The sequence below is a fragment of the Epinephelus lanceolatus genome, chromosome 23, assembly GCF_041903045.1.
Source record: "Epinephelus lanceolatus isolate andai-2023 chromosome 23, ASM4190304v1, whole genome shotgun sequence".
In the NCBI taxonomy this organism is placed as follows: Eukaryota; Metazoa; Chordata; class Actinopteri; order Perciformes; family Serranidae; genus Epinephelus; species Epinephelus lanceolatus.
Genome location: NC_135756.1, coordinates 29932271 through 29994452, shown reverse-complemented (window position 1 = coordinate 29994452; position 62182 = coordinate 29932271). Strand labels below are relative to the sequence as shown.

Here is a 62182-nt window from a genome sequence, read left to right as displayed (position 1 = left end):
CAGGGGCTTCTTGATAGCCTTGTAGGACCTTAAGCCATGATCTAAAAGTCGGCCACGTACAGTGCGGGTGGAACACTGGACACCAGTTTGGTTTGACCACTGCTTTTGCCTGCACATGCGGATCAGGATGCGGTCATTTCTTGCTGAAGAAACCCTTGGACGCCCAGATCTTGGTTTGTCTTCCAAGCTGTTGGTTCGTCTGTATTTCTGCAGAGTGTATCCAACTGCTGAAGGACTGCATCTGCACTTCCTGGCTATCTGGCGGCAGCTGTACCCTTCCTGGCTGAGAATCTTTATCTTCAGGCGTGTTTCCTGCGTTAGGTTCCTTGTTTTAGCCATTTTTGTGTCTGAAGAACTTTCAAATGTGCTGGCTTTATGTAGACACGAAGCTTGGCAACAAAAATTGTGTCTTTTAATAAAAAGAACGACCTTCATCACTGGTACCAAAATGACCCAATACTCAAAATTTCTTACGTATTTTTATGGAACCAATCAATTTTAAGTTTTTAATGGCTTTTTTAGGATTTATTTAGTATTTTGACTGTGACTGTACTAAAAGAAATTGCACTTGAAGACCTAAGAGTGATTCTTAATGCAATATTTCACAAATGCATGAGGTGTCCGAAAACTTTTTTCCACCACTGTATACTATGCACATATCCATTCCATAGTCTGTCTTGTTTTGCTTTATGTGTGTTTCTGTGGCTATGCATTTCCCCTTTAATTTTTTCTTTACTTATTTTGTTGCCTCCTGGTAAGGTAAAGATCATCTCATGTCAAATGGTCAGTTGTCCCTCTCCCTTCTTTCTCTTCTTTTTGGAGGGTTCCCTATTCAACTATGGATTCATCACCCTCCTTAAATCATACCATCCCTATGGGGTCTAATTGCCAAAGATTTTCCACATATACATATGATCACATGGAGGGAGGTTCTCAGGTAGACCTGCAACAGTTCCACAGAGAAAAGGAATCACGTCAAGCATATCAATACATAACAGTTCCTTTCATCAGAGGTATGACAAGGCATTATGAAATAGAGGAGGGTAATGCTTCATGGCGGGTAATTTAAGCCCAGAAAGCTTGAGTTTATTGTAGATCAACAACATACAAATCCAGTGGTGGGCGAAACTGCACAGCCTGATGAAGGCTTTTCTTTGGAGCACAGATCTGGTCCATTCAGGCATTCACATACAGTGGTTACCACTTTGTATTAAAATCCCACTCTTTTATTAATAATAGTTTGAGGAAATAGAAAAATTAAATAGCCTTGACATTTTTAAATAAAAACCTTGGGCACAGGGATGGGCATCAAAGACTGATAAATTATGAGATAGGGATTCATATTTGTAGTCTTATCACACAACACACAATAAATAAATGCTGAGGTCAGCACAACAAATGGATCATTACAAGTCACTACATCAAGCACAAAATAATACACTGGAGCCTGAAGAACCACCTGCTGGTTTTCCAGTATGCCGGTCAGCTACAACAGCACCAGAGAAAGAGTTGTGTATAAGAAGGCGACATAGTATTGGCATTACACTGCTGTTGTAGGGGATGCGAAATTAAAAAACCTCCAACATACTTACGCACATTTGGCGGCATTGCTTAGATGTGATGACCACCACAAAAACAAACCAGAGCCCAACTTCTTATTCCCACTGCTTTCAAACTGCCTTTAGTTCAGTGTCAGCCTGTGGCATAGACAGTGTTGTTGGTTGAACAGACACACTGTGCGCCCCTCAGTATACTTTATCTGCTGTAATAAATCATCATTTTTTTATTTATTGATTTTATCTGAATTTGTTAAGTAATTAGTAACTAACTGAAATAGACAAGTAAAGTACAAAGTACAGTATTTGCCCCTGAATGTAGTGAAGTAGACCTACAAAGTAGCTTGAAATGGAAACCAGTAAAGTATCACTACCTCAGGCACCATTCAGCTTTTTTAAATGGGGGCCAGATTAGATAATGTGAAAACACCTGGGGGCCAGCTTCTTGCATTGTGTTGGTTTTTTTTTTCTTACAAATGAGACAAACACAACTGTTTTATCTTTCAGTGAAAAAGTAATCAACTCCCCACAGCTTCTGAAAGCAGCAGCACTTGCTGTTGGCTTTATGCTTCTTTTTTGTGGCCATGTCTGCTACTTAGTGGAAAATGTTTGCTGTTATAGCTTGTATACTGTGTCTACAAACTGCATGATAGTCCTGCCATAATGAGGTAAAAGGAAAAGAAGTGATCTTGCTTGATTAACCAATATTGTGTGGCGGGTCACATATTATATTTTGAACAAGAAGCTGTATGTTATTAAAAATCAGTCTGTGAGCCATGATTGGCCCCCGGGCCAAACTTTGAACTGTACTTGCATACAGTCTTCAAGTAAATGTTCTTATTTTCCAGCACTGCCTGGAAGATGAGGAGAAAGGCCTTTTATCAGGATAAACTTTATAGTACAGCAGATAAGCCAACAATTGTGCATCTTATAAATGTGGCGAGGCGCATTAAGTAGAAAAATAGGGAGAGGACTGACGGTGCCACCTGGGGGAATTACACCCCAGGAAACCCTTTTTCAAGAACCTTAAAGAGGCAACAGATAGCATCTTTTCCGAAATATATCATTATGAAAATAATGTGGGTTGCACAGGGTAGTGGCCACAGTAAAATCAGACTATCAGCGTTTACATAGGTTACTTAGTGGCTTTGCAATCTTTGCAATAAGTTTCTGCCATCAGGGGCGAAATTTTGCAGAAAAAAATCTGCTTTACGGCAGGAAACGCATCATGTATTGCGAAACTGGTCGGTCAGCCAATCAGGGACTGGAGCTGGTCCTTATGAGGAGCCGGGCATGAGATAGTTGAGTCACAAGCACAATGGCAGACGGACAAAGTTTAGAGACAAGTGAAAAACGGACTAGCAAAAGAAGATGAGCTCCTCTGTCTGAGGAGGCAAAGAAGAGCAAAAAGGAGAATGATAAAAGAAGAGGAAAAACAAGAGTAAACCTCAGTCAGGTGTTCAAGAGATGGAGGGAGCTCCGTGACCAAAGAGGCTTCAAAACCAATGTCCAGCTAGCTTTCTTTCTAATGGATCAGTAAGAAACACGGCTAAATGTTAGTTAGACGAGAGAGGACTGTACTGTACTGGCTGCTAGTTAATTCCTAGCTGGCCAGCATCGCAAATCGCCGCAACCAGGGACCGGGTAGCGAGTATTGGTTGGCTGACATCCTCGTTGCCATTCTACGGCAGCCCTCGGACAGTGATACCCCCTCCCTTCCTTCTGTTTTCTTCTCACGGAGGCAGCTATGGACGGACATCGCCCAGCTAAGTTACGCCCAGCTAAGTGAACACTGGACTTTGTTTCCCATTCAATTTGAGCGCCAGCCGACCCCATGCGAGGGCAGCCTTCGCAGCTACTGGGCACCCAGCATCTCCGACCGGGAGAAATGGAGTAAAATCCTCTCCTCCGCTCCTGTTTGTCTGGTAAACACCTCTCCTCTGTCAATACACTCTGCCAGTAATTTAATAATATTGATGCCAATTGTAACATTTGAATGTTTTAGTAGTAAGCCATGTTCTAAGCGGGATAATGTATAGTGAGCCGGTGACAGTTGAAAAATAACTCTGCTGCGCGTCGGGGATCCATTCCCCTGTCGGAGTTATTTTCCAACAGTCACCGGCTCACTATACATTATCCCTTATGTGTCTACTGTTGTTTGTACTGGTACTGTACATATTGGTATAATTTACTGTGAGTTGTACTGGTACTGTGCATTCTGGTATAATTATTTGCATTACTATTTGTTTTTCTTCAGATAAATCTGATAATTGTTGCTCGGTCTCTTTACTGATTTATTTAGTAGAGTGTCCACACACCTTCTCATTCTACATATACATAGAGGTATACTGGTGGCTTTACAGCCTGCATTTTGATTATCTCTGATCCCCACGGTCAATTTGGTCATTGCGACAGTGCAAGCAACACCACTGATGCTAGGTGGCGCCAAGCTAAAAAAAACAAAACAAATCCTATCTGTTGCATCTATAATTTGAGTTGAAAAATTAGGAATAGGGCAGACTGAAACAAGGACAGAGACATGATGTCAAAATAAAACAAATGTTTTATTGAAATTGTGAAAAATAAGCAAATAGGCAGGGACTGGAGCTGCTGGGAGAAAAAAAAAACATTAATAGTCTTATCAACACAAATACCAATAAGGAGAAATTAAAATACTGTTTATTAAAATTAACTTAAAGGTGATAGATATAGGATTCATACTTCCCGGTCAGTAGGTGTCGCACTCACACTAGCCTGCTCTCACTCCACTCTTCAATTCTACAGGTTGCCAGGTTCGTAAACGACAGACACTGGAGACAGTGATGTCAAGTGAAGAGTCTTTTGTGGTATAGTAATTAAAAAAAAAAAATCATGAATCCTCTCTTGTGCGCCCTGTAACACACTGTAACAATCTCCGTAAAGCATTTTTAGCTCTACTTGTCACTAATGCTAACGTAATTAGTCAATTAGGATCAAGGGCTTAGGAATGAGTTTAACATTGGGGGCACATGTCGTAAACCCAACAGATCCGTAAATGCATGAGCGTAGCGGACGCAGGGTACGCGTGGGACATGTCCCCTGCACTTCCTGTATCTGTGCCCTCTGTCCCCCGCAGTTTTTACAACCGTTCAATTCATTTTTAACGTGTGGTAACGTGTTTTTCCGAGCCGTCTTTAAATGCACTATGAGTAGATGGGAGGCAGCATACATATACTGACCTGTTGTGATCTGAATCAATCGCACAGATGCAAACCAGCCAGCAAGACACAAAGTACAGTTGCATGTAGATAATGTTAGCTAAATGATGACTAATTAGTAGATGCCAATATATCAAGTTAAACTAGTTAACAAGAATACTAATGTTATTGTTACCTATGTTAAATCGCTTGCTAGCAAGTTTAATGCTAGGAATAAACCCACTCCTCCTTGATAAGAACTTGTGCTCACTATTGCTTTGCACATATTTTTTTAATCTTTATTGCCATAATAGAAAGAGCAGGGTCAGGGAGGAGACAGTGGACCAGAGGCCAGCAAGGATGATCATGCAGGGTCTTCACAGGTGGGGAGAGAACATAACTGGCTGAGAGAAAATATCTATAGCATAGAAGTGACTTTGAGGTTAATTTCCACAGCTATGTCACCACTACTATTCTTAATCCTGTTCATAAATTTTGCTTTGCACATTTGTTATCTATATTATTGCAATAAATAAAGAGGGACAGGGAGAAACCAGGCAGGTATTTGTATGGAGATAGATTTGTTTCATAATTATGTGTGTGCAGATTGTCAATCTGTGTGTAAATGTGTAATCTGTAAATATAAAACACCTTCCACAAATACAAAAACAGATTTGTAAATTCTCCGAAATATTTTGCAAGTATAAAACGGATCTGCAAATACACAAACACATTCCACAAATAAAAAAAATATCTGTGAATACATTAAATTAATATGCAAATAAATGAAAAGCATTTATGAGTATCTTCCTAACATTTACAACTTTCGAACAGGCATTTGTGAACTCAGTTTTTATTTGTGAATCGAAAAAACATTTGTAGATCTCAGTTCTACGTGTGTGGATTTGCTTTTTACACACGGAGTTTTGAAACCAGCTTTCCACCGGTACAAACGAAAATGCACTAATATTCCTCGGCCATTTGTGGATAGCATGTGATCACCCAGCTGATGACATCATTTCTGCATGTCAAAGTAAGAGCATGCAGTTTTTCTATGAGGTGCTTTTTTGTTTGTTTGTTTTTTTTAAATAATCAGCGATAAGTAACGTGCATTCATTGTTTTATGTTAATGTCATACAGTGAGTATTAGTGTGTGTTTATTTGTTCTATGTATATTATCTTGCACACACTTTTGTATACATTTCTGTTTGAGTATGAAAGGCACGGTGGCTTGGCTGCTTCTTCAGTTGGCACTTATCAGCCAACTCATCCTTTATATTTTTCATTTATTCTTTCGAGTAGGATTAAAGTCACAAAGCCCTTCACATCTTATTATTAGTGTACTCTTACTAATGTAGCTGTAATGTCTGTGCTGCTGAACCGCACTGTGTTTAGTTAGGTTACATAGTTTCAGTGAGGTTACGTTAACTGTTGTAAGATATGACAAGTGGCAACACCCTGGTTAAGGTCTTTGATAGAACAGCTGTTGGTGTTGGTAGCTCTTTTTGTTTAGAAATGTGGTAAATGTGGTATTGTAGTTTTATTGTTCATTGTTAATATGTAGATTGCGCTAAGCTAACGTTAGCTACTGAAACGGCATCTGCTGCTATGGCAACAGCAAACATTCATGTTGCGAGCTGGGGGGACGAAAGCAGGGTGCAGCATTTTATACATTGTTAATAGACCAGAAGTCAGTACCATTCAACCTAAAAAATTTTTTTGATGAAACAGCTATACATATGACCTTTAAGAGTCTTGATACAAAATCTAAAACCACCAGTTAGATATAATATCCAGTCTGAATAAAGCTAAACTAAACAAAACTAGGGAAAGTGAACAGAGGCCACAGGTGGAGAGGCAGACTACAGTGAGGGGTGCCACCACCAGGTCACCTCAGATGCAACACAGCAACTCTCAAGGCAAAATGGTGCAATCTACACTTGTGTCCCGGTGCTCTTACTGGCATGCATAAAGTGCAAGAAACTCATTATAGGTGCCTAGCCTCCCAACAAGATGGCACTCAACTGAAAGAAAAGAACTGATACCAAAAGAATTATAAACAAGTAAACAACCCAGTTGGTTTTATTACCACAAAGTATGTTAAATTGTTGCAAATCAACTATAATGCTAACTTAAAGGAACAAAACAGGGCATTGGCAAAAACACAAAGCAAAACAGAACAAAACCATACAAAACAGCAGCAGGTTTACCTACAGAGGGGAAAACAAAATTAAAAGCGCTGACCAGACACAACAGGAAAAAACTCTTTTTCTGTATCTTTATGATATTCCCCCATTCACACACACAGGAGCAATGGGGCATCAGTATCTTGCTGAGGGATGCGTCGATATACAGACTGGAGGAGCCGGGGATCAAACCGCTGATCTTCCACTCTACCTCTGATCCACAGTCAGTGAAAATATCTAAACTACTATAACAAATCTTTGCACAGAATTGAATAATGCTGTTCTCTTTCTTTTTTAAGATATTTTTTTAGGACATTTTGCCTTTATTGGACAGGACAGGTAAGCGGGGGGGGGGGGGGGGGGGGGGGGGGGGTTGACATGCAGCAAAGGGCCACAGGCTGGATTCGAGCCCGGGCTCGAATTGCTGTGGCAATAGCCTTGTACATGGACAAAGTACGTTCTCTGAATAAATAAAATATTAACCCAACCAGTCTACACTCCAAACTACAAAGTAGGCCTGTGTTCAGTTACAACAATCAAGCAAAGTACAGTTTCCTCTCCTCTCCTCTCCTCTCCTCAATTTGTTTGCCCTCTCTCCTCATTCTCTTCTTCTCTTCTCTTTTTTTTAGTCACACACTAATTATTATAATGATCTTCTGAATCAAATGTTAATGTTCTTAAAGAGTCCCAGAGAACAGACCTGTGATGGGGGAAATAAACATTATTTCATTTTGAGTTTTTGGCTTAAAAATACATGTGGAAGTGGGAAGGTAATTCAGTCAGTAAATAACGCAGCACTCTGTCAGCTCTCTCTCCAACACTTTTTTTTTAAAAAGATAATTTTTCTGGGCTTTTTGCCTTTAATTGACAGGACAGTGTGTGAAATGGGGAGAAAGAGAGAGAGAGAGAGAGAATGGGGACTGACACGCAGCAAATGGTCGCAGGCCAGACTCGAAGCTGCGACCGCTGCAGCAAGGCAATGCCTCTGTACACGGGGCGCTGGTACTATCCACTACGCTACCGACGCCCCAACCAACACATTTTTAAAAGTTTTAAGAGAAGCCAGTCTAGTCTACTACTACCACAACATGTTTCACCAATTAAATATATTTTTTGCAAATTGAATTTGTCACAAAGAATCCTGAATCATTTAATTATTTATCCTTTAAATATTCTGTTGTCAAATGCATTGCAGAGCCCTCAGCAGACTGTCTAAAAGGTAAATAATCGTCTTGGTGTAACAGTTACATTTAAAAGGCAACTCAGGATGTTGTTCAAAATATAATATCATTATCCCACAATTTGCCAAAGAATAAGATGCGGATATTAAATGTGCTTTATTTTGAAATTATTTATTTGATGAAATGGTGTTTATAGTAGTAGTTTGTTTGTGACAATGTCATGATTTCATCATGATGCATCTCAGTTACTATGGATAGAAATGTCATTAAACTGGCTAAATGATTAGTAATAGTAAAAGTATTGAAAATATCCATATTTAATAATTTAATTTTCGCCACCATTTCACTTCACAAACATTATTTAAAGTTTCACAGCTTATAGCTTTGATCAGTATCCTTTAAAAAACAGTGTAGGGGATTGAGTGCCTCCTCATGACATGGTGTAGATAATAAGTTCCCTCTGTCAGTTGTGTGATCATTAATCAGTAAGGTTAATATCAATATGCCATGTTGCCTGGTGTGAGTGTTTTCTGCAACAAGGGTGCTTGTTTTGATTAAAGCGAAGAAGTGAGATATGGGGGATATCTGACCCTCTGATCAAGCCACCTCTAAGCAGTGGCTTTTAATGTACATCTTTGATTAGCCAAAGCTCTAATGTTACTGTTTGCATCATTCAAATGCATATCCTCCGATGACACTGTGTCCTCATATGAGAACATCACATTTTGGCTTTATTGGACCTTATACTTCATGCTACTTAACTTAGACCTGTTGTCCTAGATTGTGGACACTTTTTTGTGCCATCTAGTGGTAGTAAGAGCACACTAATCCATATAAAAACAAGATGGTAGCCAAGTCAGTCTGCAGCCGATCCCGACACAAAAGTGGATAAGGTCCAAAACCGCATCAAATTTTATTGTTTATTAATGATTAATAGCATTTATAGTTTGATATGTCAACAAATTTCACCAATTTTAGCAACAGTAACATGCTTAGTATCTGTTGATTAGAAAGTATTTGTTTGAAGACATTGGGAATTTATCATAAGCTCATTGAAGGACATTGGGACCTTATCATCATCTTGTTTGAGAATATTTTTTATTATTATCGTCTTGTTTGAGGATATATTATCGTGGATGATGTTTAGTTTTTTTATACTTACTGGGTCCTGCTGATCCCAAATACCTAGGCAAAATTAAAAACGCGTACCTAACAAAAGTGGTCTCAGGAGGATAAACAACACCAACATTTAAAAAAGCAGTTGGTCTTAAACATTGAAATGATTCAAGCTTCACTGAATTACAATTCAGTGAAATGGCTGGCTGTAACATCACATGTTGATGAAAAAATAAAAACAAAAGAAGTTCTTGAAATAGTTTATTAATCTGTGACAATGATTCATGCTGCAGTGCTGTCTGTGGTCACAACCCTCAGATTCAGTACCTGGAACAGAGTGTGGATAGCCGACTCAGAAATGTAGCTCGGGTTCGGTTTGAGTTCAGCCCACATGGTGCAGCCTTAGTTTGCTTTGTAAACATGCATGTTATACAGACTCCTAAGGTGTACTTTCTGAGGCTGTATATTGTACCCACCAGTTTAAATATAGAACAGATAAGGACCTGTACCTGTCATACCTGTCGAACCTGTCGTCTCCACCCTGGTTTGTAATTACATAGGCCTACATCACTGTGGTAATTGTATTTGACAAGCAAACAATGGCCGTGTTTCCTAGTTAAGAGCGATCTTAGGACTTAAGAGCGCAGTTAAGAACGTCTTTGGTAAGAAGGGTCGCTAAGATAAGAGTGTTTCCCATATGCCCTTCTTAGGATCGCTCTTACGATCGCTCTTTAAGACGCTCTTAACAGGAACTGACCACTGCAGCAGCTCTGAAACTAAATCAGTCAATGTTAGGCACATGCACATCGATCACCCACCACTTAATCAGCGCATAAGTCACACACAGCGCTGCTCCCTAACGCACTAATTCCCTGCTGCTCATGTGTATTAATAATTCTAATGAAAAACTAAGACGATAAATATTTGTTAATGACCTATTTTCATGACGAAAAGACTACAAGACTACAACTAAATAAGAAGTAGTCTTGGTAGGAGAATTATGAGGAAATGTATTATATTTAAACAAAAATATGAAAGACGGACGCATGGACAAATGAACTTAAGGACCTGTGACGTGTAGTTACTGCTGGCTGACCAGCAGGGGCGCTGTTAAGTTACGTACCTGTTGAATGACCTGTAATACATGCAGAGTAAGAAGCCAGTAAACAGTCAAAATTGGAACACACAAGAATCTCCGTCTGAGTCATTACACACACCATTGTTATAACTACAATACATGACATGGTGTCAGAAGTAAACAATGGAGCAACTAAAGCTGCCGAACAGTTTGTGCCTGGAAGGAAATTTGGTGGAAAACTGGCATTTGTGGATCCAGAAGTTCGAGTTGTACCTTGTAGCCAGTGGCATCTCCGACAAAACAGAGAAACTGTAGTGCGCAACTTTCCTACATGTGGCAGGAGACAACGCTATAAAGGTATTTAATACCATAGACTTTGATGATGATATAGATGACCTCGACATACTGAAAGAAAAGTTTCGGCAGTATTTTGAGCCAAAGAGGAACATAACTTACCTGAGACACATTTTCTTCACGAGGGTCCAAGGAGAGAGTGAGTCAATTGATGCATACGTGACTGACCTGAAAAATAAAGCGAAGGACTGGCTGATAAGAGACCACGTAGTGTGTCATAAATGATTTGGTCAGAGCCAGACTGCTCAGGGAACCCGACTTGTCATTGAGTAAAGCTGTTGATATCTGCAGAGCTAACGAAGCTACACAAAGCCACCTGAAAGCTTTGCATGAAGAAAATCAAGTGGCAGTGAATAAGCATAAGTAAAATGAAGCTAACAAAAACACCCAAAGACAACAGTGTTAATGATAAAAGTGAGTGCAGTAAATGTGGATACAAACATGAGCCTCGCAAGTGTCCTGCCTTTGGCCAAACATGCAACGTGTGTTCAAGAAAAAACCACTTCTTTTGCATGTGCCGAACAAAGAAACCGAAGGAAAGCTATCGGAAAATGGAGAGAAGTGTGAATGAAATTGAACGAGAAGAGAGTGAAATGTTTATTGGAGCTCTTGAGTCAAAGAAGAGTGGAAAGAAAAAAAGTCTCAGGCCTCTAGTTTCGCAGACCGGGCAAGGCGGAGGCGCAGCGCACCTGCGCTTTGCCAACTGGGTGTGGCCAGGTGGATTTTGCAAGTTTGGCACACCGTGCGCGCTGGCGCAGCTACTCCTCTTTCCCACCTCCGCCCCTCCTACCTGCGCAAGTCGGCGTGGAGTGGGTTTTACACAGCTGATTCACATCGCACCAATCAAATGAGCCCCTCTCCTCGCCCTTAAATGTGCCGCGCGAAGGCATAATGAGAGTTCCAATAAATAAAATAAATTGAACATTGAAATAATTTGTTTTGGGTGATTTAGCCTATATTTAATGTGATTGAGTACACCATAAATGTGTGAATGGATGTACTCCCTTACAGTTCACATAAGTGATGGCTTGAGTATCTGGGGCGCGCAACTGTACATGTGTGCGGTTGATTGCTCCCAGTACTCCAGGGAATCCACATTTCAACAAGAAACCTCGCTTTGTTTCCAGCTGGCTCTCAGGTGTGGATGGAAAAATTATGTGCTCATTTGCATGACAGACTAGACTAGACGTCACTGCATGTATAGACGAATTCGGCAAGTGATTTGTGTATGCCGCCATCTTGCGGCAGTGCCATTGCTGCGGTGACGTGTCAGTCATCAATTCATTATGCTGTCATTGTAAACTGACTCTCTACAATGACAGCATCATGTATAGCTGGATTGATGATGTCAGACAGTGGCCTCCAGTAACTGATGAAGGTAACTTAAATGAGTACCAATATTAATTTAGAAATTAATCATTTGTTTGAGCGATAAGCAGGAAAGATTAGAGTAATAGGGAGATAAGAGACTGTATCTGTATGTAACACTGTGTAATATAGCATATGTTACGTGTGCTGATGTTAGCAAGCTAGCAGCGTGACATTTAATCATTATGGACAGGCTACGTCTACGACTAAAAAAACAACACGTGTTTGTGTTTTGTTTTAGGTAATCAAGAATATTTTATTGATGCCTGGCCTCCGATGACCAGAAAAACGGCAATTACAGGTCTCTGATTGAGGGTCAAAATTACCTGAGCTGCGGATGGGTCGGGCAAATTTTACACCACCTTTTAGACAACCATCACATCATACTGAAGGGATCAGTGAGACATTCACAGTCCATCCACTGTCACCACGATGTGGAAGTAACCGTGAGAAGAGAGGGTGGCCAGGTTGTACAAGTCAGCTGTGACTGCATGGCTGGGAGAGGGTGCTGCTGCAGCCACACTGCAGCTCTCCTGTACAAGGTGAAGGAGGCTGTCAGGCAGGGTCTGATTGGCCTGTCCTGCACGGACCAGCTCTGTGTATGGAACAAATCTACATGGCAAAATGTCTTACCTGACACAGTACAAAACATACAGGGTCCTTCTGAAGGACCCAGTAAGAGTGTAAAAATTGCATCAAAAATATTCACAAATGACACAGAAGTCATGCAGCTTCTTACCTCTCCTGAGAAGGCTGGCTTGGCCAGAATCCCTGAAATAATTTTAAATCACTTGCTGACTGCCAAGCCACAGGAGGGTGCAGAGAATGAACTCCCCAAAGATCACACAAATTGTGCTGAGCAAAAATGTGACCTCTGCAATTCAGTGTTTGAAAAGTGACAAAGATATGAGGGAACAAATCAAAGAAAAAACAAAGGGCCAGAGTAGTCAGTTATGGATTGACAAAAGAAAAATTAGAATAACAAGTAGTGAAGCAGCAAAAGTACCCAAAGAAACAGACCCAGCCAATTGGATCGAGAGAAAATTAAACGGCAAGTTTATTGGAAACGAAGCAACAAAGTATGGTTAAACATCTGAGCCTTTGGCCAGAAAATGGTTTGAGGATAACACAGGGCAAACAGTGGAGACTACAGGTCTCATTGTGGATGAGGAAGAGAACTGGCTTGGTGCCAGCCTTGATGGACTCATTGACTCAGAGACAATACTGAGATTAAGTGTCCTACACAGAAAAAACTAGAGGCACACAATAGCAGCCCGATACAAATGATCCAATCAAATAAATACGATGTAAGACACATCAATGGATCATATATGTACTGGGTTACTACTGTCAAGCAGAGCATGTGAGCGGAGCGGGTGAAAATTTCCGCTCCTCGCTCGCAGACCTGTCACTTTGCGCCGCTTGTCCGCTCCGCTTGGTTCTGCGCATTCTTCACTCCGCTCCACCTGTAATCTTCTATTCACAAATAAAACGGGGTCTGCCCATTTTTCCAACAGCCCATTGGTCCAACATCCCATTGTTCCAACCATATTAAACCCATTGTTCTGAAGTCCCATTGTTCCGAAATCATCATGATGCCCTGTGGTTAAGGTCTGGTTAGGTTTAGGCACAAAAACCACTTGGTTAGGGTTAGGAAAAGATCATGGTGTGGGTTAAAATGAAAAAGAAAGTGGCAAACACATAACCCGTGAGCCTGTTTTGCCACAAGCCTTTCCCAGCTGACCCAGAGCCAGTCATGGAGCTGCCGCCAGGAGCCGTTCAGCACAGCGGAGAGCTCCCCACACAACCCCGACCCCAGAGTTAATAACAGGAGGTTATGGTGTTTCATTCTCTCCTCTCTATGACACTTGTATCTCGACCAGTAGCCTACTTTTGTCGCGTTTGCTGATCCTCTATGGTACACAAATACAGTAATAATCACATATTGGAACAACGGGACGTCGGAACAATGAGAGGTCGGAACAATGCTACGGCACCAATAAAACATGAGCTTGGTAGATTCTCCGGAAAAGCACTCTCCCTGCAGTTAGGGAACGTTCTACGGGAACTGCCCATTGGTTCGACCTCCCATTGGTTTGACCTCCCATAAGTGTGACTAGGCCATAGGTCGGACCGATAGAGGGTCCTATTGGTCCGACCTCCCATTGGTTCGACCTCCCATCTGTCCGACTAGGTCGGACCAATAGGAAGTCGAACCAATAGGAGGTCTCGTTAGTTCGACCCGTCTTCGCCTGCACACCCCTTCCAGGCTTCTTGTGTTTTCTACTGCGCTGATTTTCGGTTCAGCACCAAGGACAGCGCTACACACTCTCGAGTAGAGCCCTGCACAGGCCGAGCGCGACTCCAACAATGACTATTATTATTAATTAACGACGGCGCGCGTAAAAAGACTTGACAAGCGTCTCCTTTAAATGTGTTTGCTACTAACAGTGACATATTTTCAATAAAAAACAATGAGTTGAACGTTCATTTCAAGCTTTTGTAGTACAATGAGTTTCAGAATTGTGCGAGTGCGGCCGGAGAGCGGGCGGCAGTGTTTGATGCAGGAAACTCGATATGGACTTGAAAATCAATTTCAGAGTGGGGGTCGTTCGGAACAGCGGGGTTTCGGAACGGCGGTGTTTCGGAATGGAGGGCTGTCCCCCGTCAGGTTCATGTGGAAGTGACTCTGTGTGGGGAAGTGTATTCCACACACCTTGAGAGTGGGGGAAAATGATGAGAGAAGTGGCGACCCCACATTTAATTATTATGTAAAATACTGGTCACGACATTACTGCAGTGACCATAATTACAAAAAACATAATTGAAATACTCTTTTTTAAATTCAATAATTTCAGCATTTTTTAACCAAGCTTCCATATGAATCAGGAGTTAGAGCAGCACATTTTAAATTTCATTGATTTCATTATTGATCAGATAGGGAAAAAAAACACATTAAACCTACCTATTAAAAAAAATGTCAGATCAGATATCAGATAATCAGCTGATAATCGCTGGACTTACAGTAGACAGCATCTTGATACATGTAACTATATTTTGCTTTTACTTGTGCTTTTAATACTAAAGCACTTTTAAGAAAAAATAGTTTAAGACTTATACCCAAGTACTATTTATTTCACTTTTAGCAAATTAAAAACTTTAATATGATATCAATATTTTTACTCAAATATGAATTTTAGTTACTTGATGAAACAATGGAATTGGTAGAAGAACTTAATAAAAATAAAAATACAGAGGTGTAACAGTGAAATGTGGATGTCATTTGATGAGATTTTCATTTAAGTGAAAGTACACAGGGCTTAGCAACAAATTACACTGTCCGTATCAAAACTAAAGTACTTATTATGCAACAAAGCCTCAGTCAGAAGAATATATATATCACATTGAATTTATGATTATTGATGCATGAATGATTATTGATGTGTCACAGTGACATAGTCGATATTGTGGCTGGTAAATGTAAAGCAATTTTTTATGAGTATTTATTCCTATGTAGTTTATTTCGCACAAGACCCAAGACACTGTACAGTGATGCTGCATCCCGTTTTACTCTGAACTTCAGAGCAACTTCTGACAAGGTAAAGCGCAACGTAATCGTCCAAGTTAGATCCACCAAGCCCGACCCCCCTCAACATAAACACGCCTGACATGATAGCAGTATGGCTGAACAATTACTCTTACCTTTTAATCATGTTTTACACTATTATCAGTGTTTTGTGAAACACGTAGTTAATGCACTTTGTATTAACCATTCTCACTTTCATTCAAGTGATTTAACGTTATGTTTAAATGAGGTATTTGCTCATATGTAACGTAAACACCGACTCCCCATGGCTAACATTAATAATAATAATAATAATGATAATATATAATAAAACTTTATTTGTATAGCACCTTTCAAAACACAGTTACAAAGTGCTTTACAGATCAAGTAAAAATAACACAGTCATCAAAATCATTGAGAAAAACATAAAACCAAAAACCTGATCTGCTTTACAGAGTGAGATAAAACAGTCAGGATAAAAGCTTAGAATCATGATCAGCAATAATGATAATAATAATAAAACAAATAAAACAAGTAGAGTAAATGAGGTAAAATCAGATAAAAACAATAAAAGTGGCAAGCAACAGAGCTACTGTAAAAAAGCCTTCCTGTAAAAGTAGGTTTTAAGACGTGACTTAAAAGAGGGCAGTGAGTTTGCTGACCTTAGCTCCTCAGGCAGGGAGTTCCACAGCTGAGGGGCACTAATAGAAAATGCCCGATCATCTTTAGTGACTAGGTGGGCTGTGGGAGCAGTTAGAAGGGTCATACCCGAGGAGCGCAGACAGCGGCTAGGCTCATAGGGCACAAGTATCTTTGCAATATGAGGGAGCAAGGCCATGTAGAGCTTTAAAAGTAATGAGTAAAAGTTTAAAATCAATCCTAAATTTAACTGGTAACCAGTGCAAAGTAGCAAGGACGAGTGTTATGTGATCTTGTCTCCTTGTATTAGTTAAAAGTCTCGCAGCCGAATTCTGGACGAGCTGGAGACGGTAAATGGCCTTTTGACTCAGTCCTGTATATATAGAATTACAATAATCCAATCTGGAGAAAACAAATACATGAATGACTTTTTCAAGGTCTGCTTGGGATAGGAAAGGTTTAACCTTAGTGATACTTCTGATTTGCAGAAAGCAGGATTGCACTACTTTAGTAATTTGTTGCTCAAAACACAGCTCTGAATCAAAAATAATACTCAAATGTTGGGATTCACAGGACCACAGATGATTTATCATTTGGTAAAATCATCACTGATTTCAAGGCTTTTTCCCCTGCATGCTCTTTGTCTTCAAACAAAGAGAGCTAGGTGGCACCCATCTCCACAGGAGGTCTCACCTCACACCTCAGTGAGAGTTCCCAAACTTGATTGGACAAGACCTTTTACAGTGACATGTGACTCTGTGATGTCACAGGCCTTTTGTACAAGATCTGCTCCCTTCCACAAAACTTTCTCTTCTCTGCTCCAACCGTGGAGCAGTGCTCTTCTCGCTCCAGCTGCTGTAGCAGCTGCACACCTCTTCCCGTTTGGGCCTGGACAGCAGAGGCCCGAACCCCTGCTCCATAGCCCAAACCACTAAAGGGAGGGCAACTGATCACAGACTCTCTGGCAAACACAAGGTTTGCAAACCAGCTTTCCAGCAACAAGGAACTAAGTGAGTTAGCACCCAGCATCTAACTCTGCAAGGACCCCGAGCGACCAGCTTCCTCGGATCAGAACCTTTGGAACAAAGGACACCACAAAGACTGCAGCTGAAACCACACCTTCCCAGCCTTCTTCTGCCGGCTAACAAAGCAGCACCACTGAGTGACTCTTTCCTCCATCCATTCAAGGATCGGTAATGTAACAACTGGGCATAGCTTATCACAGCTTTACAGGCTAAGCAAGACTGTTTGACTTGTTGTATGTGATTTAATGCTGTTTACTGAGTTATTGTTGTGATAGATTGCAGTTAGGTCATTGATTAGTTGGCTTTGCCAAAGCTAAGTGTTTAGTTTGCTAATACTGTTCACAAACAGATTGTTGCACACAACTAAACAATCTCTGCACTAATCCAGACCGTTTGCAACACACGTCACATTGACACAGACTCACTAACAAACAGGCTTTCAACAGAGCTACATCCAAACAGGCATTTCAAAGTTCCCGCTACTTTTCCTTTGTCTTCGTCCTGACCACACGGTCAGACGAACACCTCCCCCTTGAAGCCAACCTTGCCAGACCATTTTGGTAGTTCTCTGTTGTCTGCCATTTTGTTTTGTAGGCCAAATGGCTACTTGATCACCACGCCCGCCTTTGTCTTTCTTTCTCTTCTTTCTCTCTCTCTCTCTCTCTCTCTCTCTCTCACTCACACACACACACACACACACACACACACACACACACATATACACACCAAGCTTGTATATAGTTAGTTAGAATTTGTGTGTTTTGGTTTGTTTTGCTAATTTGTGAATAAATATAATTCTTTGGAATCACGCCTGCTGTCTGTTTAATGTTGCACAAGGGTGAATGAATAGTCAACCTCTGCTGCGTCAAGAACTCCGAAATCCTTCAGGTTTTTGTGGTCAACAGTATCAAATGCAGAACTTAAATCTAGTAAAATTAGGATCAAGCAGGCCCCAGAATCAGCAGTAAGCAATAGGTCATTTCTGTGACTTTAATAAGAGCTGTTTCTGTGCTGTGGTAGGTTCGAAATCCAGATTGATATTTCTCAAAGATACTGCAGTTATTCATATGAGTGATAAGTGGAGATACAACGATAAAAAAGGTAGGTTTGAAATTGGTCTAAAATTGTTTAAAACAAAAGGGTCAAGGGTGGGTTTCTTCAGAAGGGGTCGAACGACCGCCTTTTTGAGGCCTAATGGGAAGGAGCCAGTAGTTAGTGAGCAGTTAATTAAAGACAGAATTTGAGGGCTGACTGTCTGAAATACCTCTTTGAGAAATCTAGTGGGGATAGTGTCTAACTGACAGGTGGAGGAATTTAAGTGGTGGGTTAACTCCTTTAAGTCTGACAGAGAGATTTGCTTAAAGTGGGGCAGATTTGTGGGTGGTTCTGTAAAGGTGGGAAGATTTCTCGACGAAGGAGTGATATGAAGTCTAATGCCTTCTATTTTATTGATAAAGTGGTGGAGAAACTGCTCACATTTTTCAGTGGAGGCTTCAATCGGCTGATTGGGTGGAGGGCTAACCACTGAATTTATTGCCTGAAATAAAACCCTGGGGTTGTGGCAGCTACTTGCCACAAGATCAGAAAAGTAAGCTTGCTTGATAGCTTGTTGACAGGCACACATAAGATTTTTGAGATTATCAAACATAACCTTCAGCTTGTCTTTCTTCCATTTCCTTTCTGCTTTCCTGCGTTGCCTCTTTATATCCCTAGTGTATTCATTAAGCCAGGGGAGGGCCTTCTGTTTAGTCCGTTTACTTTTGATGGGGGCAATGTCATCAAGGACTGTCAGGCATGTGCTGTTAAAATGGTCCAGCAAGTCTTCTACGGCTAGATCATTGTGGTTAAGGCTATTACTGGTAGAGGCAGCTAGAAACATACTGTTAAAATGACTAGCTGATTCAGAATTAAAAGACCGAAAGCGAGTACAAGTAGAAGGCTTGACAGCAGGAGGCAGGAGGAGAGTATGGAAGATGACAGCTTTGTGATCAGAGACATTAAAATCACGTAATTCAATATTATCCAGGGAGACACAGTGAGACAGCACAAGGTCTAGAGTATGCCCCTTATTGTGAGTTGGATTTTTAACCAGTTGCTCAAGACTGAAAGACTCTAAAAGGGTAATAAAATCTGTGGTAAAACAAGAAGTGGAGGGGCAACAAACGTGGATATTAAAGTCGCTTACGATGAGCACTTTATCATAATTGGCCATAATAAAATAAAGAAATTCAGAAAACTCTTGAATAAAAACAGTGATCGCCTTAGGCGACCTATAGACTAACACACATAATATGGGGTGTTGGCCATTTAACAGAAAACCCAAAGACTCAAAGGAGGAGAAAGTATTGAGAGAGACAGGGGAGCATTTATATTTATTATTAAAGATAACAGCTACCCCACCTCCATGACCAGACAGTCTGGGTTGGCTGAGACATGAATAGTTAGGGGGACATGTTTCAGTAAGTGGAATAGTATAACCAGGGCTTAAAGGGCCAGTGTGTAAAATGGGTTGAAAACAGTGACATCAGTGGCCAAATTCTAGATTGCAGGGCTCACTCGCTCACCCCTCCCGTCGGGTAAATGACGGCGGGCTCGTAGGGACAAAAAGCCTTGCGCACGAGTTTTTCAGGAGTAGGTCTATCTAGCGACGAGGTGAATGTTTATTTAGAAATCTAAGCCATGTTACGATATTGTAATGAATCCCTCATGAGCAGGAGACCAGAGGAGCGTTCGGGAAAAAGGCCCGTTTATTTGAGCACTCCAGAAACTCCAGTAACACTCCACTCCATCCCAAACTCTGACTCTTCTAGCGTAACAGACACACTTCATAACTTTACACACATACTCGTTTACCATTCTAAGTGGGGACCCCCCCTCCCCTCTCTGCTCCGCCAATCTCCAGCCCACACACTGACAGCGTAGCCTGTAAAAAGAGCTCAGCTGTTTATTTAGCCTAGCAATATCTCCGGACTATAGTAGCTGCAATGGACGACTTTGAACGCGATTTTGAAGAGTTTCTTGTAGCGGACACAGACCCAGAGCCATACCTGTTTGAGCCGGAGCATACAGATGAGGAACTCCATGTGTTTGATGCTGAGCGGGCGAGATGAGAGGCTGAATGCACAGAATGGGATTCGGTGCTACTGCTGCCATCGTTGGGGAGATATATCATCAGGAGGAAAAGTGCCGCAGAGAGTGCATCACAAGGAGTGAAGTTGCGTCTTCTTTTCCTCGCAGATGACGGTTCGGGTTCATTCTCTCCTGTTGCGTGGTAAGTGTGGTCCATTCGCAAACTTTATAACTAAAAAAACTTTTCACTACTCTCTATCGACGAACTACTAACACTCTCTGCTGTTTCCTCCTCCTTCTTCCTTCCTTCCGCTGTCTTCATTGGTTTATTTATACACGCAAAACACGTTCTCTGGCTGGCTGGATTGTCCGCTCGGTCTGCCGTACATACATGGCGGCGCAAGATGGCGACCTCTCTAAAGCAAGGCCCTTGCTATATATATATATATAAAAGTGTAGTGGGATATAGCACCTGACACAGTCAAGTAGCGCTTGTGAACGCACCTCCAGACTCCACTCCGCAGTAACCACAAGAGCACATGCTCTTTCTTTTTGGCTGCTGGTTCCTGTGTGAGGTGGCTGCTGTTTGCTGTACTGGTAGGTAAGGGAGCCCATTTCAGTTTAGTTGTCACGTTTTATTTTCCCTGTACTTTTATTTAAAACCCCCCCTTTTTCTCTCAGTAAGGCTGAAGGTAGCAGTGGCGTCTGAGCCCCCCCCCCCGCTGTAGTGATCCGGTAATCCAGGTGGTAAGTAGGGTTGTGCTTTTAATCTTTCAAAGGCAGTGTTGTGAACCTTAATTAATTTCATTTTTCACTTTATTATAGGTTCATGTTACTTACTGCTGTTTTGCCCTTTTAGAGCTTTTGTGTTTTGCCCTCGTTGTTTCTGTTTTTGTTGTTTGGTTTCCTGTTTTGCTTTTTGTATTTTGTGCTTAGTTTTGTTTTCATCCCTATTTGCTTTTGCATCCTATTGAGTTATTTCTTTGAATATATTAAGACATTTGGGTTGCTGTATTTGTAAATTTTGTTATTAGTATTTTTCTTTTAGTGAAGTGGAGCACCATTTTGTTGGGGAGGCTAGGCACCCCGGGTGAGGTTCCTACACATTGCATGTAAGTAAAGGCACCGGGACACGATTGTTCTCAAGATTGCTGTGAGACTTGCTGTGAGGTTTGCTGTGTTTCACTGAGGTGAGTAGTGGTGGCACCTTTAGGCATCCCTTCATAGTAGTCTGCCTCCCCCCTGATGGCCTCTGCTCACTCTTTTATTTAGGTTATGTTGGGCTGAGTTTTTTAGATATTTTACCACATCTCTGGTTTTTAGATTGTAATTGTTAAGGCCTTTTTTTTAGACAATATTGTAATAAAAATGTTTATAATTCCTTTCAGTGTTTGTTGATTCTGCTTTATTTTTGACTCGTTAATTTTTCCTTCTTCTTTTGCAGTTCCAGCCCTGCCTGTTTATTTTGATTTTCAATAAATAATTCATTTATTCAAACAATACGTCTCTGTCCTGTTTCAGAACGAATCTGTGTGCCTTACTAATCTTCCAACGTTAATATTTTTGAGGTATTTCCTGGGGTGCAATTCCCCAGGTGGCGTTGTTGGTTCTCCCCCTCATACTACTTGGTGGCCTCTTTCACCTCACCACGCCACAAAAGCATAACTATAAGGCTACGAAAACCAAACGAATTTTATTTTATAGCAATTATACACTTGTATAAACATATTAATGGGTAGAAGATTCAGATTCAGATTGACAATAAACCATGCCAAATATTACACACTGGCCCTTTAACCAGGACTCTGTGATAAAGAAGAAGTCAATATTGTTAGACATGATGAAATCCTGGCACAAAAAGGACTTGTTTGCAAGGGACTGCAGCACTGCTATGGATGGCCTCAGCAGTAACAGCTGAAGGGTGAGACTGGTGATGAGCTGAAGTGAAGTCAGGCTTATGTGTTAGAGAGAGTGGGATGGGAACTAGATTTGCTCTTGTAGTCATACAACTGGGTTGGGAGGTGGCACGATTAAATGAGATCCTGGTGGGTATGTTTTGGAGGAAGAGATCAGCAGGACCCGGAGAAAGATACTCCATGCTGAGGTATGTATCAGTCAGAGTTAAAAGCAATATGGTTGATGAAATTTTGTATGAGCTGTTTAGTGCCTTTTTGGTTTGGATGCAGGCCATCAGGTTTGTAGAGGTCATGTCTGGTCCAAAAATAGTCAAAGTTACTGATAAAGCCATGCCCAGTTGCAGTGCAAAAGGATTTCAGCCAATCATGTACACCGTATAAACAACTGAAACGTTCAGGGCTCTTTGAAGTAGTGGGCATGGGACCAGAAAAAATGCAGGTTTTACCAAGGCTCTGGATTATAACCGCAAGAGACTCTAGTTGATTGTGGAGTGGGATTGATTGTCTGATCATGACGTCATTAGTACACACATGTACAATTAGCGTGTGGACAGAAGTGTGGAGGTCTGTGAGCACTGGGGTTAGTTCATTGAGATCTGCAACTTTGGCATCAGGAAGGCTGTTCGCCAAATATGAGGATCTCAGGTTGCCTGTTCTTGCAGCCACCACTGTAGATGGAGAGTTTGGAGGAGAGATGTTGCTGAATGCCGCTAGCGGCATTAGCTGGGATTACGCTCTGGCCAGGAGAGTCGATTGAGACAGGTGCACCTGGTGAGTGGCTGCTTCCAATGACGTCACCATTGGACGCAGCAGTGACTGGTGCTCCGCTGGGCAGGTGAGACGATGGCAGGGGACCAGCAGTAGCACGCTCGGAGTTTAAGACAGCAGGGGGAGAGAATCATTGACGGCGTTTTCCACGAGATTCTGGGCTCGTTGGGGATTTACGACGCTTTCCTTTTATGTTGGAGCGAGTTGGGATAAGCTGCTCCGGAGCAGTCGATGGAACCGCTAGCTCTGTTAGCTTTTCCAGCAGTGTAAAAAAGTTTGACAGCGGGATCGGGTCCTCATCTCCATCCGGTGAGAACAGTGGGAGAGAAATCCTTCTCTGTTTCTTCATAACAGACGTCCAGGAAAGAGGATGAGCAGCTGATGGACCTGGATTTTCGGTATTTGCCGCACACACAGGGCTGTGGGGCATGTCCTACTGCAGCACATCTAGCCGGGAGAGGAGCAGAGTTTGCCTCTGGAGGACAACATCCAGGAGGTTCTCAATGTGGTGAAGTTCAGACCTCAGACTGGACAGCTTGGACTCCATTTGGATAAGTCGAGGTTAAGCTAAGTGCCCTGACTAACATAAGCTATTTTATTTGCTGCAACCTTAGTTGTGTGGTTCATAGATTGTTATTAGGACACCTGCCTGTAACAGGCAACAGTATTTACCATGCACTGGGACCAACTTGCATTGAAAGTTGTAAACACCGGCTTGGAAACTGATTTATGAGTTGCACAGGATTAACGTTACAGCATTAGCGTTAACATTACATAGCTAACGTTAGCAAGTAGCGATAGCTAGGTTTAAATTAGCTGTTAGGCTATGCTATCCTGAATGCTAGTCATTGTGGCATGAAGAGAATACTTAACTTACTGGGGAACTGCCCATTGGTTCGACAGCCCATTGGTTCGACATCCCATTGTTCCGACCATTTTAAACTCATTGTTCCGAAGTCCATTCCAAAATCATCATGATGCCCTGTGTTTAAGGTCTGGTTAGGTTTAGGTACAAAAACCACTTGGTTAGGGTCAGGAAAAGATCATGGTGTGGGTTAAAATGAAAAAGAAAGTGACAAACACATAAGCCGTGAGCCTGCTCCGCCTCAAGCTGGTCGCGGTGCACCATACGCCCGCTGCGAGCCGTTCAGCACCGCGGACAGTTGGACTAATGGGATGTCGAACCAATGGGCTGTCGAACCAATGACATGGACCCACTTACTGTACTGTTTTTATTGGGAACGAAGTCCTTTCTGTTGATATTCTTTATCCACCTGTGGCGAACACCTTGGTCCTCGGCATGCCCAGGAAATCTGTGTAAACCGCACGGTCTAAAACATGGACAGTCCTCGTGAAGTAAGGGGCTGTGTATTTTGCATGAAGTTTTGTTCCAAAGTTGGAGTTTTCCGCTGTTATCAGAACAGCCGAGGATGGCTCATGTCCTCCCAGCCTTCCTAGACATATTCACAGAAGAGAAAAGGTCCACTTCTTGGAGCTTGCATCCAAATGCCCGCTTCGCGCACAGAGCCCATGAGGGGAGCTGTCACCGCAGTAATGGCGGCTGCTTGACTTCCAGTTTTTTCGCCGAATTCGTCTATAGCCGAACTGACAGCTCACTGACTGATCCCCGCCACCGCGGCCAAGGTGTGCTGGAAAGACTCGGTGGCGAAGAACGTCAGAGCCACTGTCACCTTTACAGCAACAGGGAGAGCACAGGTGCCACCGGGGTGCGCATCAGAGGCCACGATGCGTGTCACCACTTGGACCACCTTGCGGGGTAGATGTAACTTGTTCCTGAATAATAAAAAAGAGTACGACATGAAATTACAATTACATTGGACACGGCGGTATTCCAGTCATTATTCATGTGGCCCACCTGCATTCCAGCACTGTCATGCCCAAATAGGATGTCCTTTGACAGTACACCCTCTCTGCGTAAGTCCTCCTCCTCGCAATAATGTACTCCATCTTTGTAGATCACATTAAGCAAGAACATTTTAACATTTGTATAGGCAATCACATAAAGCACGTAAACCCTTAAGACACCGAACATAACTTGGGCTACAATTTGTTGACAGCATTTCTCTCGTGCGCGCGCATACTCTCTCTCGCAGTCTCACTCTGTTTCTTTTCTTTTGACTTTTCTAAGATGACAGATGCTGAATGTATACTCCCTATCTGATGCTGTAGCTTTTTGTGGTTGGCTAAGAGGGATGTGAACTCATTAGTTTGCAGCTGTTTAATCAAATCAGGTTGGGTTTCCATTACGCATGCCAAATGTGCCAAACGGTGCCAATCCCCTTTGATCTGACATCAGATGTGATGGGACAGTCGATAGGTACATTTATGTGCTGATTGCAGATAGTTGCATTGGATAGTGTTTTTTTGGGGTATTTATTGCATTGTTAATGTGCCTGACATTCTGGAAACCTGCCTGTGAGGTTTTGGTGATGTGTGCGCACTGTCCGCCGGTCAGCCAAACTTCCACTTACACCGGCTGCACTCTGCCTGCGCTGACAGTAGACCTGGTTTCAGCTGGCGAGCTTTTAGTGCACCTTCATCGAAGCCTTTTGGCACGAAAATGTCACTGCGCCAAGCTGGATCTGTCGACATCTCCCCCTGCTGCGCTGCCACACCCATCTCAGCGCACCTCGGTCTGCCAAACTAACAAACTGAGCGCGCCTCGGGTTGCGCTGCTCAAAACTAGCTCTGCGCGGGGTTCGCCACCCTGCGCTGCGCAGGGAAACTAGAGGCCTCAGACTGAAAAAAGGAGCTACCATAAAAACAAAACAGAAAAAATGGACTGAAGAAATCAAAGCGAATGATCAAAAGTGCACGTTCAGGTTAGATACTGGTGCAGGTTGCAATGTGCTACCTCTTTCAACCTTTCAGGAAGTGGCTGACAAGGATGCGCCACTACTTGAGTCCAGCACCAAGTTAGTGACATATTCCCGCCACAAAGTGGTGCCACTGGGCATGGCAAAACTGAAATGTGAGCACAAAACTAAAGTTCATGAGTTGAAGTTCCAGATAATAGGAGCTGACTTACCAGCTGTCCTAGGAGGGGATTCTTGCACAGAAATGGGACTTATAAAAAGAGTCTACAGACTGGACAAAGAAGTGGAAACAGACATCCTGAGAGAATATAAAGACGTGTTCACTGGGTTGGGATGTTTACCGGGACAGCATCACATTCAGATAGATCCAGCAGTTGCTTTGGTTATTCACCCTCCCAGAAAAGTGCTGTTAGCACTGAAAGACCAAATCAAAACTGAACTGGACAGGATGGAGAAACTTGACAGGGTTGAGAAACAAGCTGAGCCCACTGACTGGGTTAACCGCATGGTCACGGTCAAAAAAACGAACAAGAAATTGAGAATCTGCGTAGACCCCAAAGATCTCAACAAAGACATAAAAAGGGGACACTACCCTCTGCAGAGAGGAGGTTGTGGCAGAAATGCCAAATGCAAAGATCTTTTCTGTGTTGGACGCAAACCATGGGTTCTGGCAAAGACAGCTAGATGAGGACAGTTCTAAGTTGTGGACCTTTAACACACCTTTCGGTAGGTACCGATTCACACAGCTTCCTTTTAGTGTCTCATCAGCTCCAGAAGTTTTCCAGAAGTGCATTGCTTAGAGACTGGAGGACTTAGAAGGAGTTGTGAACGTCATGGACGATATCCTGGTGTGAAACATAGCCATGTTCAGCTGAGGTCTTTTGTGATCCAGACACCTGAAGGCAGCACCTTTAGGAGAAACAGGCGGCACCTGCTGAAGAGCAGAGAGGACAGTTTTCCAGAACAGAATGTTACTGAACAGGAAGACTTCCCAGCAGCTACTGGTGAACCAGCAGACACAACTATGGGGATGCCAGCACCTGTTGCATCTCCTGTGAAAGAGACTGAAACACCTAAAGTGACTACAGCAGTTCCAGTAAAAACATCTCGCTTTGGTAGACTGATTAAACCTCCAAATCGTTACTCACTGTAAATTACAGAAAGCTGAGAATTGCGAAGTTGTGTTATTGAGTTAATGTTACTTTATAAATAGTGTACTTATGGAGTGGAAAGCAACAATGCATATTATCAGTTATGTTTGTCCACTTTATGTTAAGTTAAAGTCACTCATGTCTAGTGTCGTCATGCACTTCCTGTTTTATTTTGTGCGCACCTTTCCCCTCTTGTTTCAGACCCTGACTTCCTCCCTTTGTGTGAACTTCCCGCCATTGTGATTGTCTACCTCGCCCCTGATTGGTTTCACCTGTTTTCCCCTACCTCATGTATAAAGTCCTTGTCTCCCTTTGTCTTGTTGCCAGTTTGTTTTGTTCAGTCTGTGTGATAGTCTCAGTTAAACGCCCCAGTCAGGTTTTCAAGTTATCAGGTTTGATTTAAGTTTTGTGATAATTTTTGATCCTCCAAGTGAGTAATTTTCTTTGTACTTTGATCCTCATTGTGAGTGGTTTTGTTTTGCTTGAATTCTTGCCAAATAAAATACTTTTGTTATACCAACCACTGCTTGAGTCGTGCATTTGAGTCCACCAGTTTCGTGTCTGAGGTCGTTACAAGGACCTGAAAGCTAATGGTTGAAGTATCCCTGAGTTGAATAAGAGTAAGGTTTAACAGTGTTTTGATCTTCATTTAAGAGTCTGCTAGGCTTATATTTGCATAGGTTATTTTCTGTATATGCAGATGTTCATTTTGAAAGAAGGGAGATGTGATGTGTAGTTACTACTGCCTGACCAGCGGGGGCGCTGTTAAGTTACGTACCTGTTGAATGACCTGTAATACATGCAGAGTAAGAAGCCAGTAAACAGAGTCAAAATTGAAATTGAATCTCCGTCTTTGTCATTACACACATCATTGTTATAACTACAATATGTGACAGGACCTGCATTGTATCCTGACCACATTGTATCCTACTTGCATTCATCAACGTTGTGTCTCTGCTAATGATCATCTTAACGTGACCAGTTCACGGAAGGACAAAATTGACAGATTTATGGACTATATAAATCTACACTGAGAATCAGACAAAATGCCAGGTATAAACTATGAAAACACAGGCAGCACGCTGACAGTTCTAAAAGAGGTAATGTGACATATGTGCAGATGTGTGAAAACACACAGCTGCTCCCCAAAGCACTAATTCCCTGCTGCATGTGTGTGTAATTACAGGTAACAGGTGTATCCAAGTAGCAATTAGGCCTACATCCATTTACGCAGATATAAAATGACCTATGGGTATAGGTGCACACATTAAGACAGTCACTGTGACTCGGGTGAGGATGAGCCATCTGGGAGTGGGGCCAGAGCAGCTCAACGCACCTCCCTGCCTCTCAGCATCAGCCTGCCTGATGAAGACGTCCCCTGCACACTCTCAAGCTCAAGGCCTGTCCCCATCCACCAACCTGCACCAGCAAGGTCCAGCGTCCTCATGCGGGGTGGCCTCACCCGGCGGCCCTCTATTACCACCTGCACCTGCAGTGAGACACTCGTGGGCCTCGAGAGGGAGAAGCTAACCGTGCCGCGTCGGATCGAGCGCCAGCTGGAAAGATCCACTGCCCTCCAGCAGGAGATGGTAGAATTAAAGCGAGAGAAGTTGGAGCTGCAGCGGAGTAGGGCTGTCAATGAATTTTCTAAATTAGAATTTAAATTCAAATTTGAAAAAAAAAATGGACCTTCGAATGTGAAAATTGATATTCGATTGTGGAGAAAAAAAAAAAACACCACCGCAGCTGTCCTCTTTGCGAGTGGGCGTTGGCCTGGGCCGCTACACTGAACGCACTGCTTAAGGCCACAATGCCCGCGGAAGTGCTGCGAAGCGCAGCGCACCGAAATTCTCGCCCGAGCCGGAACACTTCCGTTCACATCAGACGCGCATTTCTTCACGCTGGTCGACAAGCGGTTCTGCTCCCAGCTGTTGTCTTGTGCAGAAAATAGACGAGACGCCGAAACGATCGCTGCAGGGCGCGAGCCGGCCACGGAGCTGCACGGCGTGGCGCAGCCGGTGTGGATGACACAATCGGTTAACATGGGCGCCGAAAGGAAACTGGCTTCGCTCCTCGGCGCTTCGAGGCTATTCGCAGTGCTTCCACGGGCAGTGTGGGACGGGTCAGAGAGGGGGGGCGAGCGAGAGATCCGCGGTCGTTTATAACGTAATGTTATAGATAATTGTTTTATGTGTTTTAATGTGTAAGTATGTAAATGTTTTCAAAGACCTTTATGTTTAATTAAAAATACCTACAAGTAGTTATGTTTCCTTGTATTAATGCATATAGAAGTATATTTCCTTGTTTTAGTTTGCCCTCTTGTGGACATAATGCAAAAAAAAAAAATTGAATGGTGCGAACCTATGAGTTATTTTTAGAAGGAATATTCGAACGTCATTTTTGAGCAATTTTGACAGTACTACAGCGGACACAGCTGGCACTTGCCAAGGCGCAGCTCAACCGACCCTCCATCTCCGTGCCAATCATCCTCTCCCAAGATTAAGGCAGGTGACCTGTCTTTTTACTCAATATTTCGGTTTGGTCTATAGTTTGTAACTGTTTTATCTTTCTTTTTTTCCCTTGTCTCTTTTATTATTTTGTTTAATCTGTTTCTTGTAGCCTACTTGGTTTTATTAAAGGGATAGTGCACCCAAAAATGAAAATTCAGCCATTATCTACTCACCCTCATGCCGAGGAAGGCCCTGGTGAAGTTTTAGAGTCCTCACATCCCTTGCAGAGATCGGCGGGGGGAGTGGCTAGCACACCTAATGGCTGACGGCGCCCCATACTAACGTCCAAGAACACAAAATTGAAACCACAAAGTATCTCCATACTGCTCATCCGTAGTGATCCAAGTGTCCTGAAGCCACGACATAAAAATTAAAATAAATCTTTATGTTGAAAAAAAAAATCGTGAGAGAATCGTGATCTCAATTATAAGCCAAAAAAATCGTGATTCTCATTTTTTCCAGAATTGTGCAGCCCTACTAGCCGCACGAGTGCCGCCACCATTTTGTTTACAGAGAAGAAACACACACCTACCTGCTCGCTGCAGCGTCTCACTCACGAGACGCGTTCACAGACATTCAGGAAAACCAGCACTTTAAGTTAACGTTTCTGTTACATCTGCTGCTTGAGTGTGTGTTTGTGTGTGTGTGTGTGTGGGTGTGGGTGTGGTGAGCAGAGTGGTTACAGGTGTGCCGGAGACAGAGCAGAGCACCACCAGCTGCATCTCATCCTGCAATCGACTGCCTACTTGTACTCAGCCCTGCCACGTCCATGCTGCCAGATCGTAGCCACTGTTAAGTCAGTATACAGCTCGACTCTAGCCTCTAGTTGGGTCCACTTGGGTCCTTGCTGCCGCCTCGTAACAGTACCAAGGCTCTGATGCCCTCCGCCAAGCACTCACGGGACAGGGCACTCTCCTGGGACAACATAGTGAGGTTTTGCAAGCACTAACAGCTCGAATAACCGAGATTTCACAGACTCTGGTAATTCTTCAAATGCAACTCACAGCCCAGAACCCTCCTCCTTCTCCAGCTCCCAGTCCTCCACCACCAGCCGGTGGCAACCCACCTCCGACCCGTGAGCCCCATGTGCCCCCTCCCGAACCCTATGATGGCAACCTAGGAACTTGTAGAGACTTTCTGATGCAATGTGCGGTTGTTTTTGACCAACAGCCTAGTTCCTATGCTTCTGACTGAGCCAAAGTGGCTTACCTGATGGGCTGTCTCCGGGGTTCTGCACACAGGTGGGCTAGGGCGGTATGGGAGAAGCAGTCTCCACTCGTTTCCTCCTACTCCGATTTCACTTCAGAAATGAAGAAGATTTTTGATCATCCTGTCTGCGGGAGGGACGCCGCCAAGAGACTTTTATCCATCCATCAGGGCACCAGCTCCGTCACTGAGTTTGCCATCCAGTTTCGCTGTCTCGCCGCTGAGAGCGGCTGGAAGGGGGAAGTGCTCCAGGGGGCCTTTCAGAACAGTATAAATGAAAACATCAAAGACGAGTTGGTGTCTCACCCGGAGCCTGAGGGACTGGATGATCTCATCGCTTTGGCCATCCGTATCGACAACCGCATCCGTGAGCGTCGGAGGGAGAAAACAGGTAAGGTAACTCCTCCCATTACACCTTCTACCTTACCTCGTATGTCTCCTCCGACTGCCTCTGTCCCTCAGTGTCTTCCAGATCCTGAGCCCATGCAACTGGGTTGAGCCGAACTCTCACAGGAGGAGAGGCAGCGCTGGATTAATTCTAAAAGTTGCCTGTATTGTGGTCAGTCCAGTCATTTTCTCCTCACCTGTCCTCTCTGTCCGGGAAAAGAGCAGGCTCAGCAGTAGTGGGGGAGATACTGCTGAGTAAGACAATCTGTCAATCCCCTTCCAGACCCCAGCTCAATGCCTCCCTCTGGTGGCAGAACCAGTCACTACCCCTTAATGCTCTCATTGATTCAGGGGCTGATGAGAGTTTTTTGGACAGTAATATCATTGCTCAGTTGGCATTAGACACTGTACCGCTAGATTCACCTATTAATGCCAGCGCTCTCAAAGGAAAATTACTTGCTTGTGTGACTAACAGAACTGTGCCCATCCTCCTCAGAGTCTCAGGTAATCATCAGGAGATGATGAGTTTTCATATCATTGACTACCCTAGCTCTCCTCTGGTCCTCGGCCATCCCTGGTTGAAACTACACAACCCTCAAATCGACTGGTCTGCTGGAAAGGTAATCTCCTGGAGCAATTTCTGTCATGCTAACTGTTTGCATTCAGCTCCTGCACCTGCCTCGTATTTGCCTCTGTCTGTCCCTGAACCACCTGATCTGACTTCAGTACCCCCACTTTATCATGACTTGGCCCCTGTGTTCAGTAAACATCATGCACTGTTGTTACCACCCCATCGGCCATATGACTGCGCCATTAACCTGCAGCCTGGAGCACCGCATCCCAGCAGCCGCCTGTACAACCTCTCTCGTCCTGAGCGGGAGGCTATGGAGGTTTTCATCCGGGACTCCTTGGCTGCAGGCATCATCAGGCCTTCATCCTCTCCGGTGGGTGCAGGGTTTTTCTTTGTGGGAAAGAAAGACGGTACACTCCGACCTTGTATTGATTTCCGGGGGTTAAACAACATAACTATCAAGAATACATATCCTCTGCCATTAATCGATTCTGCTTTTTCCCCTCTTCATGGAGCCAAGATCTTCACCAAGCTGGACCTGCGTAACGCATACCATCTCATCCGTGTCAGGGAGGGGGATGAGTGGAAGACGGCCTTTAACACACCCCTTGGCCATTTTGAATATTTGGTGATGCCTTTCGGGCTGACGAATGCTCCAGCTGTTTTTCAAGCTTTCATCAACAACGTGCTCAGGGACATGATCGGACGGTTCATCTTTGTTTATCTGGATGACATTCTCATCTTCTCGCCTGACCTAGACACTCACCAGCGGCACATCCGTCAGGTACTCCAACGCCTTTTGGAGAACAAATTATTTGTCAAGTCTGTTAAATGTGAATTCCATGTTTCCACTGTGTCTTTTTTGAGCTATGTCATCACACAGGGGCAGGTGAAGATGGATCCAGCTAAGGTCGAGGCAGTTTCTGAGTGGCCTGCACCCACAACCTGGAAGCAGTTACAGCGGTTTTTGGGGTTTGCCAATTTCTACCGGCGTTTCATCAAGAACTATAGTCGCCTGGCAGCTCCCCTCACTGCTCTGACTTCCACCTCCCATCCGTTCCGTGGACTGCTGAGGCTGAGATTGCTTTCCAGGAACTCAAGTGCTGCTTTACCTCAGCCCCTGTTCTCACCCAAGTTGATTCAGAGCTTCAGTTTGTTGTGGAGGTGGATGCTTCTGAGACTGGGGTAGGAGCCATTCTTTCTCAGCGATCTCCCACTGACCATAAACTGCATCCTTGTGCTTTCTACTCCCACAAGATGTCTTCCACTGAGAGAAACTATGATGTCGGCAACCGGGAACTTCTGGCTGTAAAACTGGCACTCGAGGAATGGTGTCATTGGTTGGAGGGAGCCAAACTGCCATTCATTGTGTGGACGGACAATAAGGACCTAGCCTACATCCAGATGGCTAAGCGGCTAAACTCCCGACAAGCCAGGTGGGCCTTGTTTTTTGGAAGATTTAATCTCACTCTGACTTATCATCCTGGTTCCAGGAACACCAAGCCGGATGCCCTGTCCCGTCAGTTCACGGCTGACTCACCTCCTGAATCGGATCCCATCCTGCCCCCATCCTGCATCGTTGCTTCTGTGACTTGGGACATTGAGTCACGTGTCCGCCTGGCCCAGCAAACTCAACCTGATCCAGGGAATGGTCCCCCTAACTCTCTTTTTGTCCCAGATTCTGTCCGCTCTGAAGTCCTCCAGTGGGCCCATTCAACCAGACTCACCTGTCACCCTGGGGTGGGTCGTACTTTGGCCTTCCTCCGTCAGCGCTTTTGGTGGCCAACCATGGACAGGGACACCAGGGACTTCGTCACTGCTTGCTCGGTCTGTGCCAGGAACAAGACATCTACACAACCCACCTCGGGCCTGCTCCGCCCCCTGCCTGTACCCAGTTGTCCTTGGTCACACATCGCCTTGGATTTTGTCACCGGCCTGCCCCCTTCTAATGGTAACACTGTCATCTTGACTATTATTGACAGGTTTTCTAAGTCGGCTCATTTCATACCCCTACCCAAGCTCCCATCCTCCAGGGAGACTGCAGACCTTCTGGTCTCTAATGTGTTTCGTTTACATGGAATTCCCGTTGACGTTGTGTCAGACAGAGGTCCCCAGTTCATTTTTCAAGTATGGAAAGCTTTCTGCTCTGCTCTTGGGTGTTCTGTTAGTCCTTCCTCTGGGTTTCATCCACAGACCAACAGCCAGACCGAGCAAGCAAACCAGGAACTGGAGGTAGCTCTACGCTGTGTGGTCTCGGCGAATCCTTCCCGGTGGAGTTCTGAGCTGCCATGGGTGGAGTACGCCCATAACTCCCTCACCAACACCTCTTTGGGTATGACACCATTTGAATGTCTTGGTTACCAACCCCCCCGTTTCCAAATCAGGAAGAGGACGTGGCCGTGCCCTCAGTTCAGGACCATCTGCGCCGCTGCAGCCGCACATGGAGAAGGGCTCGGGCAGCGCTTTTGCGTGCCTCCAATAGGGCCCGGACCTGTGCCGATCGTCACCATGCTGCGGCTCCTGTTTACACCCCTGGGCAAGAGGTATGGCTGTCTTCTCGGGACATTCCTTTGAGGGTGAGTCTCGGAAACTATCCCCACATTTCATTGGACAGTTTGTTATCGACCGTGTTATTAACCCTTCTGCAGTCCAGTTAAAGCTCCCTGCATCCCTCCGTGTTCATCCTACTTTTCATGTGTCCCAGATCAAGCCTGTCCGTTCGAGTCCTCTGTGTCCCCCCCACAACAGCTCCTTCTCCTCCTCGGTTGATCGATGACCACCCTGCCTACACGGCCTGGCAGCTGTTGAACGTTCGACGCAGGGGACGGGGTCTGCAATACCTTGTGGATTGGGAGGGCTATGGGCCTGAGGAGCGCTCCTGGGTTCCTCGTCGACTCATCCTGGACCCTGCCCTCGTTCGGGAGTTCCACGCCCTTCACCCTGACAGGCCCGGTCGGGCGCCAGGTGGCGCCCGTAGGAGGGGGGGTACTGTTACGTCTGCTGCTTGAGTGTGTGTGTGTGTGTGTGTGTGTGTGGGTGTAGGTGTGGTAAGCAGAGTGGTTACAGGTGTGCCGGAGACAGAGCAGAGCACCACCAGCTGCATCTCATCCTGCAATCAACTGCCTACTTGTACTCAGCCCTGCCACATTCATGCTGCCAGATCGTAGCCACTGTTAAGTCAGTATACAGCTCGACTCTAGCCTCTAGTTGAATTCCTGATTTAAAATTTGTCAGTTATCCTGTTTTCCTGTGTTTCCAGTATCCAACCTGCCTGCTCTGCTCTCCGGCCCCGCTCTGCTCCACCTGCCCTCACCTCGGACACTCCAGCCTACTCCCCACTCAGCCTGCCCCCACCTCGGACACTCCAGCCTGCTCCCCACTCAACCTGCCCCCTCCTCGGACGCTCTGGACCCATACCCCTTCACCCTTCCCATCCTCCCCTCCGGACTCAGCCCCTCACCCAGAAAGCTAAATAAACCTTTTGGACTCAAACTGTTTCACCGTCTGTCCACACTTGGGTCCTTGCTGCCGCCCCGTAACAGTTTCACACTCGGAAATATCAGTACTTCAACTTAACAGTACAAGAGCGTTCTTTTTTTTTATTTCACATTTCGATTTACAAAACTCCTTTTGAGGAAACGTGTTTGCATCTGAAACATAGCAAGCTTACAACACATAAGTGAATAGGCTATGTATACATAGGCTACACATTTCCATTCTACATGTAGATTCATTGTATACATCTCAACAACAGTATTTGCAATTATTAACAGGACAAGAAAACAGGACGAAAAATAAAAAGATTAAAGGCGCTGTATGTAAGAATGTGGCCAAAACGGTTACTGCACTCAAATTCAAAATACTGCCGCGAGTCGTGTCCGCCCCCCCTCCCCTACAGATTCGAGGTTGCTGGACAGCGGCACGCTGGAGACTGATTTGTTTGTCCACGGATGGCTGCCGTGGCAGGGCCGTGTCACCGCGTCCTTAATCTTCGGTTTTCCAGCGGACCGTTCGAGCAGCCTTAGCAGCTTCTCTGCTGCTAAGGCTGCTGCCGGGATACAGCTGAGCAGGAGCCGGCTGCTAATGCTATGTACCGGGACACTGCTAATGCTGCTTGCCGTGCTGCTGTAGCTCAGTCGTAACTGTAACTGATGCTGAGACTCTACTGACTGCGTGACTGGTAGACGGCGGTGGGTGGCGCAACAGGCCAAAACACAAATTCAAAACATAAACATGATTTGCGGACTGTAAAATATCTTTTTAAATGCGAATATTCTGGCTGTACTATTGTCGGTGAGATCAGTATGTTATATGAACATTATTCCTTAGTCCCTGTGACATATTAGGATGATTTTACGACTATTTGCTTTAGATTTCTTACATATAGCTCCTTTAAACGAAATAAAAGTAAATAATCAGAGTAAATAATCATGGGGTTGCATTTTAACAAAAGTGCATTAAGCGTATTAAAAGAACACAGGATTGTAACTTAAAGAGCAAGAGACTGACATGGTTTCATATAAATCATTCATGGACTGATTTTCTTTCAGTAGTACCTTTAAGGATGATATTTAATTTTTGATTTAAAGGGAAATTTCGGTTTATTCCAACCCGTCTCCTATCATCCTAAATTTGTTTCAAGTGACTAGTGACATAGAAATAATAGTTAGCATGTTAGCCGTTAGCCTAGATACAGCCGTAGCGTCAGACCTGTTAAAATGTAAGTGAACGGGCATACCTTCAAGTGCAAAGTTAGTCCACTAAACAAGCTTTTTTTCCCACAAAGACCGCCTCATATCGTTAGGATAAATGTCAGAGAACATATAGAAAATGACATGTAAACGTGTTGTCTTACCTTACCGGTGTGGTGCCATGTTTGTTTACCATCTAGCTCTGCTTTCCAAAGTGCAGCCGAAATATATCTCGGCAGCTCTAGATAAAGCCCAGCTGGATACTAATGTTACTCTAGGTGGAGGTGTCTTGTCCTCGGTCACATCCAGACCTTGAAAATAAGGCTGCAACCGGTCCCATTCCTTGCAACAGAGGCATTCCTCTTCTGTGGGCACTGGGGCACAGCATTCACAGGTACACCACCAATCTCCAGAGCTATGCAGCCTTGCAGCAGCCATTCCTCCTCTCTCGTCCTCTAACGTTACCTGTTGCGCCCCTCTCTCTCCTCCTCCGTTCTTCAATTTCACGAAGCTCTTTGTCAGTGTATTCTGGCTCAAACAAGGGCGGCCATCAAACTCTGCAAAATCAAATTCCTCCTCCACAAAGTCGAAGTCTGGCAAAAAGTCAGCCGTTATTCTATAAATCTTTCATAAAAAAAATGAATGAACTTTTCAGGCTACTGTCCGGTTCTGCCTTCCAGCTGTTGCTGCTTGTTCAGGCACGCTATGAGATCGCTGCTTGTTCTCGCTATATTTCGGCCACAATTTAGAAAGCAGAGCTAGAGGGATAAACAAACATGGCAGCACACCGGTAAGGTAAGACAACACATTTGCATTTTCTATATGTTCTCTGACATTAATCCTAACGATATGAGGCGGTCTTTGTGGAAAAAAAAGCTTGTTTAGTAAACTAACTTTGCACTTGAAGGTATGCCCGTTCACTTACGTTTTAACAGGTCTTACGCTACGGCTGTATCTAGGCTAACGGCTAACATGCTAACTATTATTTCTATGTCACTAGTCACTTGAAATAACCCGAAATTTCCCTTTAATTTTTAAAACAGACTATGGAGGGTTTGCTGTTCTTATGAATATGATATTTTTCCCATAATGAGAATTATGTTCACCATCTTGGGTATCTTCTTTGACAGACCATCCATATAAATCATCACCTGAAACTTATTAAACAAAGAATTGTTGATCCCAATATTTAACCAACGATAAACATCTTGCCAAAAAAGCATTGTGACCGAACAAGAGAAGAATAAGTGTTCAATTGTTTCATGCTCTGTCATACAGAATACACAAGGATCTACTTCGAAATTGAACCTTTTCCTTAGAGTTTCAGCAGCAGGATAAATATTGTTTATTATTTTAAACTGAATTTCTTTTGCTTTGGGTGAAATTGCCCATTTAAGATAGCTACAGTATGTCTCTTAACGTCACTTCATTATCAATTATCCCTGATTTTTTGATATCAGGGAATAGCTTCTCTTTCAACACACTTCCAAGTAATTTTTTATTACATTTTCTTTCACCAATATTCAATTCACTGATTTTTAAATCAGGCAGTTTGACAGACACATTTGAGTGTGTAAGGTAGGGTTGCCACCTTGGATTTGTGAAAAAAAGGGACACTCGACCAAATGTTTGAGGCGGAGGGCTCGGCCATTATTACGGGGGGGGGGGGGCACGTGTCCCCCTCAATGTATATGGTGACTACTGCCCTGTCAGCATGCATAATTAGGCCTCAGTTGTTTGGGTGCGCAAAGGTGAAGTGCGCTGGTTTTGTCATACAAAGTTTGATGGAGTGTCAACTGGACAATATGGAGATATTTGCATCTTGAAAGCTGGACTACAAATATGGATAGACAGGGAGAAACACACGCAAGCCTCAGACGTGGTAAGATACGATATTCCTCACTATATGAAGGGACTGATAACAAGATCGGTATAATGGATTGTAAAGAAATTCATCAGGATTTTATTTTGTGGACAATTGATCTGGATTTATAGCTTGATGGGATGACAGCACAATGGTGTGTGTGGTATCATTGGAAAGCTCTGGTCCTGCGCTTTCAGGTGATATGTGTGGCATATCTGTGCAACCCTGCATTCATGAGTAATCCATCCAAGAGTAATGTGTGTGCAAAGCTGTATGAAAGCTCTGTTATACATAATTTTAGTGTAACTTTATAATTTTTTTCGCTGTGAAAACATTCGGAAAGCTACGATTCCGCTGTTTCACGTGATATGCGTGGCTTCTCGCTATGAAGCACGGTCGCGGAGAAAAACCATAGAGAAGAACAGGTGTGAATTTGGATGCACTATGCGTCGTTCGGGCGCATAGGGTTAAATATAAATGGAAAAAATACAAATTAAAACATGATTGGATGTGCAAATAAGTGAACTGTTAGGACTTCCCACAGCTCCTCTTACCTCTTTGCTGTCTCTCTGACACAGATGTTCTTGAGCCTGTTGCACTAATTCTGGATGGACTCCTTGGCCTGCTGCTGCTGCATTTTCTCCAAAAAACGGGACAAATTGTGTCCCGGGAGAGATTTTTTTCCCGGGACAGCTTATGAAAAAAGAGAATAATTCTGGGAAAAACGGGATGGATGGCAACTCTAGTAAGGATATTTTTTTATCATGTAGTTTAATAGCTCTACAGATTTGATTAAACTCTCTATATGAACATTTTAAACTAAACTTTTCTATAAATCAATTAAATTGCAATTGCACTTTCCAAAAAGTTGCACTCTGGAACCCGTTTTCAAATCGTTGCGTTTTCAGGCACCCAAAACGCTGCTGTCGTTTAAACGATCCGCCAAAACGCAACTAAAGGTTACCGTTTTCAGTTGAAATCGTTGTCGTATAAACGGGGCTTAAGAGCAACGGAAGTGGCTGGGGAGAGGACTGTCTGGGCTTTTTTGCTGAGGTTGCGGCCCCCGGATAAGCGGAGGACGACGACGACGACTATCTCTCTCTCTCTCTCTCTCTCTCCATATATATATATATATATATATATATATATAGCTATATATATCTATGTATATATATATATATATATTTTCTTTCATTAAAATCCGTGCCTTTAAAAGAGACTCTCAGCTTTTTGGCATGTGGGAGGGTTTAAGGTATCAACAAGGTGAGATATAGCCTGCCCTTGTGTATTACAGGTGTGACAATGATTCACGCTGCAGTGCTGTCTGTAACCACTGCCCTCAAAGGCATTACCAGGAAGTTGAGCAACGGAACAAGCATTCCGGCAAGACCGATTGGAGAATCTAAGAATTTATCACTGTGTTCTCTCGACATGATTCTCTGGTGAGGTAAGACACGTTTTATGCTCAGTTAAAATATATTTAGAGTTACTTCTCATGGACATGTTAAAACTTGCTATTAACCATTCTGATACTTTTATACTTCTGCTTTATGTTACCTGAAACTTCCGCTATACATTTCAGAGAGAAATATTGTTTTTTGTACTCAATCACCTCTACTCCACTATTGTTACTGTATACTCACTGTATGCTGTACTGTTACTGTATACATACTGTTGATTAGGCGTTACATACAGTTAAAATGGATCTGTTTATAAAATCAGGCATTCAGAACCTCATGTAGGTAAAAAGAAAAAACATATTTGCATCAAAATATACTTCAAATACCAAAAGGAAAAGTAATCATTATGCAGAATGGCCCATGTCAGAAATCTGTATATTATTATTGTATTACAGTACATTAATACATTATGTGCATATCACTTTAATGTTGCAGCTGCCAAAGGTGGGGCTAATTTTAACTACTTTTTTATCTAAAGTAATACATCATATCTTATTTAATGATTATATGTTGTATTTTCTGAATCTGTAAAGAATACGAACTATAACTTTAACATAAATTTTGAGTAAAAATTACAATTAGATTTTAAATAATGAGTACTTTTACTTTTGATGCTTAAAGGGGTAGTTTTCTGGGGGGGTTTTTCACGTGGGGTTGAATGGAGTGCTTATCAATAGTGTATTACATACAGTAGATGTCAGTTGGCACGCCCCCAGTTTAGAGAAACAGGTTGGACTGGAGTGTGACACAGAAGCTAAGCAATGTACTGCTGTGGACATACAGTAGATGTCAGTTGGCACACCCCCAGTTTAGAGAAATAGGTTGGACTGGAGTGTGACACAGAAGCTAAGCAATGTACTGCTGTGGACATACAGTAGATGTCAGTTGGCACACCCCCAGTTTAGAGAAACAGGCTGGACTGGAGTGTGACACAGAAGCTAAGCAATGTACTGCTGTGGACATACAGTAGATGTCAGTTGGCACACCCCCAGTTTAGAGAAACAGGCTGGACTGGAGTGTGACACAGAAGCTAAGCAATGTACTGCTGTGGATGGATGCAGCATCAAAAGGCATTTTAGCTGCCTGAAAAAAATCAATCTAAGTTTAGGTGTACGTTATATTGAGGGCATTTTCACTGCTCCACTTTGCAGCCAGGTGATTTTCTACTGGAAAACTAAGCCATTACAGTATATTGCTCTTTTCAAAGCCAGATTCCACTGAGAAAAACAGTAAATTAATATTTCGGCCACAATTTAGAAAGCAGAGCTAAAGGGATAAACAAACATGGCAGCACACCGGTAAGGTAAGACAACACATTTGCGTTTTCTATATGTTCTCTGACATTTATCCTAACGATATGAGGTGGTCTTTGTGGAAAAAAAAGCTTGTTTAGTGAACTAACTTTGCACTTGAAGGTATGCCCGTTCACTTACGTTTTAACAGGTCTTACGCTACGGCTGTATCTAGGCTAAGGGCTAACATGCTAACTATTATTTCTATGTCACTAGTCACTTGAAATAACCCGAAATTTCCCTTTAATTTTTAAAACAGACTATGGAGGGTTTGCTGTTCTTATGAATATGATATTTTTCCCATAATGAGAATTATGTTCACCATCTTGGGTATCTTCTTTGACAGACCATCCATATAAATCATCACCTGAAACTTATTAAACAAAGAATTGTTGATCCCAATATTTAACCAACGATAAACATCTTGCCAAAAAAGCATTGTGACCGAACAAGAGAAGAATAAGTGTTCAATTGTTTCGTGCTCTGTCATACAGAATACACAAGGATCTACTTCGAAATTGAACCTTTTCCTTAGAGTTTCAGCAGCAGGATAAATATTGTTTATTATTTTAAACTGAATTTCTTTTGCTTTGGGTGAAATTGCCCATTTAAGATAGCTACAGTATGTCTCTGTTAATGTCACTTCATTATCAGTTATCTTTATTTTTGTTGATTTTTTGATATCAGGGAATAGCTTCTCTTTCAACACACTTCCAAGTAATTTTTTATTACATTTTCTTTCACCAATATTCAATTCACTGATTTTTAAATCAGGCAGTTTGACAGACACATTTGAGTGTGTAAGGTAGGGTTGCCACCTTGGATTTGTGAAAAAAAGGGACACTCGACCAAATGTTTGAGGCGGAGGGCTCGGCCATTATTACCGGGGGGGCACGTGTCCCCCTCAATGTATATGGTGACTACGGCCCTGTCAGCATGCATAATTAGGCCTCAGTTGTTTGGGTGCGCAAAGGTGAAGTGCGCTGGTTTTGTCATACAAAGTTTGATGGAGTGTCAACTGGACAATATGGAGATATTTGCATCTTGAAAGCTGGACTACAAATATGGATAGACAGGGAGAAACACACGCAAGCCTCAGACGTGGTAAGATACGATATTCCTCACTATATGAAGTGACTGATAGCAAGATCTGTATAATGGATTGTAAAGAAATTCATCAGGATTTTATTTTGTGGACAATTGATCTGGATTTATAGCTTGATGGGATGACAGCACAATGGTGTGTGTGGTATCATTGGAAAGCTCTGGTCCTGCGCTTTCATGTGATATGTGTGGCATTTCTGTGCAACCCTGCATTCATGAGTAATCCATCCAAGAGTAATGTGTGTGCAAAGCTGTATGAAAGCTCTGTTATACATAATTTTAGTGTAACTTTATAATTTTTTTCGCTGTGAAAACATTCGGAAAGCTATGATTCCGCTGTTTCACGTGATATGCGTGGCTTCTCGCTATGAAGCACGGTCGCGGAGAAAAACCATAGAGAAGAACAGGTGTGAATTTGGATGCACTATGCGTCGTTCGGGCGCATAGGGTTAAATATAAATGGAAAAAATACAAATTAAAACATGATTGGATGTGCAAATATACTGTGGATATATATATATATCCACAGATATATATACTGTGGATGGGTGCAGCATCAAAAGCCATTTTAGCCGCCTGAAAAAAATCAATCTAAGTTTAGGTGTACATTATATTGAGGGCATTTTCACTGCTCCACTTTGCAGCCAGGTGATTTTCTACTGGAAAACTAAGCCATTACAGTATATTGCTCTTTTCAAAGCCAGATTCCACTGAGAAAAACAGTAATTTAATATTGATGAACACAGAAGCTGCTGTTCTGCCACTGCCTCAAACTGTTATTTTGTTGGTGTTATTGTGTGACTTTGGTGTTTCAAAGGGTTAGTTCAGTTTCACCACAGTCACCTAATGACACAAACTAATTATCTGATGGAAGTAGTGGTAGACCAGCAGCTCCCGTGTTCAGCTAGCTTAAGTGACTGTTTTTGTCAATGGAGTCCAGTGATTTTGATGGGAGCAGAGAGGGGGAGCTGAAACTGTTAACAGCTTCCTTGTTGGAACAGGCTGTCTGATGGAAAAGCAAGGTGGTGAAAATATTCTCTACTGCCTTCTCCTTTGCTGCTTATGATAATTTTCTCAAACAGGTTTACAAGCAGTGGTTCAGAGAACATCTGCTGTTCCTGAAGCATGATACCTGTGTACTGTATTTGTTCCTGTGTGTGTTTGTTGTCTTGGCAGAATTACATTTCAACAAAATGAGAGGGAAAACATACTGTAAATGTGCAGCTTGTTGTGTGGTGTGGATCGCAGGAGTGTTATGCCCCTGAGAGAGGAGGAATAAGAAGCACATGGGTGAAAGTGATGTTTCCTTAGTGAGAACTTTACTGATACTCCACAAAAATATAACAATTGACAACATAGTAGAGGCCAGGGAGGACGAACAGTGATGCAGACGCTTTGTTCGGATGCGGCTGGAGTCACTGCTGAGGGGATGTTCTAATGAGCTGCCATCTGACACAATCACTGCCCCAATCTAAGCAGTTGAGGCACAGAAAGAGTACCTTGAAACCTGGTCACTTTCAGCTGTATCTATGTCAGTCTCAGCTGAAGATGAGACAGCCACTGCGTCAGTCAGCCCCTTAATAAAAGGTCAGTTAAGAAAGGCACAAATATCGGACCCAGTCATCTGTACCGTGCTAGATTGCAAACTGTCAGTTAGGGAGCTAAAAGCATTCAGCCCAAAAACTGTTCAGAGATGGGAAAAACTGACAGTGGACAATGATGGCATTCTGTACAGAGCCACCACAACCTGTGTGCGGCTAGTCTTACCAGAGCAACACAAAGACAAAGTGCTGGAAGAGCTCACACCAACATGGGACACCAAGGCGCAGACTGCACAGTATCTCTAGTGTGCGACTGCTTCTTCTGGCCATATATGCAGTCTGACATTGAACACTATGTGACTAAAGCTTGTACCTGTCTCAAGCAGGAAAAGCCATGCCATGAAACGACAGCTTGTGTTTTTCCTCCATCTTGAGTGATGTAAAGGTGGATATGTGTATATCCTTGTTATTGTGAATCATTTCACCTGTTTTTCTCACGCATATGCCACCACATCAAATTCAGGAATAACTGCTGCAACCCTCATGACTTTGCTCTGAAGTTCAGTTTCCCCTCCCTCATCCACCATGACCAAGGTGGAAAATTTGAAAATCAGTTGTTCTCTCAGTTAAAGAAACTTAGTGGCATGGCCAGAATGGACCAGAATGACACCCTATCACCCGATGGGGAATGGCAAAGTGGAGTGTATAAACAGGACATTGTTGCAAATGCTTAAGACACTGATAGACACACAAATTAAACTGGAAGGAGTCTCTGGACAAACTGGTGTATGCCTGTAACTGTACCCATTGTGAAGTGACAGGTTATTCACCATTTTACCTTCTATTCGGGAGGTCACTGAGACTTCCAGTTTATATGCTCTTTGGATTGAACACAGAGTCAGGCTCCAGTAACCAGCGATAGTACGTGAAGAAATGGAAACAAGGAATGGAGGAAGCATACGCCATCACAAATGAAAAGCTCAGAAAGCTGCTGAAAGGAGTAAAAAGCACTATGACTCAAAAGATTGAAAGGAGTTGAGTGCTGCAACCTGGTGACCAAGCCCTGATCAAAAACCTAACACCAAGAGGAGGGCCAGGTAGACTCTGTGATTATTGGGAAGACACAGCTTACACTTTAGTTAGACAAATGGGGTCTGACCTCCTGATTTACAAAGTGAGACCAGAAAAGGATCAGGGACGCTCCACAGTATTGCACAGACACCTGCTCATGTCCTGTGACTATTTACCTTTTGAGACACAACCAGGAGTAACCAAAGAGAACAAGATCAACTGGAAAAGGAGACACCAGCCTGCATCATAGCCTCAAGAGTCTGATGCCGAACCTGAGGAGCTGACCTACCAGCTGCCACGAAGCACCCACAGAGACACTTCACCTATGATCAGCTTGGTATGCCTTCCTGCTACAGCATCCAGACAGCATTGCAGCTGTTTCCTGTCTACCCTGCACCAGGACTGGTCTCATGGCTGCCACCGATAAGCCATACTATCTTCAGCAACCCTGTATGTATGGACTCCAGCAAGCATCACCCTACGGAGGTGACATGTTTGACTAGAACCATGGACTATTTAAATAGACGTTTCCACAGACGGTGTTAGTGGACGATTTGCAGTCTGCTTATACAGATCATTGAACCTGGTGGACTGTTGATCAAAAGCATGTGGAAAGACTGTTTATGGACTGTTTATACAGTAGCCAGTCAAAAGACATGGACTGTGAATATGGATTGTTGACTTTACCCATATCCTGTTTACAAACAGCTTAGGAAACTCATGATTTGTGGGTTAAAATCTGGAATAAGGTAAATGAATAACAGTTTATAAGGGTTGACTTAAACCATTAAATTGGATAAATTGGATAGAATGCTAAAAGGTTGTTATATTACATTTTTTACATCATTGTTCATTGATTTAAGATGTAAAAGTTTTTTTTTTTCTGTGCTCTACAACATGGTCTTATTCTAAAGCCCCATTTCCACCAAACACTTTCAGTGTGGTACTTTTGGAACCAAAAGTAACTGTTTAGACATGGTACCTAGACCCTAGCGTTTCCACAGCAAACTTAAATGTTGGTGGGGTTGTTGTTGCTCACTGCTCCATCCAGCACTCACTGTATATCCTCATAGATGGAACATCTGCACCTCATTTATCATCCACAGAGCAAGGTTGCACACCGACATACTGACAAAATAGATCAGGCTACAGTGAGAGTCTCTTTCCATATATATATATATATGCTTGAAGATCATTACCAAAAGTCTGTGCCCCCCATGAGAGACATTTAAAAAACTAGTGATGGTCAGAGTTGTCATATTGAAAATCAAGGTGTGCCGATGGATTCACGTCATCAACTCATACAGTGAGTAACATGAGTTGGCTTAGAGAATTGAGTTTTTTTTTTTTTCTTCCTCACAATACAACTGCTGCAAGAGACAGTAAAACATCCTTTATTTTTGTAGTTATACTTTACCATTTATTGCGGTATGAACAGTGGTTACAAAAGCAGCCACAACTCAGCCCTGAGCAAGAGCTCCACCTTTTAGTATCAAATCTGTGTGCTAGGTACCCTAACAGAGGGCATACCAAAAGTGGGGACAGAACAGTTCCATTGGTTCCATCCACAAGTTTTCATAGTGGAAACGGAGAAAATGCGTACCAAACTGAACTGAACCATATCATACTGCTTGGTGGAAACGGGAATTGAGATTCCGAGATTAACTGCTTCTGTCTCCGCCAACCTGATCTCACAAAAATACATGAAATGACCAAGACCTCTTAACACCGCATTCCGTGGTGGCAGCACGTAATTTCAACCCATTATGTGCTGCCACCACCGGAAACAATGCCAATGTAAAGTCAATTAGGATCCTTTTTCGTGGTGGACACACAAATTCCCTGATTCAACAATGTCCTGCATACACACAAAAACACCAAAGTATTCTTGATATTAAAACAGCAAATATATTCCTGTGTCATAATTTCCCATCAATAATAATGATAATGATAATAATAATAACATGATAGTTCGGCTGTACTAGATATTTTTTATATTTTCAAATACCTCCATTTTATGTAAACTGTGAACTCACATGTTGTGGTATCTTTTTTACTGTAATCAGCATTAGTAACACCGTTTCATGCACTTTGGGGACTTTTTGTGAGAGTTTATTAAGAAGTTTATTAAGAAGTTTTGCTGTATAATATTTGAGAAAGCAGGAGTTTGCCTTTGGTAAATACTGTGTGTATGGTAGCTGAAAAAGTGTGTACTCTCTACACAAAAATGTTCCTCCCGTACTTCTTTGTAAATAGTTACATATAAGAATTGTTTGAGTTAAGTGCTCATTGTGATTCTTATGACCTGTTTTTCAGGGGTGTAACAACTGTATTATTCAAATACTTACATGATGTTGCAAAGTCAATCAATCAATCAATCAATCAATCAATTTTATTTATAAAGCCCAAAATCACAAATCACAGTTTGCCTCACAGGTCCTTACAGCATACAACATCCCTCTGTCCTTATGACCCTCACAGCGGATAAGGAAAAACTCCCCAAAAAAAACCTTTAACGGGGAAAAAAACGGTAGAAACCTCAGGAAGAGCAACTGAGGAGGGATCCCTCTTCCAGGACGGACAGACGTGCAATAGATGTCGTACAGAACAGATCAGCATAATAAATTAACAGTAATCCATATGACACAATGAGACAGAAAGAGAGACCGAGAGAGAGAGAGAGAGAGAGAGAGAGAGAGAGAGAGAGAGATATGCAGGACAGACGGTAATGACAGTAGCTTACAACAACATTAATGAAAGTAATAATATTATAGTTATAATTCTGGCTACTGTGGTACAATATGTTGAAAGTATATATTAATATCTGGCAGTATACATGTGTGACAATAATCATATGTGTATAATAACAGTAGAAGTATGACTAATGACTAATGATGGCAGCAGCAGCAGGAGGCATCTGGCAGGACCACGGCAACAGCACAACCACACACGTCACGCTGTCCAGGCACCGCTGCGGTATGAGTTATTCTGAGAGACAGTGGAGCACAAAGGCTCCGGAGAAGAAGCCGAGTTAGTGACATCCAGAATGGCCGAGTTAGCAAGATGCAGTAATAGAATACGAGAGAGAGAGAGAGAGAGAGAGAGAGAGAGAGAGAGAGAGAGAGAGAGAGAGAGAGAGTGGGAGAGAAGATGCCCAGACTAGGCCTAAGTCAGCCTAACTAGGGGCTGGTACAAGGCAAGGCATTATGTGGTCACCTAATGACTGGTGTTAAACTGCAAGAGAGACAGAGAGGCTGCTGTCTTTGGTTGTGAATTTGATTGATGGTTGATCAAAGGAATTACCTGTAAGACCGGATGTAGTCGTGATAGCTGAAAGTTGGACATGTCACACTACTTGTATAGAGAGAATTTTACAATTAGGTTCAAGTCTCAGCATTACAAGGTTTCAGTTACCTCTTTGTTCTTTGTCTTTTATGTTTCCAGTACCAGAGGAAGTGCTTACAGTGTTGTGCTACAGCCATAGATCAGGACTGTCATGAAGGCCAGAGCTTGTACAAGAAGGCAGTACAGCACCATCCTCCTCGTTCTGGCCGTGGCTGTCTTAATCTTACTGCTACACAACATGGACGTTCTGGAGGTGAGAACCTGTTTTTAGTGGGATCACTTGAATGATGGACCCCATTTGAAATGTTTAATGTTGGTCAGGTTTCAGGGTATACTTTTTAAATATGTGTTTCACTGTGATTCAAGATAACAGTAATGTGCTTCACTGTAATTAAATGCAGTTTGAGTTAAATGTTAATTTTCCTCTCAGTCCTGTGATTATGCCGGCAATATTCTGTAAACCCCCGACAAGATAAAAATCCTCAGTGTTTTCTGTCCTACTTTTTGGTTGCTTCCCATCAGAGATTTCTGTATTTTTGTTTTTCTCTGCACTCTTTTCAGTGGTTTGAGTTGGGCAGGGCTCAGTCTGAACAATATTATTAATCCCCCTCCAAAATATTTTTTAATTTGAAATTTTAATTTTTTTTAAAAATTTGACCTTGGGCCTTCTTGACCCTTTTGCTTTCGTTAGTAAATTAGCTTGCATTTGCATTTGTTTGATGCGTCTTTGTCACCATCTCTCTCTCGACCCCCTGCCAGTTTGAGCATATAATGAAGTCCATCATCGTCCAAAAAGTTTCCACTGATTCTGACATGAATCACAGCTTCTGCACCTTCCAGCCACTCTCCCCTGAGGACGCTCTGGAGGAACGCCTCCTACTAGACTCCATTGCTTGGCCTGAAACTCCACCTTTGCCAGCTCCTGTTTCCCTGGAGAATACCAGTGATCCAGCTCACAGCACCTTCACCATTCTCCCAAGGAGGGGAGGAGGACAGTGGCATGTAGGGGATCAGCTGGAGGTCATGATAAAAATGTCTGACTTCCATGGTCATCCCAAGAAGTATGGGGGGGACTTCTTACTCGCCCGGCTCCACAACCTGAAGCTTGGTGCAGGTGTAGCTGGGCAAGTGTTGGATCATCTCAATGGGAGCTACTCTGCTGTGTTCTCTTTACCCTGGGAAGGAGACGCGCAGGTTGAGGTGATGCTAAATACTACTATGTTAAATGTGGTTGTACTGCAGGTGTTAAATCTGTCTTCTAAATGATTATTCACCAAGCTCCAGCCCTTTTAGTTACTGTTGCTACACCTGTTAACATTTACTTATAACAGCACAGATGCAGCTTGTAATAACAATGACAGATTTACCACACGTTTTTGAAACAATGGGACTGTTTCATTTCATACAAAAGCAGGGTCTCATTTCTGGCCGTCAACTGTAGATCTTTTGGCTGCAAACTGTCACTAATAGGTTTTATCAGCTGTAGCTTGCTAATTAATACTGTAGCTCTGTGAGTTGGATGAAAACAGTAACTCGTGGAGCTGAAATTTTGTTGTCACCAGCAGACGTGTTTTAAAACGACAAACCCATAAAAGGGGTTTTAAACATGCTGAGGAATACGTACATGATAATCGGACTACAGCAATGAGGCTTAAGCTACATGTCTCAGACAGTCAGCATCCTTACCCGTTGAAGACATGGAATTGAAGAAACTGAATAGTTTTTGTGTTGCTAGTTTTTGTGTTGCAGTTCGGAGCCAGTTAGTCCTGGTGTTATATGTATGATAAAAAATGTAAAATCAGACTGTTATTTTGTGCTAACATAACCCTGTTTGGTTGATGTGTATGGCACATATAATGTTGTCTCAGATAACGAGTTTGGCTGGGGTCTTTTTAAGGTGACCAGACATCCTGGCCAAACCCGTTTAAAGGACACAGTAATACTGAAAAACACTGCACTGTATTTTGGAGCACTGCCAAATTGTGATAAATAATAACATAACTAAGATACGTGCAACAAGCAGCTGCTGTCTCTAGAATAAAGGGAACCCTTCATTTAAACCATTAATTAATGTACATGGATTATTAGATCAATAGTTTGTTTTTCTTTTACTATTCATCTTTGAAAATAGGCCTGTTAATCAGATCACTTCAGTAGGGTATAATTTAGTTATTTTAAAATGCCCTATTCATTTTTGTAAAGTATTTTTCATTAGTATATTATTAGTACCACTGATATGCTTTCACTTTTCTATTGCACTCATAAGGCTATATTGATAACGGATTGTAAATGTTATACGACCTGTCCTGAACTAGATGATGCAGAGTGCAGCCGTCACTGCCAGAGGAATTAGAGATGAAAATATCTAAAATGTGTTTGTAAGCTCCTACACCTTAAAGCCAATCTTAGCTGCTGAAGGTTCATTTAAAATGACTAATGACTGTTACCTACCTGTCACCTGTGTGTAATGGTTCATGTGTCTTATAAACACAGCCAGGACACTGTGCTCTGTCTCATTCTCAGAGCCAGTCTCTCTGTTTTAACCATCCATATCTGATCTTCCTAATAGTAATAAAACATATCAGCGTTGAAGTCTGATCTTATTCTAAATTATTACATACCTTCTGAAATTTAAAATTAAGCCACCAATTTAAGTAATTGATTTAGCTTTTTTAACATGAAAATATTAGTGACTCCTACAAAATTGTACTGGCTATAAATGTTAAACACTGTGAGTCAACTGAACTGAGCTGTTCCCTGCTGAACAAGAGGCTATAGCCGCCCAGTGGCTCTGGTTCCCTGCTGGTCTTGCTGCTAACAAGAGTCTGTGGCTGCGCAGCAGTTCGTGCTTTGGCTCGGGGGTCGTCTACGTTACTGTGCTACGGGGTTAGCGTCTATGGAGAGTCTGTAACTGTGCAGGGTGTTGTTCTTTGGCTCTGTGTGTTTTTATCCGCCACACTCTCTCGCCATCGTCCTCATAATTCACAAAGAAACTGATCGGATTGGATTGTAATGTGTACCAAGCAGTTAAAGATGACTGTGTATATTGTTACACCCATAGCCCTAACACACCCCATACCACCACAGATGCTGGCTTTCAACTTTGGGCTGGATGACCTTTTACCTCTTTAGTCCAGAAGACACAATGCCCATTATTTCCAAATGCAATTTGAAATGTGGATTCTTTAGACCACAGCACACTTTTCCACTTTGTGTCAGTCCATCTCAGATGAGCTTGGGCCCATGAGTCAATTCAGTGACAAACTGTGTTTACAGACAATAGTTTTCCAAAGTGTTCCTGAGTCCATGTAGTAATATCCTTTATGTAATCATGTCAGTTTTTAATGTAGTGCCAGCTGAGGGATCGAAGGTCACAAGCATTCAGTGTTGGTTTTCAGCCTTGCCCCATGCATTCAGGGGTGTTGCTGGATTCTCTGAATCTTAGATAATATTATTGATTGCAGATGTGAAATCCCCAAAATTCCTTGCAAATGTGCATTGAGAAAGGTTGTTCTCAAACTGTTGGACCATTTGCCCACACAGGGCAGAGCTTGTTGAGGATTCCCCTCTCAATAGATAAATAAAGATACTATCATCTGTGACCATTTAACCTGTTTAGCTGTGGAATTTTTCAAACAGGTGTTTGTCAGCATTCCTCAACTTTCCCAGTCTTTTGTTGCCCCGTCCTTCTTGCACATGTTGCAGACATCAAATTAAGAATAAGTGCATATTTTACAAGAAACAAAGTTTAGCAGTTCGGACATTAAATATTTTGTCCTTGCACCATATTCAATTGAATATAGGAGGTCAAAAGGAGATTTAAAATCATTGCCATCTGTTCTAAGTTACATTTTACATCGCGTCCCACCTTTTTTGGAATTGGGGATGTAGAATGAAATACTGGAAAGGGTAGAAGTAAAGCTAGTTTATGACTATGGGTAGGGAGCTGTTTAGTTGTTTGTGTTAAAACAAACTCACTTGGATGAGGTGACTCCTGTGGATATCACTTGGGTACAGTTCTGTCAGTCCAGTTGGATAGCTTGCTCTTTGATGTGGTTGTTCAGAGTAGAAGGTGTCAAAGGTGTCATTCATCAAAAATAAACCTATAGCATTAATAATCTTGATTAATTAATTTGTTGCACTTTTCCATATGTGTTTTTGCGTTTCAAAAAAACTTAAAAAGGACAATCCTCTTTAAACACTTTAAATGCAGAGTATTGGAGAGTGTCATCCCAAGTCAATCTGGTTTTGGAGGAAATGATTTTTTAAAACGTTTCACAGTATGCGGCTTTAAGTAGTATTCACTTTATTTGTCTTTATTGATATGAGTGAACATGATTGGACTTAGTGAAAACTCTAATTCTCTATCTAAACAGGTGACGATGGTTCATCCTAGTGAGGCTATCACTGTGCTGCGCAGGCTGACCAGAGAACATCCTGACAGGATTTACTTCCACAGCCTCTTCCGCTCAGGCTCACTCTCTGAAACTACTGACTGTAACGTCTGCCTGCGTCCAACCCAGCAGCCGCTGTGCAACTACACTGACGTCCGTACAGGCGAGCCTTGGTTCTGCTACAAGCCAAAGAACCTGAGCTGTGACTCCAGGATCAACCATTCCAGGGCAAGATACAAAGTAAACATTGAGGCCAATGAGACAAAGCTCTTTCAAAGGTGAGGCAGCAGAGAGACAGGACTGGCATTTTGTATAACTTCCAATGACATACATCCAATGCTACCTGTGTGTCTCCTTGATGGGAACTTCCAGAAGTTTATAAGTGTAGGCAGTTAAAATGAAATCTAATAATGTTTGATGCTCTAAAAATAATACAAATCAAACTAATCAGTCTGAATCACACTAGTTGACTTTCATAGGGAAAACTGGATAGTATTTGCTGTTAGTGTTTTATTGTAAAGTCGTACATTTTATTTTACATGCGGTCTTCTCACAAACTTTAAGATACACACCTTATATATATATTTATATATAATCATCATAATCTTATAGGCGATAACTTTACAGTAGACATGATGCATTAATGACATACATTTTGAGTTGCTTTAATGTTAAATGTAAGTCCAACATTTATTTTACTTTTAGGTCTACAAAATTGCGTGTTGTACAACCAAAACAACGTTCTGTAGAGCTGATTTCAGATTTCATCCAGTTTTGTTGCATTTATGTTGTAGTGTGTGTAAGAGATATTTTACTGTGTGTACCTCCTCTCAGGGGTGTCAACTTGAAAGTCTACGTTCAGGCGTCAGGACCTGCCAGTGTCACTGTTTTGCAAAAAAAGATAGGTAAGGCATATTTTTACCTCTGCCAAGGAGGTTATGTTTTCGCCGGCGTTGGTCTGTTTGTCTGTTTGTCTGTTTGTTTGTCTGCAAAATAACTCAAAAAGTTCTAAACGGATTTTCATGAAATTTTCAGGAAAGGTTGATAATGGGACAAGGAACTGATGATAAACAGATGATTTTGGTGGTGATCAGTTGAAGCAAAGTGGATAAAATAATAAAATGGCAAGAAATCCGAGCTGCTTGGCGGAGGTCTGCGCTCTCCGAGTGCTTTTCTAGTTTACTACTGCCAGCACTGGCTATAATTCAAAACTGAATGTGCTGCTGACAGTGAATGTAGAACAGACGAAAAAAACAATTTGTAAACAACTTGCCACTTAATTCTGGGTAGGATTTTTCTGTAGAGAGAAACATTCAGCCCACATTTCGAAGAGCACTGGGAACATGGAGCACTACGCTAAAAGTTTATCAAACATGGCACCAGCTGTTAGCAGTGTGACCAGTCTCTCTGGAGTAAGGTTAGCTCGTAAGACGTTCATACAGTCACTGAATACCAGCTGTTATCCCCATAATGAGGAGCTGCAACTGCTTAACGTCACTTGGTTTAAGCTTGATATTGCTTTAGTGCTTTGTTTCTCACAACTGTGTGGAGGGAGTATTGATTATTTGTATGTACCAGCGTATCATTACAATGCACAACAACTGAACAACTACCTGTCTATCGCAGATAGCCTACACATTTAACAGTTAAAATAGATGCTCTCATGTTCTTATTAGCATCCTCATTGTTTCTCCCAGTTTTGAAGAACATTTTTCTACATTCATACACCTGGTGAGGTAGCTGAGGCTTATATTAATTCCAGATAGGTTTTGATCTCCATAAAGGTACAAGCTACAACATTTTTACACCATTTGGGTCTATAAATAATGAGTTTGATTGTCATTGTAGATAAAAGTATTGCATCAAGGGATGGATAATAGTATTTCATATTTTTGTTATTTAATCATTCAGGTTGTTTTCATTTATTTATTGTCATTGTACAAAGTAGAGTTGACAACAAAAGCAGTTGTTGTCCCTTTATGCTACATAAGGAAAAACACAAAATGGAACTAAAATTAAAGCGGCAAGCAGTGATGAACAGGCCCTTTCACCTTTGTGCTTGATGTGGGTACTGGCAGGGCACTGGCTGATGCAGCTGTGCATTGTAAAACTGAACAGGGAAGTGGGATGGTGGTAACACTGTTGAACAAAATACCAAGAGACGTACATCAAAGTCTAAAACATGTCATTTCCTATCGTCAGATAGCGCTACACTTATAAATAAATATTGGCATGTAGGTGTTTTCAGGCTGGGACTGTTAACAAACGTGAAATGTGGGCCAGATTGGACCATGTACTTAAGAGTTACAGACCACTTCCTATTTCGTAGCAAAACGTGGAAATTTGACACCTCGCTATGGTCACACCAATTTTCAAGTCAACTGATGTCGATTGGGTCAAATCTCTGTGAGAAGTTTGGCAAAGTACCCTAGTAACTGGTCAAAAATACCAAACAAATTACATTGTTAAAGGAGCTATATGTAAGATTTCTTGTTTTTTTGTGGAAGTGATCAATGTAAGTGCACTTCTCCTTTAAACTCAAAAAATAAAAGCTAACAAAATAAAAGACACCTGGTACATTTGTTACAGCCGTATTAGTTTGTAGAACAAGTTTGTAGAACAGTTTTAAACAGAACAAGAGACTGCAGTGCAACATGCAAATCACTCCTTCTCGTGGCTGCCTGCACTTTCCCTGTCCTCGCAGCTGCAGCTTGCGCTCTCTTCATCTACTTCATCGCCACTGCTGTACACAATTTAAAAACTACAACACCCATAATTCATGTAGGAACTGCTGCAGCCAGTGTGAAGCCGGCGGGAGCTGCAGGACGACTCAGAAACCATGACCAGTTTTTAATGTTTTATCAGGCAATAATTACTTCAGACCAGTGAGGGACTGGCCATCTGGCATTTGGGCAAAACGACCACGCGGCCATTCTGGCAAAAAAAAAAAAAAAAATTAAAATTAAAAATTAAAAAATTAAAAAATAAATAAATAAATCTTCTCTTGGCGGCCCAAAACATTTTTATCAGCCACAAAAGTAGTAGCCTAAATATCATTTTAAATAAATATGAGTGAAATGGGGCTACCGGTAATATAAAGTGTTTTTGGTCATCAAACATTTTCTCGCGATCATTGAGTGATGACATTTGACAAATGAATGATGGGTAATGCACTCAACATCAACGACAACATCACAACAAGAAAAGAAAATGGATCGAGGTACGAAAAGACGGGTGGAGAAGGGTGGAGCGGAGAAAAAGAGAGAAAAAAAGGAAAGCTATGCTCGCGGAGAGTGAAAAGTATGCTAAATGAGATTTATTTACAAAAGAGTGTTTACCTGGCGGCGACAGACCGAGCACCTCTGCAGCAAGTGCAGCTAGCAGTACGGCCTCTGCCTCAGAGAAGAGCAAACTCCTTCGCAGCCTGCTAACTTCTTAAAGGTAAGACATAATAATAATAATAAATAATAATAACTTAATTTGTATAACACCTTTCAAAACAGAGTTACAATGTGCTTAACAATAAAAACAATTACACAATAAAAACAATTAGTACAAAAAACAATAACACATCAAATAATTTAAAAACAGTTACAATAATTAATTACCATCAATTAAGAAAAGACCATATGATGAATGTGAGTAAGAAGAGATTTAAAAGAAGACACTGAGAGACACATATTTATTTTTATACTCTAGCTGTGCAGTGCTCTTTTCATGTTTTGGTGAAGCTATTGTAATATGCATTGTGGTTGGTGTAAGATTTATGTTTCTGTTGTTATAATTTGGTTGTGCTGTATTCTGTCCAAGAGGGGACGCCTATGGTTAATGGTGGAAGTAGGCTAAGCCTTTAGGATGAAGCTGTGTGGTGTTTGATTTCAGATGTTGGTGTTTTGGTAGACATAGAGCTAGTATGATTAACTGAGGTTATTAGTCTGGCCTTTGAACGTGCCTGAATTTATGGGGGTTCTGCTGCTGCCTTATTATATTGTGTGCTGTGCATTGTTGTCTACTGTACCAGTGTGATTGTAGTGAGTTGATCGCGTGGTGTGTGTTCTGAATTTCTGCATTCTCATCATATGGTTAGCTTTCCACATGCTCCCATGCAAGCCACTAATCAATTTTATCATTCATAATGACTGTGTCTGTATATCTCCTCTTCTATTGTACATCAAGGCAGTGAGTGAGTGTGTGAGTTTCTATGGTAGTTGTGGAACAGTCTGTGTCTCTGTGGCACTCTGAAATGTTCCGCCAATGGTAGCAAATGTCAAAGCTGTGTTGACAGGAAAGAGGCAGAGGAGAAAACTGCAAAATCACCTGGGGCAGTGTGGGCGGGGCATCAAGGCCACTGTGGCCTTAGGGCAGATATTTTTTTCAGACCCAAGAGAGGAAAGGCGGAAGGCAAGGGCAGTGAAAAATGGCTCCCAAGGTGCATGGATAAAGTGGGACCTGCTGAAGTTGAAGATCTCATGGGCAGAAATGTGGAGTCTGGAGACCTTCCGTATATTCTGTCTCTTACGATCTGTGTACAAAGCCCTTCCTTCACCATTACACCTGCACACATGGGGCCTGAGAGACGACCAAACTGCAAACTCTGTGGTCAAAAGAGGATATTGGCACACATACTGTCTGCCTGCAAAACATCTCTAACCCATGGACGGTATAGAGGGCGCCATGACAAAGTGCCTCTTGTCTCTTACTGACACACTCAAGTAGGAGAGATGCAAGAAGAGGCCAACCAGTATTAGATCGAAAAAGGCCATCACCTTCATTAAGGAACGAGCCAGGCCTTTCTCAACCAAAAGACCGAAGCCCAGTCTTATGCAAACTGCCACGTCCTGGGAGATGAGGAGCGATGTGCGGAAGAAGCTGGAGTTCCCAGAGGTGGTGCACTGTGGTCAACAGAAGACAAGAACATTCTGGTTGAACTGACAGTGCCATGGGTGGAGTGATGCGAAGAAGCCCATAAGAGAAAGACCTTGGAGGTACCAGTCCCTGGTTCAAGATTGCAGGGACAAAGGATGGCAGGCATGGCTGTTCCCTGCGGAGATCAGTTGCAGAGGTTTCCCAGCCAAGTCAGCATGGGGATTGTTGTCTGTACCTGGATGAAAGGAGCAAGAAACAAGCAGCTCATAGGATGGGGAGGCAGAACAAGCTTTTTGCTGGATATGGAGAAGACAGGAAGAGGGAAGCTGGAAGCCAGGAGCAAAAGGGGCAGTGAATTGGCCACCACTGCTGGCCCACCACCTGGAGACTGCTGTGGTTAAGGGTGGAAACACTCTGTGAAGGTTGGGTACCACCTGAGGACATCTGCTCCTGGTTAAAGGCTATGGGTACTTCGTGAGGTATCTGGAGATTGCACCCCAAAAGGTGTATGGCTCAATAACAATAATGATAATTATAATAATAATAATAATAATTCCTTCAGCCTCAATAGGGATGGGCACTGGTCAGCGCTCTAAACCTAATAATAAAAATAATTTATTGCAAAGTACTGGTCAATGCAAAAGTCCACTTTTCTGGTTCAAGCTTGGGCAATTGTGTTCAAGCCCAAAAAATACAAAAACAATAGGTTCCTAGCACTTTCTGTCCTAAGGACCGTTAGGCCAGCGCTCAACAGTGCGAGCGTTTCACTTGTATTTCCGACTAAAAATAGGTGTGTGTGAACTGTAAAAAATATTTAGGGGCGCAAAAAAATCAGCTGAAGCAGCCTATATTTTTGTCAATAAAAAAATATGATAACCGCAAATGTTGGAGGAACTCCAGCCGCCTTCCCTCTTCCCTCTTCCCCGTGTGACACGGTTATGGGCGGTTTTCCAAGCCACTGTCAGCACAATGAATATAAGTCCCACTGTCAGCAGCATGGAAATAAGTCAAAGTGTGGAGGAGACGGACCGGGAAAAGCGGCGGATCTCCAGGGAAGCCTGCTCCGTTCTCCCCGCAGTGAGGGACCGTTCTCCAAGCTACCGCTGCTGGGCAGCATGGAAATAAGTCAAAGTGTGGCGGAGGAGACGGACCGGGTTAAGCAGCAGACCTCCGGGGAAGCCTGCTCTGTTCTCCCCGCAGTAAGGGACCATTCTCCACGGCCAGGCTGTCGGCTGCGTGAAAATAAGTCAAAGTGTGGCAGAGACGAGGGGCCGTGAAAAGCGGCGGACCTCCGGGGAAGCCTGCTCCATTCTCCCTGCAGTTAGGGACCATTTGCCACGGTACTGCTGCTGGGCAGGGTGGAAATAAGTCCTGCAGAGTTTCAGAGGACCTGGAGAATGTTTTAGGATAGTAACAACATTATATAAGATAATCATATTGCAAAGATAATATATATAAGATAATAACATTAAAGACAAAATTAAATTGCAATACTTTTTCAAAACTTACTACTATAATTATTTGATCAATTTACATTGTGCCCCTAAAGTTCTTTGTGCGCTCCTTACTTTTTCAACTTAGGAGCACATGTGTTCCTTGGGAAAAAAGTTTGCGTCAAGCCCTGCGTTAGGCCCTGCCACTTTCATACTCAGGCCCTAACAATCACAATAGTAATCTCCACTAAAACAACAGGTTCCTCGCAGTTTCAGTGCTCTTTTGTGCTTAGGCCCTAATCATTATTATTATTATTCCTCTGTGCCACAGAGCTCCTACAACTATTACAAATACATCAGTGAGCGACACCATTATGCTGAGTGGCATGTTCTTTTGCCACAATGAATGTGGGCACTGTTGCAATGCATTTTCACATTCACTCTCCTGCTTAACATTAGTGCACCAAATGTGTATTCACGCTTTGCATGTATTCATGCTTTATCTGAGGCAGAGTGCCACAGATAAAGCAGGTAAGGAGGAGACCTTGATTTTCGTCTTTTCATGAGATTTATTGACAATAACAAAAACATAAACTAACCCCACCCTTGTCCTTTGACTTCCTCTCAGGTCAATCAGAGGTGAAGAGCAGCAATGTGACATCTAGACCCTCTGGCTATTACTACCAGGGTTTGTGGCAAACACTGGATGGCACCACAGTTCACCAATTCAACATTTCTGCCATCAGTCAGTGTCTGAAAGACAAGGTGGTCCACATGTATGGAGACTCCACCATCAGGCAGTGGTTTGAATACCTCAGCGCCATACTACCAGGTAGCTGATCCACAGGATTTCTGGCAACAGTTTGATTTTGTTCACACTGCAGTGTAATCTGTTCCATCTGTCATACTTTTAGATCTTAAGGAGTTTGACCTGCACAGCCCTTGGAAAGTTGGACCTTACATTTCCTTGGACTATGCAAACAACATCTTGGTGACATTCCGCTGCCACGGTCCTCCTCTCAGTTTTACCATTGTCCCAATCAGTGAGTTTCGTTACATTGCCAATGAACTAGATGGCTTAATTGGAGGCACCAATACTGTTGTAGTTTTTGGCATCTGGGCTCACTTTTGCCCCTTCCCCATGGAGGTGTACATCCGGCGGCTGCAGAACATCCGCAGGGCAGTGGTGCGGCTGCTCGACAGGGCTCCAGGCACAGTGGTCATCATCCGGACAGGGAACCCAAGAGCTCTGGCACTTGACGTGGCGCTAACCTTCGGTGACTGGTACTCGCTGCAGCATGATAAGATGCTCAGAGCCATGTTCAAAGGACTGAATGTTCATCTGGTTGATGCCTGGGAGATGGTCGTGGCCCACCACCTGCCGCATGACATCCATCCATCAGCTCCCATTATTAAGAATATGCTTAATGTTCTCTTGTCATATGTATGTCCTCAAAAGGGTGGCTAGATGTGTGTGTGTTGGGGGAGAGAACTTGAGATTCAAGTGCACACTTGAGTTTACATGTTGTCTCTGTGATTCTACCAAACGCTGCATCTTGCCTTCAGTAGTCCCCAGCACAGACCAGTGTATCCAGCAAAAGACGTGTTTTGTCTTTAAATCTTGTGAGTTATAATGAAGCAGATTTGTTGACTCGTGTTTGAAAATGCCTCTATTAAGCCATGTTTACTGTGTATTTTTTTATGTGTTTCGAAATAATTGAACTTTACTGTGCTTCATAGAAACTCCACCGTTGGTGGTGTTTTGGAGGTCTAACTGCAGAGTAACACAGACACACCATCATACAAGTATGTGCTGTATCAAGAAGACATCCTCAAGTTGGCATCTTGTGACGCGTCATATGCCTTACTGTCAGGGAGAACAACAGTTTTACACATACAGGACCTGTATGAATCAGAGACAGCACCTACACTGGTGCTCATGAACAGTGCAAATGCTGTTGCATTAAGTGAGTAATCAAAATTAGAGTTACTGCAATGCCGAACAGTGTAATAATAATAAAAAAATAATCAACAACAAAAACACTATTTGACAGAATAAGCACTTTCAAGTTGTCTCCTGCCTCTAAGTCATGGTTTCAAGATTACACTGTTGTAGCAGTGCAACACCGATTTGAAATAAATAAATCTTAATATCAAGATCATTAAGTGAATTTCTTTTATTTATTCATATGTGTATGTGTATGTATGTGTGTGTGTGTATGTGTGTGTGTATGTACACACATATATATTTATATTGTGCTACATTGCACTTTTTAAATTGTTTATTTTATGTTGCTATCTATGTACAAAGGTCTCTCTTGAAAATGAGATCTCCCAACGGCACTTACCTATTTAAATAAAGGTTTATATAATTCCCAATAAAGACACTATGTTAAGTATTGCTTAAATATTGACTTTAAAACTGTTTAGAAATGCAAAATAATGTAAACTTGTGATTAAAAATGCAATTAATGAACTTAATAAGGAAACTATCTGCATTAGCTAAAGGACATGTTTCTTTAATTTATAAAACTTTGTTAGAGCACACACTAATTTCAGTAGGCATAATAACATTTTGGAATAACAACTGCCCTGAATCATCGATAGACTGGGCCAGAGTTTGAGAGAATTTTTCCCATTCCTCACAAAATTTAAAACATAAATTAATGAGAAAAGGAAACAATCCTAAAACACCTCCCTAATCACCTGACCTGGCTCCAGGTGATTTTTATGGCACCAGGTGAGTAGGAGGTGTTTTAGGATTGTTTCCCCAAGCTCAAAGGTTTCATCCAGGGGACACGTCTGGATGTGGAAGCATCAACAGGGCCGTGACGATGGAGCTGTGGAAATGTATGTTGTCACAAAAACAACCCCTTAATACTTGCTATGATTTCCCAAAACTTCATTAACATTTGTCACCTGTGTGCTGGATGTATGGGCTCCAGCAGATTGACGGACGCCATCATGGCAAGCAAAACGGACACTACGCTGCGTTCACAGTGCTATGTGGAAATCGAACATATCAGCACTTAAAATGTAGCTGTTGAACTGCAAAATCTGGCATAATTTATCACTCTTATACCGCAATTGGTGCTCAGTACTGTCTAAAACAGATTTCTAAATGGAAGTTTGTCACTGGCATCAATTTTTACACTGCCAATCAAAAATTGCCAATTACCAAATACCTGTAAGTTGTGTTGAAAAAAAGAGAAAAAAAAGAATTCTGGTATTCCAGTAAAAGAGAAGCAAATGGGAAAGCAGGTAAAGGGAAGGGAACACCATTTTGATAAACAAACTACATGCAGACCTGCATGATCACAGTTTGTGGACTTCTATAATTTAGCAAAGAAAAAAAAAATCATCTGCTGACCTTCAAAGCAACTGTAACAAGAGCCTTCATAGAAATATAGTGTAGTCAAAAGTACAATAGGCTATTTGTCTTTCCATTTTAGTGAAGTCAAA

At 42.5% G+C, this 62182-nt stretch overlaps 1 protein-coding gene across 3 annotated transcripts; it reads left to right on the top strand.

The window, feature by feature from the left end:
- The first annotated feature begins 22176 nt into the window (after positions 1-22176).
- LOC144461744 (NXPE family member 3-like) lies at positions 22177-60877 on the top strand. 3 transcript variants are annotated; one of them, XM_078165103.1, is made up of 9 exons: positions 22177-22417; positions 39509-39661; positions 48127-48280; positions 48787-49227; positions 52404-52699; positions 53256-53326; positions 59349-59552; positions 59635-59763; positions 59868-60119. In XM_078165103.1, the coding sequence occupies exons 3-9, from the start codon at positions 48179-48181 to the stop codon at positions 59978-59980; spliced, it is 1356 nt and encodes a 451-aa protein (XP_078021229.1). In that variant the 5' UTR covers positions 22177-22417; positions 39509-39661; positions 48127-48178; the 3' UTR covers positions 59981-60119. The 3 variants fall into 3 exon arrangements, with proteins under 3 accessions (XP_078021229.1, XP_078021227.1, XP_078021228.1); XM_078165101.1 differs by having other exon boundaries at positions 22178-22417; positions 59635-60877; XM_078165102.1 differs by lacking the exon at positions 39509-39661 and having other exon boundaries at positions 22178-22417; positions 59635-60877.
- The last annotated feature ends 1305 nt before the right edge of the window (positions 60878-62182 follow it).

Excerpts from the sequence above, each read along its gene's own strand:
- LOC144461744 (XM_078165102.1), top strand. The coding sequence starts at position 48,179 with ATGAAGGCCAGAGCTTGTACAAGAAGGCAGTACAGCACCATCCTCCTC. Across the intron at positions 48,281-48,786 it reads ACAACATGGACGTTCTGGAG|TTTGAGCATATAATGAAGTC; the intron begins GTGAGAACCTGT and ends ACCCCCTGCCAG. Across the intron at positions 49,228-52,403 it reads AAGGAGACGCGCAGGTTGAG|GTGACGATGGTTCATCCTAG; the intron begins GTGATGCTAAAT and ends CTATCTAAACAG.